Source organism: Saccopteryx bilineata, chromosome 3, assembly GCF_036850765.1.
Source record: "Saccopteryx bilineata isolate mSacBil1 chromosome 3, mSacBil1_pri_phased_curated, whole genome shotgun sequence".
Taxonomy (NCBI): Eukaryota; Metazoa; Chordata; class Mammalia; order Chiroptera; family Emballonuridae; genus Saccopteryx; species Saccopteryx bilineata.
This window is the reverse complement of record NC_089492.1, coordinates 269,443,879-269,515,516: the sequence shown is the minus strand read 5'-3', so window position 1 is coordinate 269,515,516 and position 71,638 is coordinate 269,443,879. Positions and strand designations below refer to the sequence as shown.

The 71,638-nt window shown below is 41.3% G+C and overlaps 1 protein-coding gene across 1 annotated transcript; it reads right to left on the bottom strand.

The window, feature by feature from the left end:
• Positions 1-33,270: 33,270 nt before the first annotated feature.
• Positions 33,271-69,001, bottom strand: PTP4A2 (protein tyrosine phosphatase 4A2). The gene is made up of 6 exons (XM_066269807.1): positions 68,590-69,001; positions 48,775-49,462; positions 44,382-44,474; positions 38,675-38,805; positions 36,829-36,903; positions 33,271-35,674 (listed from the first exon to the last, which is right to left on the bottom strand). The coding sequence occupies exons 2-6, from the start codon at positions 48,868-48,870 to the stop codon at positions 35,566-35,568; spliced, it is 504 nt and encodes a 167-aa protein (XP_066125904.1). The 5' UTR covers positions 48,871-49,462; positions 68,590-69,001; the 3' UTR covers positions 33,271-35,565.
• Between the last annotated feature and the right edge of the window lie 2,637 nt (positions 69,002-71,638).

The following is a 71,638-nucleotide window of genomic DNA, read 5'->3' as shown; positions in this document are numbered from 1 at the left end:
GTGGGGAAATAGGCATGACCACTCTGACCAGAACCTTTACCCTTGCTTCCTCAATGGTTCCAATCCTACAGAGACCTGACCCTTGGCATCTGCTTCCTCACCCTTCATTCATTCCTCAACCCACTGGAGTCGGACATCTGCCACCATCACACCATTGAACTGCTCTTGCCTCATCTCAAAACTCAGATAGACATTTCTTGGTCTTTGCTTTATTCAGTTTTTCTGATACCGTTTACCACCTCCTCCTTCTTGAAACACCCTCCTCCTTTAGCTTACGTGGCCCTCCCTGTACCTGGTTTTCCACTTATTTTTTACATCACTCCTCCCAGTCTTTTCCCCCCGTCCATCTCTTCAGCATTGGCACTTCCCCCATTTCTCTAACAGGTCCTCCTCCCTTCACAGCCTCGATTAGCAAATCAAGGACTAGCCCACCCACATTTGCCTTCAGCCCAGCAGACCCAACTGCTTTCACTAGCTTTCAGGGTTCCACAGGGCACCTTAAACTCAAATGAACAAAAGGAAAAACATCATCTTCACCCCCAGTCTTCCTCATCTCAGAAAATGCCACCACCATCTAACCAACTGTTCAAACCAGAAATTTGACATCATTCATAACTGCTTTATCTCCTTCTTCATCCATATCCTAACCATCATCCAAACCAAGCTTCTTAAATTTCTCTCCCATCTACCTTCTTGTCATCATTCCCACTGCCACTAAATCAAATTCAACTCCTTCACCCCCTTCACCCCCTACCACCTAGTAGAAAAACAGGCGAAAGGGTGAGAACAGGAAATTTGCAAAAGGAATTCAAATGACCAACACACATAAGAAAATGATCAACCTTGTTAATAATTATACATCTGATTAAAAATTAATGAGAGGAAAGTGAGATACTGTTTTTGCTTTAAAAAGCAGCAAAAATACAGAAAATGACAATACAGAGTACCAATGAAATTCGGCAGTAATGGGATATTCTTACATTGATTGAGATCTTTTTAGAAAGCAGCTTTCAGTATCTGTCAAAATTCTGAACGAGAAGAAACTATAACTCAGAAATCCCTCTTCTAGGAATGTATCCTGACCTGTGGTGGCGCAGTGGATAACAGCGTGGACCTGGAATGCTGAGGTCGCCAGTTTGAAACCCTGGGCTTGCCTGGTCAAGGCACATATGGGAGTTGATGCTTCCTGCTCCTTCTCTCTCTCTCTCTCTCTCTCTCTCTCTCTCTCTCTCTCTCTCTTCTTTCTGAAATGAATAAATAAAATCTTTTAAAAAATGGAACTGCAAAACATCAAAAAAAATTTTTTTACAAAAATGAATGTATACTAAGAAAATTATCAGGTGCAACACGTGGGCCATGACATTCATTGCAGAGCTGTCTGTAAACGTTAATACCCACTGAGCCCTTACTCTGGATATTTTCTCATTTAATCTTCACAGCAATCAGCTCTATGATGCTGGGAGTATTGACCCCAGTTTTCAGATGTGGAAACTGAGAATTAAACCAGTACTTTCCCCAGGATGCTTCTAAGTGTCAGGGCTGAAACCACAAAGCCTGAAAGCCCACACTGCTACCTCCTCAACATAAAGTCATCGACTTATGAAGAGAGCAGTTGCAGGAGAAATGTCTTCTGGGTACCTCCTGCTTGCGTGGGTCAGTGGGCAGGGGTGGTGCAGCATGTGCCAGAAGGCCATACGTGGAACCACAAGGGCAGCTCCCAAGTCTATTTAGGGGCCTGGAAGTGGTGATTTGGTTGTGGAGGAGATGTGTTGAGGTCTTGTTTTGATGTTGTACTTGAGCAGAAAATATGTCGTTTTACTTAACTGGCTTAGGGGATCTGATGGATGTAACAGAGAAGTGTTTCGGTTAGGAATTTCTGGGTTGGTAAGCTCAGTTGGTTAGAGCATCATCTCGAAACAACAAGTTGCAGGTTCGATCCCCAGTCAGGGCATACACGAGAAGCAACCAATAAACACACAACAGAGTGGAACAACAAATGAATGCTTCCCTTCTCCTTCCCCTCTCCCTTATTCCCTCTGTCTCTCTAAAAATCAATCAATAAATAAAAAAATAAAGCCTTGGCCGATATCTCAGCTGGTCAGAGTGTCATCCTGAAGCACAGAGGTTGCTGGTTAGATTCCCGGTCAGGGCACACACAGGAGCAGATCAATGTTCCTGTCTTTCTGTCTCTCTCTCCCTGCCTCTCTCACAAAAGAAAAAAAAAAATAAAAAAAGGAATTACTTCCAGCAGTTGATAAGCCAGCTACAAGTGGCTTCCATGAGTAAGGGACTTTGTTTTGTCTCCAGTGCCCTGATGGTGGCTTCTTCCATCTCCTGCTCTGCCATTCTGCTGCTTGGGCATCAAAGCCACTTAAGGAAGGGGAAAATGGATATGGGAAATGCAACAAGCAGAGTCTTCCAGAGGGAGGACAGAGTTCACCAAGACACACCTTGGCACCCCCACTATGAAGCTTTCATTTAAAAGAAAATTAAAAAGTCCAAGAGCTTTGAATATCTTTGGTGAGAGAAGCTGAAGGTTTGGGGGAAAGTCTGTCTGCAAAAGTGCACCATATTTCCGTTTCTATTGCATCAGTAGCCCTTCATTTCTCCCTGGGCTCCCCCAGAGTATATGACATAGAAGGCTTGGCGAGGACACTGACCTTCTCAGCATGGGCAGTGACAGTGGGCAGGGTTCTCCAAGAGCCTTCCCAGTGGAGCTTCAGTTGGCAGGGAGCTTATTGTCACCTGGGGACAGCAGTTTACTAATTAGTTTGGGGAGCCTTGTACCAATAAACTGGCTCTAAAAATTTTCTTTAATTTAAAAAACCACCCTGATTTGTAGCATTTGCTGATTTCCATGGTGTAAATAGTCCCACTGTGGCCAATTTCAAGTCACCACAGTATAACAACCAGCTCACAGAATTCTTAAATATTTAACAACCAGCTCTTGGGAGCCTGCACATGCCAACTCGAGTGTGCCACTCTGGGGAGCCCTCTTTTGGGGACTCCCAGAAATAACTGGGGGAGAGGGCCTCTAAGGAGAGACATAGGATTTGTCATCACGTGAATGGACTGTTAAGTCATTATAAATTGAGTATAAAAAGGTAATCAGACAATTAAACACAACTTCATAGCAGCAAGCTGATGAAGTTAGATGCTTGGGCTACATTTGCATTAAAATTTTTAATATACATTCTCATTATAAAACAAACAACTATGCAGATCCCTTCATTCAAGAGGTATTTATTAAGAACCACCTCCGTGCCAGGGACTGTTTTAGATAGTAGGTCTGAATAGAGTGAATAAAATACAGTCCTTGTCCTCATGAGGTTTATACTAGAGTTCTGAAATAATGAAATATGAAATAATGTCATTTAGTTATAACTATTATGAAGAAAATTAAAGCAGAGAAGGAGATAGAGGCTAAGAGGACTTTCTTTTAGAAGAAGGGTTCAGGGAAACCTTTGCTGATGAATTAACATTTGAGCAGAGATGGGAATGAAGAGAGGGAGGGAGCCAGGCTCTGTCTAAGGGGAGCACTCCAGGCAGAAGCAAGAACATATGGAAAGGCCCTGAGACAGAAACAAATTGGGCATGAGTGAGGAACAGCAGGATTCCAGTGTGGCTAGAGCTCAGTGAACAAGGGAGAGCGTGGTGTGAAATGAAGTTACCGAGGTAGAAACCACATCATGTACACAATGCACAGAGCTTGCATTTTACTCTAAATGTGACAGAAAACACAGGAGGGTTCTGAGCAGGGAAATAATGTCTCCTTTGCATTATAGAAGAATATTGTGTCAACATGATGTGGGTGGTAAGAGAAGAAGCAGAGAGACCACTTAGGAGGCCACTGCTACAAGTTTGGGTGAGAGATGATGGCATTTTGAGCTCAAGTAGTAGAAGTGGAGGAAATAAGGAGTAGCTAGATGGAAACAGAGTCTACAAGATTTAACAAAAAACTAGATATGAGATGCAGGAAAAATATTAATCTCAGATAATCTCAGTATTTTTGTGTTTCCCACTAAATTCTTGGGATTCTTACAGAAAAGCGGATGTGGGGTGAGAAGAACTAAGAATGCATTAAAATGATATGTTTTTAGGCCCTGGCCGGTTGGCTCAGTGGTAGAGCGTCGGCCTGGCGTGTGGGAGTCCCGGGTTCGATTCCTGGCCAGGGCACGCAGGGGAGGCGCCCATCTGCTTCTCCACCCCTCCCCCTCTCCTTCCTTTCTGTCTCTCTCTTCCCCTCCCGCAGCCGAGGCTCCACTGGAGCGAAGTTCGCCCAGGCGCTGAGGATGGCTCTGTGGACTCTGCCTCAGGCGCTAAAATGGCTCTGATTGTGGCAGAGCGACACCCCAGATGGGCAGAGCATCGCCCCCTGGTGGGCATGCCGGGTGGATCCCGGTCAGGCGCATGCAGGAGTCTGTCTGACTGCCTCCCCGTTTCCAACTTAAGAAAAATACCAAAAAAAAAAAAATGATATGTCTTTATATTTCTTCATTCTTGAAGGATATTTGTGCTGGGTGTAGAATTGTGAATTGACCTTTTTAAAAAGCATATTAGACTTCTAAAGGAAAAATAACCATAAAAGTGACATTTCAAACAAAAACTGAAACAGTTTGCTACTAGCAGACCAATTACCCTGAAAACATTCTAAATCTTTTATTAGAGGCAGACTAAAAATTATCCCAAGTAGAAGGTCTAAATGAATATTGACTGTAAATAACAATAATAATATCTTGAGGTTTAAAAAATAAATATTTCAGTCAAAAAGCAAAGATTGCCAAACTGGATAATAAAAATCCAACTATAAGCAATCCATCAAAAGCGTAAATATATCAAAAAAGATCAAAAGTGGAAAGGTAGGAAAGCATGTTATGCAAATACTAAACAAAAGAACGTTGATGTAGCCAGATTAGTTACAGAATAAAATAGACTCTAAAGCCAAAAACAATTTCATAATGGGAATGTCATTTCATAACAATAAAAATTTAATTTACCAGAAAGACATAACAAGTCTAAATTGGTATGTACCTAATAACATGCTTTTAAAAAGGTATAAAGAAAAAAAGGGGGGTAACAACAAGGAGAAACAGGCTAATCCACAATCATAGCAGGAGATTTTAACATATCCTTTTCAGTAATTGCTAGAACAAGCAGGCAAAAACAGTAAAGCATAAAAGCTTTAAATGATTAACAAGCTTCACCTAGTAGACGTCTATAAAATACAGTATCCACTCACTGCAGAATCCGCCTTCTTTTTTAGCACACATAGAACATTTACAGAGATGAACCATTTCCTGGGCCATTAAGCAAGTCTGAACAAATTTCAAAGTATTAGAATCATATGGAATATGTTTTCAGGCCACAGTACATTTATACTATCAATTAATAAGAAAAAGTTACCCAGAAAATCCTTACATATTTGAAAATTAAGAATTATACTTCTAGCCTGACCAGGCAGTGGCACAGTGGATAGAGTATCAGCCTGGGACTCAGAGGACCCAGGTTCAAAACCCCAAGGTCAGCCCTGGCCGGTTGGCTCAGCGGTAGAGCATCGGCCTAGCGTGCGGAGGACCCAGGTTCGATTCCCGGCCAGGGCACACAGGAGAAGCGCCCATTTGCTTCTCCACCCCTCCACCGCGCCTTCCTCTCTGTCTCTCTCTTCCCCTCCCACAGCCGAGGCTCCATTGGAGCAAAGATGGCCCGGGTACTGGGGATGGCTCTTTGGCCTCTGCCCCAGGTGCTAGAGTGGCTCTGGTCGCAACATGGCGACGCCCAGGATGGGCAGAGCATCGCCCCCTGGTGGGTAGAGCGTGGCCCCTGGTGGGCGTGCTGGGTGGATCCTGGTCGGGCGCATGCGAGAGTCTGTCTGACTGTCTCTCCCTGTTTCCAGCTTTAGAAAAATGCAAAAGGAAAAAAAAAAACCCCAAGGTCACCAGCTTGAGCGTGGGATCACCAGCTTGAGCATGGGATCATAGACATGATCCCATGGTCTCTGGCTTGGACCCAAAGGTTGCTGGCTTGAAGCCCAAGGTCGCTGGCTTGAACAAGGGGTCACTGGCTCGGCTGGAGCCCTCTGGTCAAGACGCATATGAGAAAGCAATCAATAAACAATGAAGGTGCTGCAACTATGAGTTCATGCATCTCATCTGTCTCTCTTCTTGTCTGCCTGTCCCTATCTGTCAGTCAGTCTGTTTTTTTGTTGTTGTTGTTTTATAGAGAGAGGGATAGATAGGGACAGACAGACGGGAATGGAGAGAGATGAGAAACATCAATCATCAGTTTTTCATTGGACACCTTAGCAGCTAAGGTTTAGCTGTTCATTGATTGCTTTCTCGTATGTGCCTTGACCGCGGGCCTTCAGCAGACCGAGCAACCCCTTGCTCGAGCCAGCGACCTTGGGTCCAAGCTGGTGAGCTTTTGATCAAACCAGATGAGCCCACACTCAAGCTGGCGACCTTGGGGTCTCAAACCTGGGTCCTTCTGCATTCCAGTCCAATGCTCTATCCATTGCGCCACCGCCTGGTCAGGCTCTTCTAAAGGTTAGAAAGAAAAAATAAGATAATGTTAAAATAGACAGCCACAACAGTATACAACAGTATATAAGTTGGAAGCTAGTAAATGGGGTTAAGTGTTTTAAGATTGTTACATGGTTCAGGGGAAATTTTTAATTAATTAAAAATAAAATGATTAATTTTAGACTTTGATAAGTCAGGTAGCGAGCTGAAATTACTAGGGCAACAACTATAAGAACAGAAACAAAAAATACCTTTTGCAAACTGATGAAGGTGGAAAAAAGGAACAAGATAAAATAACAAGCCTCTCATAATTGATAGAAGAAGCAAACAAAACTATAAATAAGGCTATACAGAATTTGAATATGTGTGGACTTCCACATAGATGGTAAAAATGTATCTGCGGACTGGGAGGGATGGTGGCTTGTGTGGGAAGACTTAGTTCACTAGTGAAATCTTGACCGCAAGAGTAATGGTACCAGAATATAACAAATACTGTTGTTGGTTGTCCATTGTGCCCCCTCTTCCCCTCAGAACACATCAATTCAGTCTGTTCCATTCAACTTCCAGCTTCCAGTTTCTGCATCTCGTTACCTGAGGCTGTTGCTAGGGTTCCAAAACACCTCTCTGCCCTGAGACTGACTGACAGGATAGGTGTGTACATACCCCAACTCCCTCGCCCCTACAGCGAGATCACATTGACACAGTCGCAGTTTCCCCACGGAGTCAGCTCCAGAGTGGGAGCCTGCATGACAACACCCCCTTCATCAGCAGCCTTCCCTGCCCTGTATCATATCCCTGCTCTCCTGCTGGAGGTCCTGCACCGCCTGAAGAACTGAGCACTTATATCCATGCCTCAGGGTTGACTTCGGGAGGAAGCAGGTCCTGTGTTAAGAGAGGCAGCTGTTCAAGTGACTCCTCTTAGTGGCTGCTACTCCCAGGTGTGCACTCTCAAGGAAGCCATGTACCTAAACTCATGGGAGCATCTTCTCTGTTTGACAGGGAGGCACAACACTCGGATTGGGCTGGCCAGCCTCTAGTCCTCACCTGTGTGCTTCCCTTGGGGCTGAGATAGCACTTTTGTGATGATTAAATTATATAACACTTGTAAAATGCATAGCATCATATCTGGTACATAGGAAATAGTTAATAGATGCTATGACTATTATTTGCCACAAGCTTGCTTATAATAACAAAAAACATGAAAACAGACCCTGGCCAGTAGCTCAGTGGATAATGCATCAGCCCCGCCTATAGATGTCCTGGGTTCACCACATATACAGTGGATTCTGTGCAGCGGATCTATATAGTTACCCCTCGGTATCTGAGGGGGATTGGTTCCCTATGGTATCCTCAGGCTTCCCCACGGATACCAAAATCCATGGATGCTCAAGTCCTTTATATAAAATGGCAGAGAATTTGCCTATAACCTATGCACATCCTCTCATATACTTTAAATCATCTCTAGATTACTTATAATACCTAATACAACATAAAGTTATGTAAAGAAATGCTGGTTATACTGTATTGTTCATAAAGTAATGACAAGAAAAGATTTCTGCGCATGTTCAGTATAGAGGCAACTGCCATAGCCCTGACTACATTACACGCCAACCACAACACAAATGTTTCTTTTAATTTTCAACCATTGGTTGGTTGAGTCCATGGAAGCTGTAGACACAGAGGGCTGACTGTACTTGTTAATGTAAAAAACTGTTTCTCTGTTTATCATTTAGTAGAAAGAAAGCAGATTCTATATCAATATACATATTATAATCTGATTTTATGCAAGCTTATAACCTGTTCAAATGCAAGTTTGTATAGTGTATATAGATGCAGGCATAATTACATGCATAAATACTCAGAAAAATATTTGGAATGAGATACATCAAACCATTAACAGTGATTATCACTGCGGCACGAGTACATGGGTAGATTCTTTAATGCTTATCTGCTCTTTAAGTTTTAAAATAATGATCATATGTGATGCATGTAATAAAATAATAGTGAAGAAAAATATTAAAATTTGTGGTCCCGATCAAGAAAGAGTTGCAACTAAGGTTAAACAACAACAAAAAAAAGGAGTGAAAAGGAAGCTTTATCCAGCTTTGTTTATTGTGACAAAATATACATGACATAAAATATACCATTTTAACTATTATTTTTTATTTTATTAAAGATTTTTATTTGTTGATTTTAGAGAGAAGAGAGAAAGGTGTGGGGGAGGGGCAGGAAGCACCGCTCTTAATTGCTTGACCAGGCAAGCCCGGGGTTTCAAACTGACGACCTCAGTGTTCCAGGTCAATGCTTTATACACTGCACCACCACAGGTCAGGCTATTTTAACCATTTTTTAAGTGTATAGTTCAGTGTCATTGAGTATATTCACAATGATGTGCAAGTACCACCATCATCTATCTCCAAACTGAAACACTATACCTATCAAATAATAACTCCCCGTTCCTCCCTTCCCCCCAGCCCCTGCAACCACCATTTTACTTGATATCTCTATGAATTTGATTACTCTAGCCACCTCATACAAGTAGAGTCATACATTATTATTTATTTTGTGTCTGACTTATTTCACTTGGCAGAGAGCCTCAAGGTTTATCCATGTTCCAGCATGTGTCAGAATTGCTTTCCATTTAAGACAGAATAGTAAACATTCCATTATATGTATCCACTACATTTTGTTTATCCATTCATCTGTTGATGGGTATTTGGGTTGCTTCCACCTTTGGCTATTGTGAATGGTGTTATGTGCACACTGGTGCTTTATCCATCTTCATCATCACACATCATTCTGGGTCTGGCCTCTTTCCAATTACTAATTAAGTTGAGATTCAACTAACATTTTTAAAGCAGCTACTGAACTTCAGGAACTAGGCTAAGTGCTTTTAATCCATTATTTTACGTAAATCCTCAAAAACAACCCTGTAAATGAAGTAAGCACAATTATCACCATTTTACAGATGAGAATACTCAAGCTCAAACAGATCAAGTAACATGTCCAAGGCCACGGTATCAGAGAGGCAGGATAGGCTAGGTTATTCAGTAATTACAAATGGCTCCAAAATGTCAAAGACAATTTTTTTTCCTCTGGAAAAAAATATTTATTTCTCACTCATGTTACATGTCATCATAGATCAGCTTGTCTCTACTCCATATTCTCTCCACTCCAGGCTGATGGAACAGCCCCTCTCAGGGACGTCACTGTACTCACAGTACAGAAAAAAGAAAAAGATAGTAGACTACAGGTAGCTCTTAACACATCTGCTTAGAGGTGACATGGTCATTTACACTCACATTTCATTGACCGAATCAAGTCCTATGGACACTCTTGTTCAGCAGGGCAGAGATAGATAACCTGTCCCGGGACAGGCAGTGAATAATTTGAAGAGAAACGTTATCCTCTGCAGTCCCACGCCTAGGGATGCTCCTGAAGCTGGGAGAGAGGACCGCAAAACTATCGGAGAAGTCCACCGGTGTTCAGTCTGGGTCCACTGTGCAAAAGTAGAAACCAAAGTCTGTGAGAGCCCCAGAAGTGTTCTATCTCCAGGACACTGACCCACATTAACCAAATTCAGAGAAGACGAGAGAGAAACAGGAGGTCAAGATGTTTGTTTACACAGTGAGCATTAGAAAGGCCAGAGGGATCAGACAAGTGGGTCCTTTGGGAACACGGTTCTCTCCTGCACAGAGGCCTCCCAGAAGTGGTTTTTTGTTTTGTTTTGTTTTGTTTTTTCAAGAGAGAGACAGAGAGACAGGAACATTGAGCTGTTTCTGTATGTGCCCTAACTGGGGTCACTGGCAACCTTGGCATATCGGGATAGCTTTCTAACCAACTGAGCTATCCCACCAGGGCTCTATTTTTTCTTCATTGATTGGTTTTTAGAGAGACAGAGAGAGGAAGGAAGAGAGAGAGGGAGGGGGAAGGGAAGCATTCATTTGTTGTTCCACTCAGACATTCATTTATTGGTTGCTTCATATGTGTGCCCTGACTGAGGATTGAATTTGCAACCTTGTTGTTTAAAGACGACACTCTAACTGACTGAGTTAATCAACCAAGGCCCCAAGGAGTCTTGCCATAACATGGAGGCCACTTGGTGACTCTGCAGACCCAGAAGCAGTAGGTGAGTCTTAAGGCCATGGGTGATATAGAACACAGACAGGCCTATGCCTGCTCTAATTCCCTGAAGTGCCATCTAGAAAATACAAGCCAGTGTGTGCCTGGCACTATGCTGATAAAAATCTCCTCCAGAGCCTCCTTGGAGCCTTATGAGTAGAGACTATTCAGCCCACTTTACAGCAGAAAAATGGTAGCAAGACAGACAACAGGGATACACACACACACACACACACACATACACATACATATGTACATTTAATTATAAACTGTACGTATACATATGTATATATGTATAATATGTATATTACATATGTATATATTATATATGCAATATACCTATTAATATATGTATATATTATATACATATAATGATATATGTAATATTAATATATGTGTGTATTGCTTCTTAGCCTTTTGTCTAAGATCAAGTGTATATATGTATATATATAAATTGTATGTGCATAAGGGTTTTGCCTGCCTCTGTTTTATATGTATATTATATATGTAATATGTATATTTTATATATATATTATAAGTGTGTATATATATATAAACTATAGGCAGCAAAGATAGAGAAAGGTCAAGAAGTATTTTTCTGGTGTGTAATTATGGATATTTAGATTGTTAAAAATATTTTTAATTAATTTTTAGAGAGAGAGAGAGACATCAATTTGTTCCACCCATTTATGCATCCATTGGTTGATTCTTGTATGTGCCCTGACCAGGGATAGAACCCACACCTTGGCATATTGGTCCAATGTTCTAATTGAGCTACTGGGCCAGGGTTATTTAGATATTTTTAAAAATAAATTTCTGGCCCTGGCCGGTTGGCTCAGTGGTAGAGCGTCGGCCTGGCGTGTGGAAGTCTCGGGTTCGATTCCCAGCCAGGGCACACAGGAGAAGCGCCCATCTGCTTCTCCACCCCTCCCCCTCTCCTTCCTCTCTGTCTCTCTCTTCCCCTCCCGCAGCCAAGGCTCCATTGGAGCAAAGATGGCCCGGGCGCTAGGGATGGCTCTATGGCCTCTGCCTCAGGCGCTAGAATGGCTCTGGTCACAACAGAGCGACGCCCCGGATGGGCAGAGCATCACCCCCTGGTGGGTGTGCCGGGTGGATCCCGGTCGGGCACATGCGACAGTCTGTCTGACTGTCTCCCCGTTTCTAGCTTCAGAAAAATACAAAAAAAAAAAAAAAAGAATTTCTGATATGCATTGAGCACATATTAGTCTTTAATTAGGAACTGTTTACTAAAAATTAAAATAATTGGCCCTGGTCAGGTGGTTCAGTGGATAAAGTACACAAAGCAATCAATGAGTACACAACTAAATGGAACAACTAAGTGAATCCACAAGTTGATGCTTCTCTCTCTCTCTCTCCCTTACACCCACTCTCTCCTCCTTCGTCTCCCTCTCAAAATCAATAGGAAAAAAATTTTAAATTACAATCATCTAAAAAAAAATTAGCGGGCTGAGGAGTTGCAACACTTCTGAGAATTAACCTTTCCTGTATTTTCTATCCAAGCCCCACTGCAGGAGTTTGTGTCTGCCCAGACTGCATGATGGTGCCTCTACAGTGGAGAGTAAGACACAGAGGGGTCCCCGCAGAGCACACAGGTGGCTAAGAAAGACAGTGAGTGAGCAGTTTCCATAAAATTTTATGGAAGCCAAGAACCTGAGTGTAGGTAAGAGTTTATCCTAAAATTGCCCAGTCGCTAAGTGGTTAGTACTTCTAACAGTGGTTAAAAGCAAAGGCTTTAGACCTGAATTTAAAAGTCTGGTTCCGCCCGGCAGGGTAGCTTAGTTGGTTAGAGCATAGTCCCCATACGTGGTTATGGTTTCGATCCCTAGTCAGGGCACACACAAGAATCAACCAATAAATGAATAAATTAAGTGGAACAACAAATTGAAGTTTTCCTCCCTCTCTCTCTACCTCTCTCTCTTTCTCTAAAAACATCAATAAATAAAAAATATTTTAAATCCTGGTTCCATCCCCTTAGCTGTGTGATTCACCTCCCATAGGCAAATCACTAAACCTCTCAGCCTCAGTTTGCTTTCTGTAGACTGTGTTGTTATAAGAGTCACTGAGGTAACCAAGTAAAATCCTGAGCTCAGGTGTCCCGCATACAGTGAGTCACTGAGATTAAAGAAGGCCTTTGACCCAGGACTCCCACATCCAAGAGTGCTGCTCTGCCCCACCCACCACATTGCTTCTAAACCCAGACAAGTCCTGCTTCCTCAGTCACAATAGCGCTCCCGGCAGCGTGGTAAGGACCAATGTCTCTTGAAAGATAATGACCTAACAAGAAACGCTCATCTCTAGAAAGAGAACTGGGAAGGAGGGTTAGGGAGACGGCATATCCTTCTGAAGTGTTTGAAAAAAAACCTCTTCCTTATTCATGAATTCTTTTTCAGGTTTAAAAATACGGGAATGCAATTATTTTTATAATTGGAATGAATGCATATTCAGGCTCTCCTTCAGTGGAAAGCTCTTTTCCCTCCACAGGGCACAGTCTTCCTCGCAGATGAGAATGAGACAGCCTTTATTAGAATCCCGTGCTTCCACCAACCCCACCCACCAGCCCCAGTGAATCAGAATTTCTGGGGCAGTGGAAGAGGGGGAGCCTGCTACGCCTCCCTTTTAATTAGCTCCCCTGGTAATTCTTAAAGACACCAAGCTTTAAGAACCACTCTTTATGAATCCTGTTAGCATATGAAGTGCTTAGAAATATTACCTTCCCTTTCAGTCTGCCTTCACCCAGATTATATTGCAGTCTGTTGGCTAAAAGAATCCACCTGTAACATTGTCATTATTTACTGTGCAAACTAAAATTATTCACCCTGTCATCCCATTATCCTATGAATACCAGTGGTCAAATGCTGCCTCAAAAGGTTGAATAAGTATAATGGAATACTGTGTAAATATTAAAAAGAAAAAAAAAAGAACGAGCAGACTCTTCCCACTGTACTGTGGACAAAGTGAACAAAATCAAAATGTACAACAATGTGTTTTACCTGCTAGCACTTGTGTAGAAAGTGTCACACATGCTTGCGTGTACACAATAGGCAATATATACTTATATATGCAAATCACCTCCGGAAGAACAGACAGGGAACTGGTTGCCTCTGGGGAGAGGGACACAGTGACTGGGACATGGGTAAGAGAAAGACTTTTCACAGTACTGTATATCCACCTTAGCTCTTGCATTTTGAGCCATCGGAATACATGCCTGTTTTAGAATTAAATTAAACTCAAATGGAAAAGCATGCACCCCAGCCTCATTTCAAACTCATCCCTGTGGCTCCCTGTTCTTCAAACTGTCTTTTCATCTAAGGCTCTCCTTCCACACAGTCAATAACTGACCTTGTCCATCCACAGATATATTTTGATCAGACTGTTAAGCCAGACAACTCTGCTGGCATTTAACATTCCAGTCCAGAGGCAGCAAGCGCACATTTGCAAAACATTCCATGATTCTAGACTCTGGCAAGAAGCAAGAGGTCAATGTAAGCCAACATTGCTTCTCAAATGCGACGTGCTCAGGAAGGTAAGGTGTGCCCTCAGCCTTCCCCAAGCAGCATATTTGCACAGGAACAGAGAAGGACAGCTCGCAGAGGGTCAAGGAGGAGGGACTGAGTCCCAGTCCTGCTGAGGGACCTTGAGCACTCTTAAATTGATTAGCTTAAGTAAAAAAGAGAAAGCTATCATTAAGAATAAAGTAAGCATAACATGATCCAGCCATTCCATGCTTAGGTGTTTATTTACCCAAGAGAAAAAAGATATTATGTGCACACAAAGACTTGGACATGAATATTCATAGCAGCTTTATTTGTAATAATCCCGAACTGAAAACAACCTGAATGCCCATTGATAGATTAATAAATAAACAAATTGTGACAGATCCATCCAATGGAATATTACTGAGCAACAAAAATGAGTGAATTATCGATACCTGCCAACAACACGGATGAATCTGAAAATATTTATAATTAAGCTGAGTGAAAAAAGCCGGGCAAAAAAAGACTGCATACTGTATGATTCATTTATATAAATTTCTAGAAAATCTAGGCTAATCCATAGCGACAGAAAGCAGATTAGTGGTTGTTCGGGGGTGGGACAAAGAGGGCTGGGAGGGAGGGACTACAAAGAAGCAGATGGGAACGTGCGGGGGTGATGGAGATGTTCGCCGTCTCGCCTGTAGTGATGGCTTCCCGGGTATATACAAGTGTCAAAATATCAAATTACACACTTTAAATATGTGTGGCTTATTGTGTATATGTCTCAACAGAGTAGTTTTTTACAAAAGAATCATGGGGCATCTCAAGGAATAGGCTATGCTCTGGGGTTGAAGGAAATATTCTATATCTTGATTGTGGTGGTTGTTACACATCTCTAAATGTTAATTTTTTTAAGATTTTAATTTTTGATTTTACAGAGGGGGGCGAGGAGTAGAGCATGAAGTTACCAACTCATAGTTGCTTCACTTTAGCTGTTCATTGGTTGCTTGGCGTATGCGCTTTGATCGGGCAAGCCCAGAGTTTCGAACTGGCTACCTCAGCATTCCAGGTCAAAGCTTTAACCCCTGTGCCATACCGGGCCAAGCAACTGTAAATGCTTATTAGAGCGCATAAAATTGCATAGTTAAAATCAATGATTTTTGCTGCATGCGATATACCTCAGTGAAATTCATCTTTAACAAACAGGACACCTACCTGGGCACATATAAACACACACAAGGAGAAGAGGTTAGCAGCTGGACCCCAGGAACACCTGGTGACCACCTGCCACTGCTGCAAAGATGCTCTCCCCATCTTTGTCTGTCTCAGGTTCTCCATATGCCTACAAAATTCTACTCTCTCCTTCTCTAACTTTCCCACTGATTGACTTCCTTCCAGTTGTCTGGCCCAAAAGGCAGAACATTCAGTTGCCAGTACTTTCTGAGCTCTAAGGCCCAGGCATTAAAAAAGGGAGGAGGAGGGGTGAGGAGGAGATTCCTGAGTCAAGTTGCAAAATTTATGAGGATTCTGATTGGTCCATTTGGAGTTGCTTGTTAGGCCTTCATTCACTGAATAAAATATTGAGCAGCACTTGCAGGCATTGTGCTAGGTAGGCCCTGAGGTCCTGTGAAGAAGGAGACTAATGATGTCTCTCCATCTCAGTGTTCCTTCCAGTGTCATAAGGAGACAGACAAGGAAATCAACACGCCCACTTCACATCATGGTAAGTGCATTAGAGAACAAATAAGAGTGAGGCAATAAAGAACAATGGGTCATGGGATTATTTTAGACCAGGTGGCCAGGGATGGTCTTGAAGGAGGTGACATTTGAGTAGACACAAAGGATAAGGAGTTAGCTCTCCAAAGAGCTGGCTGAAAATAAGTTAGGTCCAGGCAGAAGGAACACTGGGGAAAGCCCGCGAGGCAGCTGTGTGAGCCAGCGTGGCTGGAGCGCAGTGGGGATGGAAGGTGAGGCCAGCTCATACAGGGCCGTAGAGGGCAGGGAGAGGAATCTGCGTTTTATTCCAGTGTCTTGGAAAGCCTCTGGAGCAGTTGAAACAGAGGATTGGTTTGATGTGATTTTTAAAAAAGCTCCTTTGGCTGCTATGAGACGATAGATTGTAGCGGGGCAAGAATGGGGGCATGAGCCAATAGAAGGCATTGAAGGTATCGTCAACAGGATTGGCTGTTGAAAGAAAGGGGGGCAGGAGGGGAGGAAGGATGGTGTGTAGGAAAGGAAAGGAATAAGGTGGATAAATGGAGCAGGGCTGGAGTCCTGCTCACTAATAATGATCACATGGCTGAAGGTGGGGAAAGGGTGAACAGTCAAAATCATACGTGTCCATTTTCAGTTCCCTCTCTGAGCCTCAGTAGATGGCTGGGATAGCTTCAGTGGTTCTCACTGGGGGTGGAAATGCCCACTGCAGAACACTGACATTTAGAGAACGGGACCAGGGATTCCAAACATTCGGAAATATGTAGGATGTCCCACTCAATAAAGAATGGCCCATGTTTCACTTTTACATGCCCACAACTCATTTATAAAGATGAAAAAAAAAAAACTGTAAAATTTTCTAACTTGGAATTTAACATAGAAGCATGATTTCTAAAAATACTTCCCAGAAATGCAACTCAAGTGAAAATCAAGGGATTTGATCTGTTTAGAAGTTGGCCCAAGAATTGATTTTGGAAGAACATAATCACCAAGAGCAACGCTCATAGTTTTTGAAGTGCAACATACTTGTATTAGTCTATATTTATAGCTGTGGCACCCAGTGTGATGCTATGTGTGGGTATAAACATCTATTTCAGTCTCTTACGGATAATCATAGGTAGGTATTTACACATTTAAAATGCATTAAAATTTTCTTTCCTTTTATTCCTTTATTTACAGTTGAGATTGTAATCCTAAACTAATTTAATCCTCAAAACAATCCTATGAGGAAGACACTGTCATTGGCCCCATTTTATAGATGAAGAAACTGAGGCACAGAATAGTACCTCAATTCACTCGCAGGAATTTGAACCCAGGAATTTACTCCAAAATTCATATTGGCAAAAGTACTACATCATGCAGACTTTAGGTAGGTTATCCATGAATTTTATTTCAGAATAGTAAGGTTGTTAATCAATATCGGTCTGATAAAGGTGAGGTCCAATGTTCTAGATAGTTCTCTCAGCTCTAAAGTTCATCTAGTCTGGCCATGTTCCTAAACAGGTCTTCTTATTCAATTTAACCTTATGCATGGAAACACGAGGACCTTCCTGAAGAGGAACAGTGTTATGACAAATTAGTGAAATGTTTGGGTTTTTTTTTTTTTAACCACAATACCCAAGTATAGTGAAGTCACAGTACAGACTCTCAAACATTGTGGGTGGGAGGGAAGTGAGTGACCCCTTCTCAACAAAAATTCAATAATGGACTACATCCTTTGACTCTGACTTCACTTCAGAAAATCTTTCCTACGGAAATATTTCTTTTTTGTGATAAAATACACATTCCATACAATTTAGCATTTTAAAGTGTGTAATTCAGTAGCATTTAGTACATTCACAATATTGTGCAACTGGCACCACTATCTAGTTCCGGAACATTTCATCACCCCAAAAGGAAACATCGTTTCCATTAGTCACTCCCCAGCCCTCTTCTGCCCCAGCCGCTGGCAGCCACTAATCTGCTTTCTGTCTCTATGAATTTATTCTGAGTATTTCATATAAATGGAATCCTACAATATGTGACCTGTGTCTGGCTTCTTTCACTCAGAATAATGTTTTAAAGGTTCATCCATATTGTAGCGTGTGTTAGTAGTTCATTCCTTTTCCTGTTTTAATTTTTTTGTTGAGGTAAAATTCACATAACATAAAATTGAATGTTTTAAAGTATACAAATCAGAGTCATTTATCACATTCACAGTATTGTGCAATTTCTACTCTATCTAGTTCCAAAACATTTTCATCATCCCAAAATACAACCTGTACCCATTAAGCAGTGAGTGCACATTTTTCCCTCCCCCTAGTCCCTGGCAACCATCAATTTGCTTTTCATCTCTAAGAATTTATGTATTCTGGATATTTCATATAAATGAAATCATACATTATAAGACCATTTTTGTCTGGCTTCTTTTACTTAACATGATTTTTCAAGGTTCACCACATGGCAGTATGTATCTTTCTATGGTTGAGTTATATTTTATTGTACGAATAGACCACAGTTTGTTTTTCCATTCTTCCATTGATGGCCATTTGGGTCATTTCCACCTTTTGGTTGTTGTAAATAGAAAAACACCTATTTTTTATTTATTGATTTTTGTATGTGACAGAGATAGAGAGAGACGGAGAGAGGGACAGATAGGTACGGACAGACAGGAAGGGAGAGAGATGAGAAACACCAATTCTTCATTGTGGCTCCTTAGTTGTTCATTGATTGCTTTCTCATATATGCCTTGACCGTGGGGCTATAGCAGACTGAGTGACCTCTTGCTCAAGCCAGTGACCTTGGGCTCAAGCTGGTGAGCTTTGCTCAAACCAGATGAGCCCGCGCTCAAGCTGGCGACCTCAGGGTCTCGAACTTGGGTCCTCCGCATCCCAGTCCATCGCTCTATTCACTGCACCACGGCCTGGTTTGATTTGATTTTTTTTTTTTTTTTTTTTTTTTAGTATATACCTAAAGATAAGGCTAGGTTATATGAAATTCTATGTATGAGATATAGAGAAACTGCCAAACTGTTTTTCCATAGTGGCTATGCCATGTACCATTTTACATTGCCAATAGCAATATTTCAATTCATTGGCTGATTCTTTTTTTTTCTTTTTTAGGTTTTTTTTTTAATTTTTTATTGATTGATTTCAGAGAGACAGAGAGAGGGAGAAAAGAGAGAGAGAAAGAAAGAAGCATTCATTTGTTGTTCCACTTAGTTATGCATTCATTCATTGCTCACTTCTTGTATGTGCCCTGACCTGGGATCAAACCCACAACCTTGGAGTTTCCAGACAACGCTCTCATAGACTGAGCTAACCAGTCAGGGCCTTGTTTTTTCTTTTTTCTTTTTTTTCCCCCTAGGCCATCCTAGTGAGTATGAAGTAGTATCTCATTGTGATTTTGATTTGCATTCTCCTAATGACAGATGACAATGAGCATCTTTTCATGAGCTTATTTGGCTATTTGGCTATCCTTTTTGGGGAAATAGCTATTCAATCTTTTGTCTACTTTTTAAATTGGGTTGTTTATCTTTTTGTTGTTAAGTTAGGCCTAAGAAAATCATTTAAAATTTTTTTAAGTATTTAAACATAAAAATATCCATCACATTTATAATAGTGAAAAGATTTTTAAAACATGACACTAATGTCTAACAATAGGGGATACAAAGATAGTCCCGGTCATCACAGGGCGCTCTGTCTTGTCAGCAGGGCCCGACAAAAACAATTAATTCAGTAACTCCCACATTCAGGGCGCACATAGGGCACAAGGAACTCAGAAGAAGGTGGAGGGGTGTCAGGGGAGTCCTTCCCACATCCCACGCAGGTGAAGAAGAAATGTGAGGATGTGGGTGAGGCGGGAAGAATGGCCTTGTCGGGAGTTGCGAAAGGAAATGGTGCACATGGGAACCTACAGTCAGGTGGGAACTGAGGTGTAGAGTTCAGTGAAGAGAGGCAGAAGATGCTGGAGCCCGAAGGGTTTTTCATGCTATACCTTTCATGAAAGCTCAGGGAGCTTCAGAAGCAGGTGACATGATCAACTTCATGTTTAGGAAAGATCACCCTTTTTTTGAGGGTAGGCAATGATGGGGCCAGACAAGGGTCCAGTCAGGAGATGTGACAAGACAGAATGAACTAAGACAGTGGCTATAGGGAGAGAGGAGGTAAGAAGGTCTGGGATCAGACTTCATCCCTATATCATAGTTCCTGTTTGCTATAGGTTGGATTGTTTCCTCACCCCCACCCTAAAAAAGCAGATATGTTGAAGTCCTAACCCCCATTACCTCAGAATGTGGCCTCACTTGGAAATAGGACCATTGCAGACCTAATTAGTTAAGATAAGGTCATACTGGAGAAGGGTAGGCCCCTAATCCAATATGACTGGTGTCCTTATAAGAAGACAGATAGGTGAAGATAGAGACACACAGGGAGAATGCCATAAAGTGATGAAGGCAGAAATTGGAGTGATGCAGCGGCAAGCCAAGGAATGCCATAAACTGCCAGCTGACCATCCAAAGATAGGAAGAGTCAAGGAAAGAGTCTCCCAAAAGGTTCAGGCATCAGACCCTGCTGACACCTTGATTTTGGCCTTGTAGCCTCCAGAACTGGGAGACGATCCATTTTTGTTGTTGTTGTTTGAGCCACCAGTCAGTGGTACCTTGTTATGGCAGCCCTACACTCCACTTATTTAGGATGCTGTCCTGGCATTATAATGACAGTATTTCTTCAGTGTTTACTTGGTGTCAAGCTGTGTTTTAAGTACTTCACTCAGAGCAACCCACTTCCTATTTCATCTTCTCAGTTCCCTGTGAGGAAGATTCCATTATTATTACTACTTTATATATATTTAAGAAAACTAAAACTCCGTGGTCAAGCAAATTTCCCAAGGCTGCACAACTACGTGAATGAATGACAGAGCCAGGATTGAGGCTTGGCAGGCTGCCACCAAGACCTAGTGCCCTTACCCCATATACTATGCAGCCATTCTAATAAACAGTTTTGCTGAAAGGTTTCGTGGATAGATGAATGAGTAAATCTGGATTTGGTACCAGGGTGAAAAGTGGGGGCGATGAAGAAAAGAGAGGAATCAAGGATTACTCCCAGTTATCTCGCTTAGAAGACTTTGCAAATAAAGTATCTCCATTGATTGAGGCAGGAAAAAGAGGGGCAAAGTCAGATTTGGGGGTGGAGGTTGAAGACTGGGGAAACAACATATTCTTGAAACGCCGAGTTTAAACTACTGTGAGACAAGCAAGTGAGGTGTCCAAATAGACTGTTGGATGAATGGATCTGGAGCTCCAGAGGGAGGTGTGGGTTGGAATGATAGCTTTGGGAGCCGGTATACTTAATGTCAGGGATTTGGATGAGATCGCCAAAGCAAAATGTGTAGAAAGAGAAAAGCAAAACCATCCAAAACAGAACCCTGGGAAAAACTGGAATTCTGGGGGCTGATGAAGGAAAAAGAAGATTTTACTTATTAGCACAGGGTCTGTCATGGAAAGAAGAAAAGGCAGGTTGAAGAGTGGCTAGAAAATCAATCAAAAGGTAAGCATGTGTGCTGAGGGTGAGAAAGTGCAAGAGGGACTGACAGGCTGTGGTCAGAGTCGGTGCAGAGTCGCCTACACATATGGCGCACTGGGGCAGCTCGTCCCAAGTCATTGTTAAATTTCAGGAGTTTTGCAAGCTGGTTGTTAAATGCAGTCATTATTTGAAATTTATAATTAAATAAATTATATTTAAAGACAAAGCTCATAAATTCTTAAAATTCATCACTTCCTACATTTTACTATTATCTATGTTATTTTTTAATGCTTTATTTTTCTTTTTATTATTATTCTTTTAATTTTGTTTTGGGGTGACATTGGTTAATAAAATTATATAGGTTTTGCCTGACCAGGCAGTGGCGCAGTGGATAGAGCGTCGGACTGGGATGTGGAGGACTCAGGTTCAAGACCCCGAGGTCGCCAGCTTGAGCGCGGGCTCATCTGGCTTGAGCAAAGCTCACCAGCTTGGACCCAAGGTCGCTGACTCGAGCAAGGGGTTACTTGGTCTGCTGTAGCCCCCTGGACAAGGCACATATGAGAAAGCAATCAATGAACAACTAAGGTGTCACAACAAAAAACGGATGATTGATGCTTCTCATCTCTCTCCGTTCCTGTCTGTCCCTATCTATCCCTCTCTGACTCTCTCTCTGTCTCTGTAAAATAAAATAAAATTATATAGGTTTCAAGTGTACAAGTCTATAATACATCATCTGTATATTGTATTGTGTGTTCACCACCCCAAGTCAAGTCTCCTTCCATCACCATCCCTCCCCAAACCCACTTCTTCCTCCCCCACCCCCATCTATGCTATTAGTTATTGTCTTTGTATGGTGGAAACACTGCAATGGTGAGGCACTGCTCACCACTTTCCAACTCTATGTTCAGTGATGTCAACTGATAGCTTGAAATTAGCCACGCAGGAGTATATATTCCATGGAAATTGGCAAATGCTAGAAGCCAGAGTTTGATTTACTGTTTTATTGATTGTCCACACTTGAAATCAAGTAATGGAGAAAAATTTGGTAATGCATATTAAACTTAAAAGCGCAGCCTGACCTTTATCCACTGTGGTGGCGCAGTGGATAAAGCGTCGACCTGGAAATGCTGAGGTCGCCAGTTCGAAACCCTGGGCTTGCCTGGTCAAGGCACATATGGGAGTTGATGCTTCCAGCTCCTCCCCCCTTCTCTCTCTCTGTCTCTCACTGTCTCTCTCTCTCCTCTCTAAAAAAAAAAAAAAAAAAAAAAAAGTGCATTGTGTCTGTAGCAACTACATTATAAATAGCACCAAAACAATGGAGGAAATAGTCTTCCAGCATTCAAAAACTATTATCCAGTTCTGCAAAGAAGTTGCTCTTTGGTAAATAACTGAAGTTCGAACCCAAGTCTTCATTGTTTTATTTTCGAGTCTGGAACATAAAGGAAAATATTAACCAATATTTATGTTAGGTTTGTCCTAACAATTGCAACCGTACATTGGCTGAGGTGTAAGAGTTTGGCAAAAATCAACAAAAGCATTCTGTGAGAATCAATTGCCTATATGGAATTTGCAATAAAGAATAATGCATATATAAAAAGAGATTTATTGTGCTTGCTTAAGCAGCACATAAATTAAAAAAAAAAAGAATAATGCATATTTTATGATCAGTAAAATTTATGGTAAACTAATATGTGGGTATGTATGTATTGTATATGGGTATAAACACACAAACGTACACACACAACTGTTTTCCCCCAGAAACTGTTCAACTTCACATGAGAATAGGTCATTGGGTTAAGGCTGTAAAGGCCTTTAGCGCTCAGGAGCTGGAAGAGGCACTGAATTTGCCCAGGAAGAGAGAATGACCAGGGGTTGGCACTCAAGGCTCAAGGAACGGCCTGCACTGAGTGATGGGGAGGGTGGCAGAGGACAGCAGCATGAAGGGCAGTGGTTGTAACTGCCTGTTGATAACTGTCTCAAGCTGGTATCACCCAAGGACAGAAAGAGCAATGGTCAGGTCATGGCCATGGAGAGCTGACCCCTCATCTCCCACTGGCCTTTGTGGCACATGGGTCATGAGATAATGAGTAGCCCCCATTTATTTGAGGCCACAGAGAAAGCAGTGTTCTCAGGGAACAAGTCGGTTTCATGAATGATAGCTTCCACTTAACGCAAAGGGAGTGCAGAGCAGTGATATGACCAGGGTTTCTAAGTTAGATATTTCAGGTTAGAATTCTGGCTCTGCCACTTATGAGACGTGTGATCCTGGGCAAGCTACCTACCCCTTTCTAAGCTTTCCTGTCCTTATCTGTAAAATGAAGACAATGTCTCCTACCACTCAAAAGATAACATACTTAAAACACAAGCATGTGCCTGGCACGTGATAAACTTTCAATAAATTGTGGCTATGTAAGTGAAAAAGCGAGATACATAATTATATAATTATACCTGAGGATGAGGAGGGGAAGGGAAAGGAATACATAATAATGTTAATAACGGCCATTCCTGGATGGTAGGCCAATGAGGGTCTTTCCTTCACTTTTTCTGTATTTCCCAAACTTCTACAATAAACCTATTTTTAATTTCATTCTTGGAAATTAAAAACACCTATTTTTTAAAGCAAGGAGTATTCATAGGAAGGATAATCTTCACTTAAAAAACAAAAAGGGCCCTGGCCGGTTGGCTCAGTGGTAGAGCGTCGGCCTGGCGTGAGGAAGTCCAGGCCAGGGCACACAGGAGAAGCGCCCATCTGTTTCTCCACCCCTCCCCCTCTCCTTCCTCTCTGTCTCTCTCTTCCCCTCCCGCAGCCGAGGCTCCATTGGAGCAAAAAATGTCCCGGGTGCTGGGGATGGCTCCTTGGCCTCTGCCCCAGGCGCTAGAGTGGCTCTGGTCGCGACAGAGCGACGCCCCGGAGGGGCAGAGCATCGCCCCCTGGTGGGCGTGCCGGGTGGATCCCGGTCGGGCACATGCGGGAGTCTGTCTGACTGCCTCCCCGTTTCCAGCTTCAGAAAAATACAAAAAAAAAAAAAAAAAAAAGGACTACCTGACCTGTGGTGGCGCAGGGAATAGAGCATCAACCTGGAATGCTGAGGTCGTCAGTTTGAAACCCTGGGTTTGCTAGGTCAAGGCACATACAACAAGCAACCAATAAACAGCTAAACTGAAGCACCTATGAGTTGATACTTCTCACTCCCCCCTTGGTATAATCAATAAATAAAATCTTTAAAATAAATAAATAAGGCCAGTGTTTTCCCAAGGCATTAGAAAATAGAAACTTCTGGAGTACACACAGGCCTCTCGCATGGGCAACTTATTGCAAAAGGCAGAAAAAACCACTTGCAGAGTTTAGCATTTCCAAGCCTTCCTTTTTTCCTATTAAAACAATTGATACGTTGAAAGGCCATCTTCTCCTCTCTATTTTGTCTCATCCTGTGATTTTTAGATTTTAAAAGGACTGGTAGTAATGAATAAAGGTGCTGTAAAGTAATCTAAACACCTAAAATTCAAATCTTTTATTTATATAACTCATTAAAATTTTACCTGTTATCAATCTTAGGGTTCCAGGTGTTAATGGCAGCTCTAAATGAAAGTCAAATATAATCATTTGCATAAAAGCATTAGAAGATGATTAATTGGTATTTTCATGCAGCAGTGATCTATTCACACTCCGAGAGCTGAAAAAAATTTTTTTTCGCTAAAAACATTTACTTATGCTAATCCTTAGAAAATAGCAGAACAGCCCTGGCAGGTTGGCTCAGTGGTAGAGCGTCGGCCTGGCGTGCAGAACTACCGGTTCGATTCCCGGCCAGGGCACACAGGAGAGGCGCCCATCTGCTTCTCCACCCCTCCCCTCTCCTTCCTCTCTGTCTCTCTCTTCCCCTCCCGCAGCCAAGGCTCCATTGGAGCAAAGATGGCCCGGGCGCTGGGGATGGCTCCTTGGCCTCTGCCCCAGGCGCTAGAGTGGCTCTGGTCGCGACAGAGCGACGCCCCGGAGGGGCAGAGCATCGCCCCCTGGTGGGCAGAGCATTGCCCCTGGTGGGCGTGCCGGGTGGATCCCGGTCGGGCGCATGCGGGAGTCTGTCTGACTGTCTCTCCCCATTTCCAGCTTCAGAAAAATACAAAAAAAAAAAAAAAAAAAAAAAAAGGAAATAGCAGAACACCCTGTATTTTTATGTGCTCAGTTATATTGATAACATTTTCATTTTGGGGTCCCATTTCACATTTTCCTGATTTTAAAAAGCATTGCAATTGGGCACCCTAGAAAATAAGGCTGATTTCCACACCATTCCTTGAATATTTATGTGTTCTGTTCCAACAGGACCAGCGAGATTACATCTACTCGTGTTCACAAATTCCCAGTTGTGTGTTTTTAGCATGATATGGAAAATATAGTTCAATTTCAAGGGGCCTACACTTGAGTGCCCTAAAAAAATAAGTCGTGGGGCTTAGGTGGAAGTGTTTTCAGAAAAGAGATTTATCTGCACTGAGTCAAAGCTGCAACACGGCCGGCACAGATCCAGTTATGATTGCTAAAGCATGTCCAGGCAGGTTATCGAATGCCTCTGCAGGAATTTAGGCCACATGTTAATGCACTAAAGATAAAATCAGTTTGAAAATTTCTTAAATCAAATACCAATCCTGGAGTAATACTCTATGCGCAGGGGAACCAGCCAACAGTAATACAGAGCCAATTATAAACTATTAACGACTCAGCTCAAATGTCCTGGTTTGTTACTGGTAGGGCCCATTACACTGTTCGCACAAGTTAACTGTTATACACATGTACACATACGCTCCCTCCACACACGCTTAACCTAAAAATACAGCTCAAATAGCAGGGACTCCTACTGTGCATAAAAACGCACAGCAACACCCTAAACATAACATCTTCCCATTCTACTATAGCCATAGACAAGCAGATAAGTACCCACTTTTGAATCAGATGGACTCAGATTCAAACACTAACTGGGCCACCTGCTTGTTATTTCACTTCTCAGTTTCCTCCTCTGTAAAATGGGGTCAGCAATGAGAAGAAGCCTATGAGGATAAATAAGATAATAATGCAATAATAAAATTCTTAGCACAGCCATAGGTAGATGTGGGCTAGTGCCAGCCCCTTATTCCTCTATCTTCCTGACTGCCCTGACCCCCAAACAGCAAAGGAGACAGATGCATCACATTATCACACTTTCCAGAGAACTCTTGCAGGGTGGCTGGCAAGGTTGTAAGCAGTGAGGTATTCTAATTGCTTTCGTTTGCATTGTGTGATCTGTGGAGGACCAGGGCTGGGGGTGGTTTTACAAATCTTTCCTCCCACCGGCCAGATATCCCAGTTGAGGTAAATGAATCCCTTGACATGTGAATGCAGATAGACTGGGGCTCTCTCTGGTGCCTAAAAGGAAAGATAATCTTCTAATCTTCTATTCTATTCCTCTGTTGCTCCCTTCATTGAGGCCCCAACACCTCTGTGCTGGCATACTGCAAGCCTTCATCAACCCGCCATCCACAAATGGCCTCTCAGCTTCTACTCTCTCCAATTCATTCTTATTCATCCCACTGATATTTATTGCATGCCTAGCACAAATCAGGCACTGAATCTGCATAACAGGTATGGCATCTAATTTAAGGAGCTTCTTGAACAACCTTCTGAACACAGATCTGACCATGTAGCTCCTGTGTTTACTAAATTTCACAGGTTCCCCATTGCCCAGCACAGAGATTCCCAACTCAAGACCCTGTCTCAGAATGGTCTTGGTGTTGCCTGGACAAAGACATTTTGAATAAACCATATAGTTAACTCTGATGTTTCCTCCTGATTGAGAAATAGTAAATAAACTTTCTTGTTATGATACATAATATCCTCTGCAATATGACTCCCACCTTACCAGCAACGCCAAATCAATTTGGCCTCTGCCTAAACTTCACCTTCATTTCTTACTACACTCAAGCCATATACCCGTATTGCTATTCCCTCAACATACCAAACTCATCTTTTCAAGTTTACACATACTGATTGGAAAGTACTTCCACTATTTGCACATAGTAGGCTCCTTCCCCTTCCTCACTTTCCCTGACCTTTCCACTTAACTCCATACATAACCCCAACCACTAGCCCCTTATAGGAGGTACTTTCTTCCTATCTCCCTAGCACTAATCACTCTTTGAAAGTGTATTGCCTAGTGCTGTACCTGTTTATTCTTTTCCACTAGAATGTAAGCCCTACAAAGACAGAGTTAGTCTTGTTTGCCAGTACATCCTCAGTGCCTAGCTGGTCCGCCAGATATTTCGTGTCAGTCCGTGAAAGAGTTAACCACCCTGATGTTGTATGAAGATTATAGACCCAAAGATCTTAGTTGAATTTGCTTTTTGCTCAGTGATTTCTGCTTTAGCAGTCCCCAAATAATTCTATTTTCACTAGTCCCCAAGTATAAAAAGGTTGAAGACCACTGGCAGGTGCTCAAATACTCACCAAATTAAATCATCATTCTTCCTATAAGTACTTCAGTCACAGCACTTAACATGCTATTTGTATAATCCCTTCAAATCAAGCTCTATTGATTATTAAGAAAATAACTCAAACTACTTTAAACAAGGGGCAAGGGAAAGAGCAGAAACTAATGAAAGAGAAACATACACCTGGACCTCATGGGAAAGTGGAATTCGGCTAGAGCCAGAATATTTCTCCCCTACTCCCAGGCCACAGCCTCTCCGTTTTGCTTCCCTAGGCTGCTGCTCCATCCTCCCCTGTCCTGTTTACTTATGTCATATGTGACTCAACACATGCACTGGTCCTACTGGCTCCTCACATCCAAGGAGTCTCTCTGAGTTGAAACTGAGATTCTGGCTACTGGTTAGCTTTGGGCTATCTCTGACCCAATAACTTGTGGCCTTGAGTAGACAGGGAGGCACTTGGAAGGAATATCTGGCACACTGCCTACTTTGATGACCGAACCTGCCTAGCACAAACCAATCATGCCACTTCTCCCAAACGTACTTGCTGTTTCATACTTCCATTCCCTTGTCTTATTTATTCTGCCTGAAGTTTACTTCCCCCATATCAACCTTATTTGTAAGTGTACAATTCAATGGCATTTAGCACATTCACAGTCGTGTGACCATCATACTAATTCCAGAACATTTTTATCACCCCAAAACAAACTCCATTTCCATTAGCAATCACCCCTATTCCCACCCCCACCCTAGGCAACCACTAATGTTTTCCATTCTCTCAGGTATACACCCTGAATTGGAGATTGGAAATATGGAAATTACTGGGTCATCTGACAACTCTTATGTTTAAACTTCTTGAGAAAGTTTTCAAAAGCAGCTCTACCACTCCATTGCCATCAGCAATGTATAAGGATCCCCATCTCCCTACACCTTGCTGGGACTTGTTATTGTCCACCTTTTATTTTGGCCATCGTCGTGGATGTGCAATGCTATCTCGTCCGTCAGCCTTTTCTACCTCACACTTCAAAGCCCAAAGCCCAAAATATGAACACCGTGAAACTTCCTAACATGCTCCAGGAAAGTTTTAATTATTCGCTTCTCGATAGTACCATCACTTATGCCTCTATCAGACGAGATCGGGCGCGTTCAGGGTGGTATGCCCGTAGACACTTATGCCTCTATCAATGCCCATTTATTCACTACTTACTAAGCATCCACTATACGTCAAGCACCATTCTAGGTGAAGATATAGTGGGGGGAAAAAAAACAACAAAAAATGCTGTGCCCTTTTGGAACTGACTCTGGTAGGTAAAGACATACAATCAAGTCTGTGACAGAGAGCCTGACCAGGCGGTGGCGCAGTGGATAGAGCGTCAGACTGGGATGCAGAGGACCCGGGTTCGAGGCCCCAAGGTCGCCAGCTTGAGTGCAGGCTCTTCTGGTTTGAGGAAAAGCCCACCAGCTTGAACCCAAGGTTGCTGGCTCCAGCAAGGGGTTACTCGGTCTGCTGAAGGCCCGCGGTCAAGGCACATATGAGAAAGCAATCAATAAACAACTAAGGTGTTGCAATGTGCAATGAAAAACTAATGATTGATGCCTCTCATCTCTCTCCGTTCCTGTCTGTCCCTGTCTATCCCTCTCTCTGATTCACTCTCTCTGTAAAAAATAAAAAAGTTTTTAAAATGTTTAAAAAAAAAGTCTGTGACAAAGAAAGGTAAGTACCATATGACTTCACTTATATGTGGAATCTAATGAACAAAATAACAAAGACTCACAGACACAGCAGAGTGAAAGCTGTCAGAGGGGTGGAGAGTTGCAGGGCTGGGTGAAAAAGGTAAAGTGCTCAAGCAAAGAAAAAGAACTCATAGACACAGACAAGTGTTCACCAGAGGGAAGGGGGTGTGGGAGGTAGAAGGTAAAGGGGGGATGAATGGTGATAGGAGACCTGACTTATGGTGGTAAACACAATACAATATACAGATGATGGATTACAGAATTGTACACCTAAAACCTATATAATTTTATTAATAACCAATGCCTCCCCCCCCCCAATAAATTCAATAAAATCTTTAGTCTGAAATGATGGTGCTATGGAGAAAACTAAAGCATAGCCAGTGGCACGGTGGTGGCAATTTGAAATAGGGTGTTCATGGAAGGCATTGAAGTTCTTTGAAGTGTGAGACATTCATGAGAGATGTCAAGTAGGCATTGGATAATGGGGCTGGAGTCCAGAGATTAGAGTCCGAGTAGATAGAGCAGAAGTGGACGAGCTAACAAGGAAACAGAAACTCAAACTGAGGTGTGGCTGCTAACTCAAGTGTGGTATCCTAGAAGGCATAAGTCTGTATTAGTTTTCTATTGCTGCTGTAATAAATTAACACAAATTTGTTGTTAAGTGGCTTAAAACAACAGATTATCCCCCAGTTCTGTAGAAGTCCCACATGGAACTAAAAATCAAGATGTTGGCAGGCTGAATTCCTTTTTGGAGGCTCTAGGGGAGAATGTTTCTGTTGTATCGGAACAGCGAGAAACAAACGTCTTGCCAAATTAGGCAAACACAATTAGCCAAATTAGGGAGTCTTTAATTAACCGGCTGCACGACTGCGTGGATACCCAAGTCGTTCAAATCAATGCAGCCCCGACTGCAGTTTGGACTTAGGTTTTATAGGTGGAACTACATACTGATTGAGGAATGGGGAGGAGAGAAAGCATAGCAGTAAAAACAAGCTTTCTTACAATGTTTATCTATAGGGTTAATTCAGGGAGAAACATTCTGAGAACACCTGCAACTTCACAAAGCTAGCCCAAGGCCACAGTCTGGGAAACCAGTCTCAAGGCCAGGAACAGGGAGTCTTTTCTGAAAAAGTAAGTTCTGCTCAAAGTCTTTTCGTTTTAGAGAAAGTAAGTTTTGAATAAAAGAATGAAAATTTTTTCATGTTAAGAGCCTTTCTTTTCTACACTTCAGTTTCCTTGACTTTTCCAGGTCGAGGCCCCTCCCTCCACCCTCCAGTCAGCAGCATTGCATCTCTCCAGTTGTTCTGCTCTCATCACATCTGACCTCAGCCAGGAAAGACTCTGATTATAAGGACCCACACGACCTGTGGTGGCGCAGTGGGTAAAGCGTCGACCTGGAAATGCCGAGGTCGCCGGTTCAAAACCCTGGGCTTGCCTGGTCAAGGCACATATGGGAGTTGATGCTTCCTGCTCCTCCCTCCTTCTCTCTCTGTCTCTCTCCTCTCTCTCTCTCTCTCTCTCTCTCCCTCCCTCTCCCTCCTTCCTAAAAATGAAAAAAAAAAAATTAAAAAAAAGTGCGAAACCGCCACTTCTTTAAAAAAAAAAAAAAAAAAAGGACCCACACAATTAGATCAGGCCCACCCAGATAACCCAGGATAATCTCCCCATTTCAAGATCAACATAGTGATAGCCACAAAAATCCCTTTTGTCCTTAAGACCTTTACAGGTTCCGGGGATTAAAAATGTGAACATCTTTGGGGCAGGGGGCATTATTCTGCCTACATAGTAAATGAACAAATCATTTCAAAAAGGAGTTATGTCACTTGGGGACACATCAAAAAAAAGGATTGAGCCTGACCAGGTGGTGGCACAGTGGATAGAGCATCGGACTGGGACGCAGAAGGGCCCAGGTTCGAGACCCCGAGGTCTCCAGCTTGAGCGCGGGCTCATCTGGCTTGAAAAAAGAGCTCACCAGCTTGGACCCAAGGTCGCTGGCTCCAGCGGGGGGTTGCTCGGTCTGCTGAAGGCCCACGGTCAAGGCACATGTGAGAAAGCAATCAATGAACAACTAAGAAGTCGCAACGCGCAACGAGAAACTGATGATTGATGCTTCTCATCTCTCTCCGTTCCTGTCTGTCTGTTCCTGTCTATCTCTGCCTCTGTTAAAAAAAAATAAAATAAATAAATAAATAAATAAATAAATAAATAAATAAATAAATAAAAAGGATTGAGAACTGACCATTGGATAAAGTACTATAGAGGTTCTGGTGAGCTTTACATGGGTAGTTTCAGTGGTGTCAAAATCCTCACTGGAGTGGGTTCCAAAGAGAAGAGTGAACTGGTAGGTAACTCTGAGTTTTGCTATACAGAGAAAGAGAACAGTATCTGAAGGGATGCGTGTGGGTCAAACCAAGATTTTTTAATATGGAATAACAGCATGTTTATAGGCTGATCTGAATGATCTAGTAGAAGGAAACAAACAGGACAGAAGAAAGAAGGGCTAACCCTGGGCCCACTGAGTACAGGTAATGGATGAGATCTAGTACAAGTAGAAGAGCTTGCCCCAAGTAGGGCAACACAATCTCTCTATACTATTAACAGGAGGAAAGGTAGCATACAAGCACAGATGCAGATAGGTAAGTAGATGTGATGGTTAGAGCCTGTGGAAAATTTTTTTTTTAAGGCCATAGCCTGACCTGTGGTGGTGCAGTGAATAAAGCATCAACCTAGAATGCTGAGGTCACCATTTTGAAACCCCAGGCTTGCCTGGTCAAGACACATATGAGAAGCAACTACAAATTGATGCTTCCTGCTTTCTCTCTACCCCTATCCTTTCTCTAAAATCAAAGATTTTTTTTTTTTTTAAAGTCATAAGCTGAGAGGATGGGAAAAGTGCTAAAAATGTAACAGCTTTCAAGGAGAGTACAAGGAACAGAGAAATGTAGTAGGACTGTCCGATAGTACAAAAAGGTCTACTTTAAGCATAGAGGTCATGACTTAGAGACAGACAGCAAGTTTGGTTGCACAAATGCTTAAGTACAGAGAAAATGGCATACTGAACTTAGCTAAAAATGGAAATGAGCCAGGAAAGTCCCCATAATGAAGAGATGGGGCAAGGCAATTTAACTGCAGCCAAGAGGGAATTTAAGCTGGATAATGGACATGAAGTGGAAAGTTTAAGACAGATGAGAGGGTCAATGAGTTATGTCACAGTATTGTAATCACTCCTTTGCTTATGTCTCCATAGCTAACTCTTCTAGACTGAGATCCTCCAAAGTGGGATCTGCATCTTATCTTTTCATTCTGGTAACTTGAGCACATAAAGTTTGTTATCTGAATGGATGGGTGAAATGCTTACCCATGGTTTCAGGGAAATTCTCCACCTCTAATCCTATGACACAGAGTTCCTCCAACCTCAGTTCTGTAAGAGTTCAAGTAAAACAGTTGGAATGCTTCATCAAAACCTATTATATAAACCAATCCTTTGGAATAAGACAAGATGCTGAGTTTCTACAGTGTTGTGCTCAAGAACTGAACCAGAAAATGTAGCACATGTATCCCAGTGAGTTTGCCTTTACTGAACACCAGGGTGACATGTAATCTCTGAACTACCCAATCTCTAATTATTTCACCTCCTTGCAGTATTAGCAGGACCCAAATCAGACCTTGAGAATACCAAGTTTTCTAAGGAAATTAATGAAACTCAACCTGGGGGTGAAAAACAAACACACAAACAAAGAGCATGTAAAATATGTTTATTGTTCTTTAAAAGGGTTCAGGGTTTGGTTTGAAATCAGGCTGCACACCTTTCATCAGTCTGACATCTCTCTCACCATGTCAAACTGGCTTCAGCTAGCAATACTTCATTAAAGCCAAAAGATAAAAAACTTAATTTTGAGGAAGAAAATTCAGTTCTGAGAACAATTAACATTAGTCTGCAATTTAAAACAAAATGAGGGCAAATGTTTCATGTTGCTTTATACATCCTTCTCATACGGAACCAGGAATGTAATGTTCCTATCCCAGGCAGGCACTGATACTGGTGGACACCACACACATGCACACACGCACACACACCTGTCTCTGTCTCTCCCTCTTCCCAAACAACAACAATCAAAGCATGTCAAAAGAAAAAGGGTTGTTATGGTATTGATCAAAACCCTTGGAGTCAGTCTATCTGCGCTTAGAGAATATCGTTTTGATCTTGAGCCTATGTTAAGGAATCTATTGTCATGTTCTGAAATAAAGAATTTTGGATAGTACCATCATTTTCCATTTTCCTAGAAACAATTTCAAAAAACATTATTTTGCTTTCTGGGATAGGGGAGGAGAGAATCTATAGATTTTCATTTCCTTAAAGAGCAAAACAACTCTGGCATAGGAGATAGGCAGTTCACATAGCCAGCCAACATCTGAGGTATCTATCATCAGTGACAAGGTTCCCAGTCCATTCCTACTGGCCTAGCTGATCCTAACTAAATGGAAAGTTTATGGCTCTGCATAGCAAATTCCAGCAGGACAAGATGTCCCTAAATGTTTATTCAAATCCTTAGAAGCAGAGCACTAGGAAGTGTGTAACTTTTAAATGAAGAGTGCAAGAGCCCCTGATGGTCTCCTTCAACCTGCTTTGTTGATACAGCCTGGTCACAACTGCCTTCCACAACAGAGCAGAAAAGTTTTTTTAGATCAGCACATTGAACCCAACAAAGAATCAGCAAATATGACACTACGCCAATTTCACTAGCAACACAGTCCTTTTGCTACTGGTTGGACTGCTCTATGTCTCTCTCCTACCCTGTTAGGCTTGTGTACACATACTCACTAGGCATTGTTGGTTTTACCACATAAAGAACCTAGTAAGAAAATAACAAGGCAATCAGTGGTTAAACTGAACTGTACATATAGGGGGCAGTTTGGAAAATACCCATAACTGGCATTTCTCAAATCCAAAATATTGTCTTTGCTGCTACTCCTCTGACTGTTCCTGAAAATTCAGAGTACAAGTAAGTCCTAAAATAAAATTTTAAACTACCAGCATTCTCTGACATCTTTAGACAGAAAATCAGAGTAATGCTACATACAGCACACAATTCCACAAAGGGTAGAAAGTGTGCTAACTCTGCCTGGACACATCTTTAGTGATGGACTGGAGTACTCCCCTTCAAAAAACAAGTTTCTGGGATACGCACTTAGCTTCATTGGTTGGAAAAGAATTTGATTCTCAGCTAAATTCTTTGAGAAATGAGGCTCCTCTTAAAAATATCATTTCCATACTAACTTATCAAAACAAAAACCAAAACAAAAGGCTCTTGGCTACTTTGCCTAATGTTGTATAGAGTTTGCAAGAAAAAAAACAACATGAACACCCCACCATCAGTAAAGACTAAAAACCACCTGGATCATATAATATATATGCCACTGCTTTTTTTTGTTGTTTTTGTTTTTTTTTCTAAAAGTGCCCAGGTGGGCTTAAGGCTGCCAGACTGCACGCACATCTATAGCAACAAGGGTATCTCCTATTCCATCTACAACTTGTATCGGGGGGAAAAAGGATAGAAAAGAGAGGAAAATTGTAGCCCCCACCCCCTACCCCAAATAAAGAAAATAAATCCACAACAGAGACATCTATGTGCCAAGCATAATGGAAGACTGTGCTCCCCAAACAGATGGTTCTGCACAGGCTAATGTTCTGCTGGTTTTCCTTAGAGACCTATTTTGAAAAAGTTAAAAAGACAGGAGATTTTGAAATAATTCAATCCTGGCAGAAATTCAAAATCCAACACTAAGAGTAAAATCATTCTCTACTGAATTAATCCCTTTTTTCTTTCTCTTTTTCTTTTCTTAAACATTTTATTCATGTTATAGAGGGATTACTTTTTTGTTTGCTTTTTTCCAATCATTAGGAGAGCAGTTGAGGAGTACTGAATCCATCACTACTTTGATGACACAGTCAAGATTCCAGATTCACATTTCCAGGTACCAAGAGTTCCCTCTAAATGCCACAATCAAGTCAGCCTTCGTTTATATTTCTCTCTACTGAACACAGCAATGCCCATTGGTATCTCTGAAGCGTAATCGCATCTTAGGTCGGTATTTCTCCAGGTAAAGCAGCTGTTTGGAATTGAATGCTCCCCTTCTTTTTCTGAAAATACAAAAATGGCAAACTTTATCATGTAAAAAACAAGCTGCCTAATTCAATGAAAGTCCAGGCCTTCCTAACACCACAAAGCCAAAAACCAACATATTTCCCATACATCACTCTTAAGTTGAAACATAAACTTTCTCTGTTTATGGAATAGACAAATCTTCTTTGCTGACTCTTATTAGTCTATTGATCATTTAATAAAAATAGAACGGTTTATCCAAAGACATCTGATTATACTCTTCCCAATTAGATTAACATATTCTTCAAATTAGATTTGGTAGCAAGTATTTAGAATGCATGAGCAAGTATTTATATGAAGCAGCATGCACAGATGGCATTCCTTGAAATATGTTACCTTCCTACCATTCATTTCATGTTGTCAGTCTCCTCCCCTCCCCCCTTTTTTTTAAAGAAAAGAGGGAAAGGCTAAGAAAATAATTGCCAAAGAATTCTGGGCAGTAAAATAGCATGGCTCATTACTCCAGACTGATGCCAAGATTCTGTCTGAGCACTACTATCCTGATTTTGTGCCTGAACAGGTCTCTTATGAGTTCTAGGTGATTAACAGCTTCTCTATAGATTCTTACTTGCCTCTTGGATCTAGACAGTTGCCTTTTGACGGTATTTTGGACATCCATTAAAAGAGACACAAGACTGCATGACCAGTGATGACACAGTGGATAAAGTCTCGACCTGGAACACTGAGGTTGCCAGTTCAAAACCCCAGGCTTGCCCAGTAAAGGCACATATAGCAAGCAACAATAAGTTGTTGCTTCTTGTTCCTCCCCACCCCTTTCTCTGTCTCTCCACTCTAAAATCAATAAATAAAATCTTAAAAAAAAAAACAGTGACAAGATCACTGCAACTCTTGTACCTAGCTATTCATTTTAAAGATTCCTAGATATTCAAGTCATATACCAGACATATTCTACAGTGTCCACATGTGCTACATAAATTTAAAAATCTTTAAAACCGAAAGCCAGCAGTCTAATGAGTCTCTGTATCACCTGCTCGTTTTGGTATCTTCAAATAACATTTTAAGCTAAAAACAGCAAATTATTCCAGATTACAATGGATACTTTGCATAATCCCTTCCTCTTGTATGATCTTAGATGTTTTATGTGTTTATGAACATAAAACTTCATACTCACTGTCTTATAAACTGAACTGCATCTTCATACTTCATTCCACATTCAATCAAAGCAAGTGCTACCAGCACAGGTGCCCTGCAGAAAGAAACTAATTTGTTAATATCCACACATCTTTGGAATTGAAGAATTTTTTAAAACCCAGATTACATGTTACCAAAACTGTCTCAGATTTTTGTTACAAATTGATTTTTTTTTTAAGATTTTATTTATTTATTTTAGAGAAGGGGGGAGAGAGGGAGGGGAGGAGCAGGAAGCTTCAACTCCCATATGTGCCTTGACTGGACAAGCCCAGGGTTTCGAACTGGCGACCTCAGCATTTCCAGGTCGACGCTTTATCCACTGCGCCACCACAGGTCAGGCACAAATTGATTTTAATATCATTTCCTTATCAAATACTAATATGATGCTAGACTTTAACAAAATCCTTTCCCTGAGCTAGTAGAGAGTGTCAGAGAATTGGTAATTAGGAACTGTCTCTATTTTTTTAATATAACAAAAGAAATGATGTTCTTTTAAAAGCCCCTTACAGGGCACTTACTTTGGACTACCTACAGTTGTTACTAGTTATAGAATTAACCCAAGTCAAGTTAAGAGGCCCTGGCCGGTTGGCTCAGCAGTAGAGCGTCAGCCTGGTGTGCGGAAGTCCTGGGTTCGATTCCCGGCCAGGGCATACAGGAGAGGCGCACATCTGCTTCTCCACCCCTTCCCCTCTCCTTCCTCTCTGTCTCTCTCTTCCCCTCCCGCAGCCGAGGCTCCCCTGGAGCAAAAGATGGCCCTGGCGCTGGGGATGGCTCCTTGGCCTCTGCCCCAGGCGCTAGAGTGGCTCTGGTCGCGACAGAACGACGCCCTGGATGGGTAGAACATCGCCCCCTGGTGGGCGTGCCGGGTGGATCCCGGTCGGGCGCATGTGGGAGTCTGTCTGACTGCCTCCCCGTTTCCAGCTTCAGAAAAATACAAAAAAAAAAAAGTTAAGAACACTACCTTCGCCCTCAAGATAAGGACTGAAACTGAGAAACTACTAAACTATAAAAACTGAAAACAGCAAACAAAAGGACCAAGCAGAAATAAGAGCCTGAGTCACCACTGCCTGCACTAATGTTCTAAGTTAAAGTACATATCATAAATTGACACTTAACCTGCTGTTCATGAGAGTATTACACCACCATTCTGTGTGACGCTTGAGGAAAATGGGGTTTTTTTGTTTGTTTTTTAAGATTTTATTTATTCATTATAGAGAGGAGAGAGAGAGAGAAGGTGGGGAGGAGCTGGAAGCATCAACTCCCACATGTGCCTCGACCAGCAAGCCCAGGGCTTTGAACCAGCAACCTCAGTGTTTCCAGGTTGATGCTTCATCCACTGCGCTACCACAGGTCAGGCTTGAGGAAAATAGTTTTTAAAAAATCAAAGTTAATTTTTGTTTCCCATACATCTCCTTTCAGGAGTTTAAGGTTCAGCATCTGCTCTCCACCTATTAATTTCTTATCAATCCAAATTTAACCACGTATAGATTTTTTTAAAATTCTGTTGCTCATTTCCAAGACCTGAACCATTGGTTAGTTGAAATGGGAAGAAAAAGAAAACATACTGAATTAAGACTGTATTTTTAGCTCAAAGATAACTACATTAAGTCAGTTTCAAAACAACTTCTGAACCATCACCCACTCAATCTAATATGGTGTCAGAATCAGACAACCAATGAAGAACAAAAGGCGGCTCTGAAAAATCATATACCAGCTTTTGCTTTCATTTTCTTTCAGGCAATTTAATATTTAATGTAATAAATGCAAATTCCCACCAAAGTAAAATATCTGATAATGAATTCACAAATGAAAGGGTAAGAACTTACCTTCCCAATCCTGCAACACAATGCACTGCAACACAGCAACCTGGCTCTTCACGAAATTTGGTTTTTAATAGGTTCAGCCAATCATCCACTATCTGATTAGGGGGTGGCGCACCATCATCAAATGGCCAATCCTGGAAAGCAAAAAAAAATTTATATTAAATTCGTATTTTCTCCAGGATTAACATCCTAATGCCAAATAGCTGCATAGTACATAGGGCAGGCCTAAGTGAACTAACTATACCATATATACCTATTCTTAATAACATATTTCAGTTCACGGCTGAAAAATTATACAAGATCAAAATTCAAGTGTGACAAATAACTTAGCCTTCCTCAATGAAGTATAAATCAGTGTCTAATTTTATCTTATGAAAATCTCTTATCAAAGAGATAAAAAATTAGTGTTCCTCAAATATTTTATCTAAACAGATCAGTAAACAGACATAGAGAAAACAGTGTTTAAAACCAAGACAAAGTAGCCTGACCAGGCAGTGGCACAGTGGATAGAGCATCAGACCAGGATGCAGAGGACCCAGGTTTGAAACCCCAAGGTTGCTGGCTTGAGCACAGGCTCATCTGGCTTGATCGTGAGGTCACTGGCTTAAGCAGGGAATCATAGACATGGCCCCATGGTCTCTGGCTTGAAGCCCAAGGTTGTTGGTTTGAGCCCAAGGTCACTGGCTTGAGCAAGAAGTCACTTGCTCTGCTGAAGCCTCCGGGTCAAGGAACATATGAGAAAGCAATCAATGAACAAAAAAGGTGCCACAATGAAGAATTGATGCTTCTCATCTCTCTCCCTTCCTGTCCGTCTGTCCCTCTCTCTGTCTAAATAAATAAAACCCAAGACAAAGTAAGAGAAGATACTACACTTGTCAATATGATTTTCAAGTCCACTCTGGCAAAGATGTATACCAACTGGTATACTTATACAATATCTACAAATATCTGTAAGGGTTATCCCCCAAATAATTCTAAGATATGATGTCTTTTCTTTAGAGAAAGGTTCTTTGATAAGAAATCTCCTGGTCCTGGCCAGCTGGCTCAGTGATAGAGTGTTGGCCTGGCATGCAGATGTCCCTGGTTTGATTCCTGGTCAGGGCGCATAGGAGAAATGCCCATCTGCTTCTCCACCCCTCCCTCTCTCAATCCCCCTGTCCCCCTGCAGCCATGGCTGGATGGAGCAAGTCAGCCCTGGCACTGAGGATGGCTCTGTGGCCTCCACCTCAGGTGCTAAGAAGAGCTCGGTTGCTGAGCAATGGAACAACGCCCCAGATGGGCAGAGCATCACCCCCCACCGGGCTTGTCAGGTGGATCCCAGTCAGGGTGCATGCGGGAGTCTGACTCTGCCTCCCCTCCTCTCACTGAATTTTAAAAAAAAGAAATCTCCACTAGTTAGCATATCATAACAGAAAGACACTATCATCTTTACACTTATATGTATTTTTTAAAAGCCAAGTACCAAACATTCGTAAAGCTCTGCTTAAATTGTACGTATCTCATTTAACAAGCACAGTAACATATAATAGGATCCCTAAGCAAACAGAGACCTTGCTACCTTGCAAGAGATCCTAAGAAATCAAGACAAAGCAGTTTTGAAGAAAAGGGAAAGGGGATTCACACTATACATACTCTCTTTTCCATCTAGTTTCAATGACAGAAATGTAAAAACACTGGGATTTTTTTTTTTAATATAAGACTCTTCTAATGAGACTGGATGAGGGCACTTTAAGATACTAGAGGAAGAAAAAGAAAAGTGACAGAGAACTAAATTGATTCTGCACTCATTATTGGCACCACTAGAACACTTCATGGAGCCCATTAGCCATGACAGTACATTATGTTTGATTTGTCAACTACACCCCATAATTAAAGGGCTGTCAGTGTTATCATTATAAATGGCACTACAGTTTAACTGTAAATAGCAGTAAGACCAGTAAGTACTTTAGTTAAGCGCTTACTTCCTCTTATACTCCCTAAAATGCACCTAGTTAACAACATGAAATATGGATCACTTACTCATATAAGCAGTTTCTATTAAAAAAATCATTAAAGTAATAATTTAGAAGTATCTGAATATCCAATTGACATAGCTAAAACCACCTCTGATCTGTAAAGTGCATTGGTCAAAGGACTGAAAATTCTTATTTTGAGGATACTCTCTGTCATACAATATCCCAGATCCTCTTCACCTAGCAAAAGTAAATTAACAATCCATCAGAAAAAGAAAGAGATTCTAAGTTTAATTTTAAATGTCCTTGTTTTTTGAAGCTTAAAGTAACCCTTTAATTTTACCTAATCATAGCTATGTAAAGCAAAAACCTAGATTTAAAGGTCTGGAATAAATCCTGAATCTACCAGCAACTTCTACAAACTAGTTCAAGTTCTTTAGTTTATTCTATTTCATAAAGGTGTTTATCGACATTAATGATTCACATAGACTACAGTCAATCCACAGTTCATTTCCTCATCCTGCCATCTGTCAAAACAAACTGATTTCTCACCTACCCACTGAAGAATATACAGTAGCCCTCCCTTATCCACAGGGTATACGTTCAAGATGCCCAGTGGATGCTTGAAACCACAAATAGTACAAAACCTTATGTATACTATGTTTTGCCTATATATATAAACTTATGTTAAAGTTTATAAATTAGGCACAGTAAGAGATGAGCAACAATAATGATAAAATAGAACAATTATAATAATGTATTATGTAAACGTTGTGTATCTCTAATAACTTACATTTTTCAGTCCAAATCTATTCTCTCTCTAATAACTTACATTTTTCAGTCCAAATCTATTCCTGAACCTGTGTAATCATCTTGTTTGGTGTCACTTGTTTCAGGGGATCCCTTGATGAAATGTTCATACAGGCTTGATGCTTTGTGGTGCAACACTCTGCCGTCATCTGGAACATGTTTTCTGTTCATGTCTTCCACCCACAAATTCAATGCACTTACCATGTACTGTAGCTATAACTTTTACAGTCTGAGGTGCAACAGCAAAACTAGCACAAATTTCTTTTTCTGTCTTCAGAATTTCACTGATAGAAGACTCATTCCCACCGTGATTTTAGCAACCTCAGTATGCTTTGTTTTCTTTCCTTATTGAGAACTTTCACCATTTCACTTAAAGGAAGCACCTTACCAGCAGCGGTTCTCAACCTGTGGGTCGCGACCCACAGGTTGAGAACTGCTGCCTTACAGCATCTCTCTGGCATATCCAAAATGCCATTATCACTACTCTTGTGCTTTGGGGCCATTATTGAGTGAAATAAGGTTTACTTGAACACAATCACTGAGATACCATGGTAGTCTGATAGCAGGCAGCATATACAGCATAAATACACTGGACAAAAAAAAGATTCACATCCCGGGTGGGACAAAGTGAGATTTAATCACACTGCTCAGAATGGCGCACAATTTAAAATTTATGAATTATGTCTGGAATTTCCCACTTAATAATTTAAGACCACAGTTGACCCCACAAAGTAACAAACTGTGGAAAGCAAAATTGCAGATAAGGGGAGACCACTTACTCACAGGAAAAAGAATTTCTAATTCAGCCTAACTTCAGAAATTAAAACTTTGGCCTGACCAGGTGGTGGTGCAGTGGATAGAGCGTTGGACTGGGATGCAGAAGGACCCAGGTTCGAGACCCCGAGGTCGCCAGCTTGAGCGCGGGCTCATCTGGCTTGAGCAAAGAGCTCACCAGCTTGGACCCAAGGCCCCTGGCTCCAGCAGGGGGTTACTCGGTCTGCTGAAGGCCCGCGGTCAAGGCACATGTGAGAAAGCAATCAATGAACAACTAAGAAGTCGCAGAGTGCAACGAGAAACTGATGATTGATGCTTCTCATCTCTCTCCTTTCCTGTCTGTCTATCCCTGTCTATCTCTGCCTATGTTAAAAAAAAAATTAAAACTTTGTTTTGTTTTGTTTTAAACACAGGACTACATCAGAAGTTAAAATTTATTTTATTTATTTATTTTTTTAATGGATTTTAGCGAGACAGGAAGGGAGGGGGGTAGAGAAATATAGAGAGACACATACACATACACACGGGAACATCGATCCATTCCTGTATGTGCCCTGACCAGGGATCAAACTGAAAACCTCTGTGCTTTGGGACAAAGTGGTCTAAGTCAGGGGTAGTCAACCTTTTTATACCTACCGCCCACTTTTGTATCTCTGTTAGTAGTAAAATTTTCTAACCGCCCACCGGTTCCACAGTAATGGTGATTTATAAAGTAGGGAAGTAACTTTACTTTATAAAATTTATAAAGCAGAGTTACAGCAAGTTAAAGCATATAATAATTACTTACCAAGTACTTTATGTAGAATTTTCGCTAAGTTTGGCAGAATAAATCTTTATAAAACAACTTACTATAGTTAAATCTATCTTTTTATTTATACTTTGGTTGCTGAGCTACCGCCTACCATGAAAGCTGGAATGCCCACTAGTGGGCGGTAGGGACGAGGTTGACTACCACTGCTCTAACCAACCAAGCTATCCAGCCATGGCTTGTCTTGTTTTTTTTTTCTAAACACAGGGCTACATTTTATACATGCTTATACTTATCCCCAGTGATTTCCAGCCAGGAGAACTTAAAGTTATTGAGAAATGAAAATGCAAGCAAACTACCACCATGCCATACTATTCAAATATATTTGAACACATAATATGCTTTAAAAACTTAATGCTTGGCTAGTTTTTCTGTTTTCACCAATATGGAGGTTAGGAAACTTTATGGATCAGAGAGGTGATGACTGCCTTACCCACAGGACATTTATTTTCTTCATATGAACAGCCTTCCCAACTACAGTACTGACCAATGCAATAAAGACTACAGAATGTCTCTCAATAAAAAGCAGGAATAGAACCTTGTAGCAATATCTTTATTATTTTCTTCCTCATAAACTACTTAAAAAAATCTCCAGTTCTCACCATACTTCACTGCCTCCCCACAATGAAATCAAATAGTTCTAAAACACCTAAGTCATTCCAGTCCATGCTCCTGCAATTTAGACTATTTAGGGAAAAGGTATAAAATTTTAGCTAATCTGAGGCTCCTGTTTTCTATAATAAAATTGCATATATTACAATTGCTAGAAAGGGTTTTAATTTAAAATAATTCCAATCACTTTTTGTTCAAACGAACCATAAAAGAAATATAATTGCACAAAAGCTTCTTGGAAACCTAAAAAAGTATCAGAAACAATGTTGATAATTCTGGAGCAAGAAGCCTTCTCCTTCTCCCTTATCCTTTTCTCCCACGGTTTTGTGCCCTACAAGTTAACCACAAAATATCAGTAACTAATTTGTACTTGCAAAGTGAAAGAGAATATTTCCATGTGACTTAAGAATGTCGGATGGAAATTACTTCCAGTTAGATTCAAACCAATAGCCTAGAAACAAAAGCCAAATATTGCATTAATTTCCTAGAAAACATCAAAACACAAATTTCCTTTTTCTCAAAGTAAGTATTCACTAAATTTTACTTTTTATTGAAAATACCCTGCAAGTAAGGACTTTAAGGGCATAAATGAACAAAACTGCCCATCCAAAAGAATTTAAAGGTTACTATAAACACTGTATTCTCCTAGTATAAGCTCAAAAAGCAAAACTACTGAGTAACAAGTTTTATAAATATCTATGTCTGAAAGGGTACAACTTGTTTGTAGTGAAAATTTAAAACACTACACACTCACTAGAACGTGGATTCCTTCTTTTTCAACTGGAGCTTTATCATATGTAGCATCACAAACTCGAACCAAAGTTGTCACTCCATACTTCTTAAGTTCCTTTAAAGAAAAACAAATATAAGGGAATTTGCTTTCAGAATTTGCAACTAAAGCTTTAAAAACTATTATAAATTGAAACAATGGAACATCATTCTTCAAAAAGTATTCTCATTGTGGCAATATATACAATAGACACTCTTGCACTCTCAGTAGAATCATCAAGACTCGCCTTTATAATGAGCAATAGCATAACACAAAAACTTCAAAAGAACAGGTACACTTTGACCTAGAAATTCCACTTCTGGGAATTTTTACTAATGAAATAATTAAAGATATGCACAAATATTTAGATGCAAGCATATTCAGTACTGTCTGGAATAAAAACCCAGAAACAACATTAATGGTCCAAAACAGGGGAACGGTCAAAAAAAGTATGGGTCATCCACACAGAATACTATGACAACTATAAAAATAATATTAAGGAACTCAAAGACATGGACAAGAGTGTGGTGGTTATGGGGTTAGGGGGAGAAGAGGAAGGGGGTTGGGGGAGGGGAGGGACACAAAGAAAACCAGTTAGAGAAGGTGACAGAAGACAATTTGACTTTGGGGGATGGGAATGCAGCATAATCAAATGTCAAAATAACCTGGAGATGTTCTCTCTGAACATATGTACCCTGATTTATCAATGTCACCCCATTAAAATTAAAAAAAAATTCATAAAGCTAGTGGAAAAAAATAATATTAAGGAGGTTGGGGGGAAGACTTTTTAAAAAATATACAGTCTGATCCTGTCTATATGTAGATTTATAACTATATACATATGTGCAGAGAAAAAAACATCCAGAAGTTACGTATTAACAGTTAAGTGTTTGTGGTTTTTTTGGACGGGGGGGGCAAGCAGGCAGGTAGAGAGAGAGATGAGAAGCATCCATTCTTTGTTGCAGCACCTTAGTCGTTCATTGATTACTTTCTCTTATGTGCCTTGATGGGGGGGGGGGGCTACAGCAGAGCAAGTGACCTTTTGCTCTAGCCAGCAACCTTGGGCTTTAAGCCAGCGACCTTTGTGCTCAAGCCAGCGACCATGGGGTCATGTCTATGACCCCGTGCTCAAGCTGGATGAGCCCGCACTCAAGTTGGCGAGCTTGGGTTTCAAACCAGGGTCTTCAGCATCCCAGGTTGATGCTCTATCCACTACACCACCACCTGGTCAGGCAACAGTTAAGTATTTTTGTTTTTGTTTTTTCACAGAGACAGAGAGAGAGTCAGAGAGAGGGATAGATAGGGACAGAAAGACGGGAACGAAGAGAGATGAGAAGCATCAATAATTAGTTTTTCGTTCCGACACCTTAGTTGTTCATTGATTGCTTTCTCATATGTGACTTGACCGTGAGCCTTCAACAGACTGAGTAACCCCTTGCTCAAGCCAGCGACCTTGGGTCCAAGCTGGTGAACCTTGCTCAAACCAGATGAGCCCAAGCTCAAGCCGGTGACGTCGGGGTCTCGAACCTGGGTCTTCTGCATCCCAGTGTGATGCTCTATCCACTGTGCCACTGCCTGGTCAGGCAACAGTTAAGTATTTTTAAAGTGTCTTTTGCTTATATAATCTTCTGATTTTTATGTAGTAAATATTTACTGCTTTTTTTTTAAAGAAATGGAAGTTATTTTGAAACTAAGATTAAAAAGTGCTATTATATTACAAAGCCAACTAAAATACAAGTTATAGCCAGAAGCTTTGCTCCTTTAGAAACTTTCCTACTGTAACCCCTAATCCAGTGACTACGTATCTTCCAGGTACCACCATCTTTTTATAGTCACAGGAGGACAATGACTTTTGCCACGTTTGGAATTTATGGTCAAGGAATCCACAGGCTGAAAATAGTATCACATAATTCAGCCAGGCATAAAGATGACTAAACAACTGAAGGGCACACAAATCTAGAATCAACTGGTACACTGTGCACACCAAGTTAAGAAGCACGAGGACTTATTAAATAAGTATAAATAAGCAAGAACAGTGATATCTTATAAAAAATGTCCATCATTTAGTTATCTAAAGAATAAAGTATTTTAATTGCTAAAAGACTTATTTTCATAGAAAGACGTGTGTGTGTGTGTAACAGAGACAGAGAGACAGAGACAGGCAGGAAAGGAGAGAGATGAGAAGCATCAATTCTTCATTGCAGCTCCTTAGTCTCCTTAATTGTTCATTGATTGCTTTCTCATATGTGCCTGGACTGGGGGGGGGGCTACAGCAGAGTGAGTGACCCCTTGCTCAAGCCAGCAACCTTGTGATCAAGCCAGCAACCCTGGGCCTTAAGCCAGTGACCCCACACTCAAGCTGAATGAGACCAAGGTCAAGCCCATGACCTCGGGGTTTCGAACCTGGGTCCTCTGCATCCCAGTTCAATGCTCTATCCACTGCGCCACCACCTGGTCAGGTCAGAAAGACCTTCTTATAAAACATGTTCAGGAAAGTTGTCAAGTATCACACTAAGTTAGGAATTTTAAGAAATTTCAAAATACAAATAAAATCCCCTAGAAATGAACTTCATAGTTGCCATTCATTGAAAGGTTATGGTAGAATTTGTGACCGTAAGCAAGCCAAACCTCTTTTGAACTCAGTTTTGCCATCTAAGGAATGAGAAGGATGGATTTAGAATTTCTAAGAAGTATAGCCAGACCTCTAAGTCTACTACACAAAATACATCGATAGAAATTATACTGACTAAACCACCAAGGAATGACTAAAAAACTTACATTGAAACGTTTGTTGGACAGAGCTTCCCCTCTACTACTACCAATAAAAATAAATGAAGGATGTGACAAAAATGCTATCTATAATACATTTCCTTCCCCCTAAGTTTCTGCACCCTTGTAAATGATGGTTATTATTACAAATAGTTTTGGGGTAGCATTTCATCAAAAGTGATTAGAATATATGAGGCAAATATTTAAAGCAGACATAGGTTTTTTCAGATTCTTCCTGACCAAGCAGTGGCACAGTGAATAGAGCATCAACCTGGGATTCAGAGGACCCTGGTTCGATACCCCTAGGTCGCTGGCTTGAGCACGGGCTCATCCAGCTTGAGCGCAGGCTCACCAGCTTGAGCACAGGGTTACTGGCTTAAGCGTGGGATCATAGACATGACCCCCAAGGTTGCCTGCTTGAAGCCCAAGGTCACTGGCTTGAGCAAGGGGTCACTGGCTCAGCTAGAGCCCTCCACCACCCCATCAAGGCACATATGAGAAATCAATGAACTAAAGATGCCACAACATAGAATTGATGCTCTCATCTCTCTCCCTTCCTGTCTGTCCCTCCATCCACCCCCTCTCTCTCAAAAAAAGAAAAAAAAAGTATTGATTTTACAGTGAAGTAGAGAAAGAAGTATCAACTTATAGTTGCCTCACGTTAGTTGTTAATTGCTTGCTTGTCATATGTGCCTTGACTGGCCAAGCCCAGGGCTCCGAACCAGCAACCTTAGCATTCCAGGTTGACATGCTATCCACTGCACCACCTCAAGCCAAGCAATGTGGGTCTTAGCAGCAGAGACACTTCTACCATGTACTGTATGCCTTCAGGAAAATTACTAAAGCACTCTGAATTTCAGTTTCTTCATCTGTAAGAGGGAGATAATAACAGTGCCTATATCTCACAAGGTTACTATGAGGTGTAAATGATACACTGCATAAAACTATTTAGTGTAATGCTAGGTACAAAGTGTTCAATAAAGATTAATTATTTTTATTATTGAAAGTATGATAAAAAAAACTGTTTATAATGTAGAAAGGATAGAAGAAAAAAACACAGTACTAGATAATCTCCAAGGTCTCCCTAAATTCCATAAATGTTCCTTTAAAAATGTTACAATTGCCTGACCAGGCAGTGGCACAGTGGCTAGAGTGTCGGACTGGGATGCAGAGAACCCAGGTTTGAAACCCCGAGGTCACCGGCTTGAGCACGGGCTCATCTGGTTTGAGCAAGGCTCATCAGCTTGGACCTAAGGTCGCTGGCTTGAGCAAGGGGTCACTCAGTCTGCTGTAGCCCCCTGGTCAAGGCATATGAGAAAGCAATCAATGAAAAACTAAGGTGTCTCAATGAAGAATTGATGCTTCTTATCTCTCTCCCTTCCTGTCTGTCTGTCCCTATCTGTCCCTCTCTGTCTCTCTCACACACACACACAAAAATGTTATAATTAATCCAACCCATTTTCAAAAAACGACTGGTAGGATGACCATCCAATATTCCAATCACAGAAATAAATGGCTTTGTGGTAAGAAATTTCTATATAATGGTGTTAATTTTTATGAGATTTTACCTAAACATCAATCCCAAAAGTATACCGTGCTATAATCTTACCTCTGTGAACTTGTTGAGGGTAGCATTGGTAGGGTTGTGAGTTATCAGAAAACGCATGTTCTCATAGGAGATCTCCACAGGGGCTGGACGGTTCATTATGGCAAATAAAAAGTGTGAGCGTGCGTGTGTGTGACAGGGGAAATGGGAGGGGTCAATAAATCTTGAAATGTTTCACAGCAGAAAACATTAAAAAGACCACTAAAATGCCTATTATCGATCAGTGTTTTCTCTATTCAACTTGTTTATTCTTTAAGAAGCTTCTCTCTTCAGGATAAGCAGAAATATTTAGAATCCACTTGAATCCAAATTCAATTTAGGCCTCAATGTCTGCAGATGGATACCTTCAGACTCCAAAAAAAAAATCCAGCTATATACGAAACTTAAGCAGCCTTTACTACATTTAGGCACTAGTGAGACAAGTTAAAAGTGTAGGTCACTTTCCACTTTTGTTTACTTGATGTTTTATTTTACTGGAGTCATTAAAAGAAATATGCTTGCAATAAAAAAAAAAAAAGCCAACTATTTCTGAGGCCAGTCTCGGTGTCCGGAGTCTTCAAGGCAATGTTAATTATGGCACATAGAACCCCCAAGCTCACTTGTCAGCAAAAACGCTGTGCTGAGCCTGGCAGAAGTCTGCCCTCACGCTCAGAATCGCCATAAATGTGCAACGTATATTCCAACGAAAAACCTAGAAGAGAAAAGCATAAGTAGAATGAACCAGAGGTTGATAGCATCATAAACACAATGTTCAAAGTCAAGAACACATTCTTTATGAACTGAAAGACATCTGAAATGTCACCAATTCTAAATTATTGCCATCTATAAAGAATAGGACAGAAGTGTATACCAAGAGTTTTAAAAGCCAGAGATTCAAAAGTCAAGGATGTCTTTCTTTTTTTCAAAACAGGATTCAAGAAGTAAAGTTTCTGTGCTAACAAGATTATTTTTAACTCAAGTCATTTTTAAATGATTAAAAAATCCTCAAAGAAGTCTTCCCTCTGCCCTAGCCGATAGCTCAGTTGATTAGAGTGTCATCCTGGTACAATATGCAACGGTTGCTAGATCAATCCCCGGTCAGGATATATACAGAAACAGACTGATGTTTCTGTTTCTGTCTCTCTCTCTCTGAGTCCCTTTCTTTCTCTCTAAAATCAATAAATTTAAAGAAAAAGAACTGTGTTGCTTAAAAAAGAAACAGAGCCTGACCTGTGGTGGCGCAGTGGATGGAGCGTCTACCTGGAGATGCTGAGATCGCCAGTTCGAAACCCTGGGCTTGCCTGGTCAGGGCACATATGGGAGTTGATGCTTCCAGCTCCTCCCCCTTCTCTCTCTCTGTCTCTCTCTCCTCTCTCTCCCTCTCTGTTTCTCCTCTCTAATAATGAATAAATTAATTAATTAATTTAAAAAAAAACCTTTAAAAAAAAAAGAAACAGAAATCTCTCCATGGATTCTTCATAAAGTTCACAGTAATCTTCTTTTTCTGCTTTGATGGTTATGTTTTTCACATATACTCTTTGCTTAAAATAAGATATATTTGTAAATGGATGGAGGATATTTACCAAAATTCCACTTTGAGGATTTAATTCTTTCTATCCAAAGTATATGCATTGGTCCCCAATTAGGATACACTAGTCCATTTAGCACTTCTTTCAAAAAATTATCCTCTTTTCCTGACCAGGCAGTGGTGCAGTGGACAGAGTGTCGGACTGGGATGCGGAAGACCCAGGTTCGAGACCCCGAGGTCGCCAGCTTGAGCGCGGGCTCATCTGGTTTGAGTGAAAGCTCACCAGCTTAAGCCCAAGGTTGCTGGCTCGAGCAAGGGGTTACTCGGCCTGCTGAAGGCCCGCGGTCAAGGCACATATGAGAAAGCAATCAATGAACAACTAAGGTGTTGCAATGCGCAATGAAAAACTAATGATTGATGCTTCTCATCTCTCCGTTCCTGTGTGTCTATCCCTCTCTCTGACGCTCTGTCTCTGTAAAAAAAAAAAAAAAAAATTATCTTCTTTTCCTCACAACTCTGAGTAGTTGTTACTACCTATGAGGAATGAGGAAAGAGAATCAGAAAAATGAAGTGACCTGTCTAAGGTGAATGAATTAGTTGAGACCAAATTCTACCCTAAGTCCTCTGTTAGTTCCATGTTTTCTTCCAATGTTTCAAAATGCCAGCTGACTCAACCAATGTGTAAACCCATCCTCTCATTTTCTAGTCCAGTTTACCTTTTTACTATTTTGCATATGACTGTCTCAGAAGTACAAGAGCATTTAAAGGTCAATGATTCACACTGCATTCTCTTGCCCAAAAATCAATCCCTACCAAACACAAGGCAAGAAAGAGAAGTGGCAGAATTTTTTTTTAAGATTTTATTTATTCATTAGAGAGAGAGAGAGAGAAGGGGGGAGGAGCAGGAAGCATCAACTCCCATATGTGCCTTGACCAGGCAAGTCCAGGGTTTTGAACTGGCAACCTCAACGTTTCCAGGTCGACACTTTATCCACTGCGCCACCACAGGTCAGGCGAGAAGTGGCAGAATTTTAACATTATTTTAGGTCTTCTGCTTCGAAACACCATAATCTTTATAGCTAGCCCACTCACAATGTCAACATAATCATAATTTCCTCTGGAAATAGAAACAAAGTCAAGTTCTTTCACTTGCCTCTTTCATAAGCCCCCAATAAACGCTTGTTTAGAAATCTCTCAAAAAGGTAATTGTGATCAGACAGTAAAGATAATGACTATACGTAGAACCATTTTTCAGGGAGAAACTGAAATGCAGATTAATAAGAACCTGGGCTTACAAACTTTCAAATCTATTCATCTATCTTCAAGTCTCCTTTTTATGATATTCTTATGTCATTTTATTTTGTAAGTTACAAACTTGTGATATTATCACCATAGACACAAACACAAAACTAAAACATTTCTAAAATATGAAAGACAGATAAGAAATTCTAAATGGAATTCTAAGACCTTCAATACCTCAGCAGAATGAGTTATCTACTACAGTAAAAACATAAGACTTGCCTGACCAGGCGGTGGCACAGTGGATGGAGCATTGGACTGGGATGCGGAAGGACCCAGGTTCGAGACTCCGAGGTCGCCAGCTTGAGTGCGGGCTCATCTGGCTTGAGCAAAAAGCTCACCAGCTTGGACCCAAGGTCGCTGGCTCCAGCAAGGAGTTACTCGGTCTGCTGAAGGCCCCCCGGTCAAGGCACATATGAGAAAGCAATCAATGAACAACTAAGGTGTCGCAAAAAAAGACTGATGATTGATGCTTCTCATCTCTCTCCATTCCTGTCTGTCTGTCCCTAACTATCTCTATCTCTGATTCTCTCTCTGTTCCTGTAAAAACAAAACAAAACATAAGACTTCTACACTCAAACTAAGAAAAACAAAAATACATACCACCACTCTTCCTAATTCATAATTCTAACTACAACTCCAAAACATATCCACCTTAGATTACACATTTCATAGAGTACTCCCTGTAGTCAAAGAATTTTAAAGCTAGAAGAAACTTTGAAATCAACTACTCTTGACCTTAAAAAAAAAGAAAAGAAAAGAAAAAAGATGATGTTTGGAATCCAGAGGTTAAAATGACTTAATTAAAATCACATTACTAATCAGTAGATCAAGGACAAGAGCCTAGGTCTCCTAACTCCCTATTTACTTTTCTTTCAATTTTGACTAATGGAAGTACCTACATATTTAAGTCATCATCTTTTTCATGGAAGGGTGACTTTTCAAATATTTGCTTGGATGTTCATCAGCAACTCTGTGACCTTATAATAAGGCGAGACAAGATTAATAAGGTAACTACTCAAAGAATAATGATTTGCATCAGTGCAGAGAAAAACACAAGGAAATTCTAACCTATTTGAATCTCTTTATGATGTTATCGCAGCTAATTTGTGTGTCAGCTGAGCAAAGGCACTGAAAGACCTGCATTGTAGTGATGGCCAGGCTTAAAAAGTTACAGCTCCAGCATTAAGTTTTCTACTTAGTCTCCAATGTTTGTCTGCACAGCAAACAGAGCAAGCTTTATCCCATCTTATTCTTCCACACTCATTCTTTTTTTAGATTTCATTTATTCACTTTTAGAGAGAGAGTGGGAAGAGAAAGAGAGAGAAAGAGAGAAAGAAAAGAGAGAGAGAGAGAAAAGAGATAGAACAGGGGGAGGACCAGGCGAGCCTGGGGTTTTGAACCCGCGACCTCAGCATTCCAGGTCGACGCTTTTTCCACTGCGCCACCACGGGTCAGGCTCCATGCTCATTTTTGAAGGACCACTTCCAGGCATAAGGATAACTTGTTATTAGATTTTCAATTCTTAACACCACACTGAGATCCCCAGCAAAAGAACACCAAGAAACAGTATGTTCTATCAATGTTAACAGATACATGATAAAAGCAAGCTTCTGCTCCTTCCCACTCCCCAAAGAGGTTTAACTACACGTCAACAGTTAAATGTTCTTGCACCTGTCAATTCAGATAACTAATTTAATTCCTGCAACACGCAGAAGAATGCAAAGCAGTCTGTAAAAAATCATAAACAATGTACCACAGCTGGAAAGTACTCGAGTTAAGAACCCTATATTTTAGCATCAACTCAGCACCTGCACACCTTACAGAAAAACCTTCTTATAAATTATTCTGACTTTAATCCTGCGCTATTAAGTAAAAACTAATTCCTGCTTTAAATTTTTTAAAAAACCTTAATTTAAAAAAAATTTAAGATTTTATTGATTTTAGAGGAGAGAAAGAGAGAGAGAGAGAGAGAGAGAGAGAGAGAGAGAGAAAGGTGGGGTAGGAGCAGGAAGCATCAGCTCATAGTAGTTGCTTCTCAAATGTGCTTTGACTGAGCAAGCCGGGGGCTTCAAACCTGCAACCTCAATGTTCCAAGTCAAGGCTTTATCCACTGTGCCACCACAGGTTTGGCAAAAAACCCTTGACTTTTTGAAAATTTATTGATTTTAGAAAGGGGGAAGAGAGAAAGAGAAACATCATTTTGTTGCTCCACTTATTTATGCATGCATTGGTTGATGTGTTTATGTGCCCTAAGGATCAAACCTGAAACCTTGGTGTATCAGGACAATGTTCTAAAGAACTGAGCTATTATCCAGCAAGGATGATTCTTGCTTTAATTTACGGGTGATGGAAGAGACTGGTTTACTTGACATATAATAGTGGCCAAATTCAAATATGCATCCAAATATTCTACTTTTAATTTTATCTTTTATGGAACCTAACTTTTAAAATGTTGAATTTGAGACATGTCTATTTTTAACAAAAGAATATAACTTCACTGAGGATTAGAAAAAATAGTTTGTGACAAAAAATCCTTTTAAATTAAGGAGGGGAAGGAGGAAGGGAAGGGAAAAAAAGGAAAATGGAAAGGAGGCTGGAAGAACAAGTAAACAGAGGCCTACGAAGCTAAGAGAGTGCACTGCCGGTAAGATTAAGTCAATTAACACAGCAGAAGACTTAAAACTTTGAAGAGTCCGTTAATTAGAGTTTAAACGTCTACTGTCAATACTCTACTGCTAATCTCGACCTAGATGAGAATCAAAAATCAAAATGCATGAAATAATACAATATCCATCATTTAATCATGGCTTTTTTTTCTCCCTGAAGTGAGAAGCGGGGAGGCAGAGACACAAAACTCCTGCATGCACCTGACCAGGATCCACCGGCATGCCCACTAGGGGGCGATGCTCTAACCCATTGCTCAGTTGCAACCAGAGCCATTCTAGCGCCTGAGGTAGAGGCCACAGAGCCATCTTCAGCGCCTGGGCCAACTCTGCTCCAATGGAGCCTTGGCTGCAGGAGAGGAAGAGAGATAGAGAAAAAGGAGAGGGGGAAGGGTAGAGAAAGAGATGGGCGCCTCTCCTGTGTGCCCTGGCCAGGAATCAAACCTGGGACTTCCACACGCCAGGCCAACACTCTACCACTGAGCCAACCAGCCAGGGCATCATGGCACATTCTTATAAGGGAAAACTATGCAGAAGTTAAAAAGGACAAAACAGATTTATATGAACTCTTATGGAAAAATGGTTAAAAGACACTAATAAGTGAAAAGAACAAGGTATGTAACAGTATATATAGAAATATTTGTATCAGATATGCTTTCATACACATGAACTATCTGGAAAATTATAAAGATAAGAGTTGTAATAGTGGTTGCCTGGGAGCTAAAAGTCAGGAATATGATTTACTTTCATTATAATACATACCTTTTGAACCATTTTCATTTTTTTCCATGTACATATGTTACCTTAATTTTTTTAATTCTAGGGTGATAAAGAACCTATGATTTACAATTTAATTATATTCTTTTTTTTTTTTTTTTTTTTTTTTTTAAAGAGACAGAGAGTGAGTCAGAGAGAGGGATAGACAGGGACAGACAGACAGGAACGGAGAGAAATGAGAAGCATCAATCATTGGTTTTTCATTGCGCGTTGCAACACCTTAGTTGTTCATTGATTGCTTTCTCATATGTGCCTTGACCACGGGCCTTCAGCAGACTGAGTAACACCTTGCTGGAGCCAGCGACCTTGGGTTCAAGCTGGTGGGCTTTTCCTCAAACCAGATGAGCCCGCACTCCAGCTGGAGACCTCGGGGTCTCGAACCCGGGTCCTCTGCATCCCAGTCCAACGCTCTATCCACTGCGCCACCGCCTGGTCAGGCTAATTATATTCTTAAAAATGCTATAACCGTGGGATTACAAAAAGCCTCAAGAGGACTACTACCTGTTCCAGGCAGGCCTACACCTATATAATTCCAGGAAGAGTGTTCTTCTTTATCAAAGGTACTAAATTAGGCCCTGGCCGGTTGGCTCAGCGGTAGAGCGTCGGCCTAGCGTGCGGAGGACCCGGGTTCGATTCCCGGCCAGGGCACACAGGAGAAGCGTCCATTTGCTTCTCCACCCCTCCGCCGCGCTTTCCTCTCTGTCTCTCTCTTCCCCTCCCGCAGCCAAGGCTCCATTGGAGCAAAGATGGCCCGGGCACTGGGGATGACTCTGGCCTCTGCCTCAGGCGCTGGAGTGGCTCTGGTCGCAACATGGCGACTCCCAGGATGGGCAGAGCACCCCCTCCTGGTGGGCAGAGCGTCGCCCCTGGTGGGTGTGCCAGGTGGATCCCGGTCGGGCGCATGCGGGAGTCTGTCTGACTGTCTCTCCCTGTTTCCAGCTTCAGAAAAAAAAAAAAAAAAAAAAAAAAAAGGTACTAAATTATTGAGTAATATTTCAATCCTGCTTTGGCAACTGTAATTCTAAGTTCAATTATAAATATGGAGAATTCAAGGGCATGAAGAAATCAGCCCTATTTATTATAACCCAAACTTACTGGGTATCCTTTTTTTTTTTTTTAAATTTTTTTTAAATTTATTCATTTTTAGAGAAGACAGAGAGAGGGAGAGAGACAGAGAGAGAGAGAAGGGGGGAGGAGCTGGAAGCATCAACTCCCATATGTGCCTTGACCAGGCAAGCCCAGGGTTTCGAACCGGCGACCTCAGCATTTCCAGGTCAACACTTTATCCACTGCGCCACCACAGGTCAGGCTACTGGCTATCCTTTTAAAAATCCTATCAATCACATGACCAGGCGGTGGCTCAGTGGATGGAGCGTCGGACTGGGATGCAGAAAGACCCAGGTTCGAGACCCCGGGGTTGCCAGCTTGAGCGTAGGCTCATCTGGCTTAAGCAAAAAGCTCACTAGCATGGACCCAAGGTCACTGGCTCAAGCAAGGGGTTACTCAGTCTGCTGAGGGCCCGCGGTCATGGTACATATAAAAAAGTAATCAATGAACAACTAAGGTATCGCAACGAAAAACTAATGATTGATGCTTCTCATCTCTCTCTGTTCCTGTCTGTCTGTCCCTATCTATCCCTCTATCTGAATCTCTCTCTGTTCCTGTAAAAAAATTTAAAAAATTTAAAAAATAAAAATCCTGTCAATCTATGCACATCAAGCTTTCCACTGAGAAGCCACCCTCTATCTCCAAATTAAAGCAAATAATACAGTAAACCCTCTAATTTGATGGGTTATGGCAGTATTCACCAAATTAAAATAGCATATAATATAAATGCAAAACAAAGTGTTCTAGATTTAAGAAAACAGAATCTAAAATCAAAGGTCTGACAAACAAGCATACATGTACTGTGTTACTTAACCAGAAATTCTACAGGAAGTCATGCAAATTTGAGTTAGCTTGGTTTCTACAAACAGGCAACATGAAAGCATAATAATGTATATAAGACTAAAACCTTGCAACAGTTTTTTCCTAAAACAAAATTTCACTTCAAAGACACCTGCACCTTCCCTTAAAGTATGAACAACAGTTTAAAAATTAACAAAAACTCATTTTCTGAGCTTAGGCAGTCTTTTCCTTGCAATTTGGCTAGTTAAGAATTTATTCAAATATTTATTGGACACATACTGTGTGTCACATACTCTTGTAGTTGTAGTTAGAGCAATAAACAAAACAAAGAAAAACTGTCAGATGAATCTTATATTTTAGTAGGCAGAAAAATACAAATAAAGTATGCATTGCTGTGGAGAAAAATGCAAAGCAGGGGAATCTACAGTACCTCCAATTCTAAATAAGGCTATCAGGAAAGGCCTCGCCAAAAAGTGACATTTTATCCAAGACCTGGTGGTGTGAGCCAAATAGATATTTGAGGGAGCATTCTAGGCAGAGGGATTAACTGTTGCAAAGGTTACAAGGTGGAGCCATGCTTGCAGTGTTCTAAGAATGACAAGGGGGGCCAGTGCTACCTATCAGAGCAGAGAAAGCAAGGCAGTAAATACAGTCAGATAAATAAAAGAAAGCCTATAGACCAATATTTGGCTTTTATTCGGAGAAAAATGAGAAGATCTCAAGAAAGAGTGGCAATTCGTGCTCAAAAAGGCTAACTCTAGCTGCTACATGAAGACAGATTATATGACTAGTAAGGGTGAAGGCAGGGAGATCAGACAGAAGCCTGTTGCTATAATCCAAGAGACAATGATGGCTTGGACCAGGGTAGTAAAAATACAGAACATAAGAAGGGATCAGTTTAAAGATATACTGAGCTAGAACTCAAAAGAATTTGTCCACAGACTGGACATAGGGGTCTAAGAAAAAAAAAATCAAGGCTCTAAGTAACTTTAAGAACTTATAAAAGCCTCACTTAACATTCAGAAATTATTCAACCATAAAATTTTCACAACCGTCAAGTAAGTAGGGAAAGTCTACAGCATTTTGACCATTTGAGAAAAAAAAGGATCTTAAGACATATAAATTAATAAGAACTCAACTTTGCTAATTAAACACTCATCTTCCGGTTAACTGGGTTCTAACTGAAATTTTCCTCATCTTTCATAAACTCCCAACTCATCAGAGCCCTGTAGAAATAGTAACTCTATTTTCTGTGCTGCTTATCTTTCTTCATCCCGCTATTATTTGCCTTTATCAAACTAAAATTGAATACATCTGGATCCTTGAACTTAGACAATTCAAATTAATGTTAGTTCTCCTACCCTACTGACTACAGTCATGAGGAGCTGATAAAGAAGTATCCATTAAATTCTACCAAAACTGGGTCCAAACTATCTGTAAACAAGCTGAAAATTGCAAAATGCTTCTTTAATGCTTATAAAAAAAGTTTCATAGTTACTCCCTTGGTTATTCCCACTCTTCTACTTCCTCATTTAAGGAGGGAACTTGAGAATCAAGTTCCAGTACAGAAATCAATAATCAGTTCTATAAAAAGAAATTATGACCTTGACAGTGGGAAAATATCTTAACATTTCAGAACCAGCAGGAGATACATGGCCTGCCACACAGAAAGGAAAGGAAAGTAATTAACCAACAACCACACCTGCTTCTGAGAACAGTGACCGTTATTTGCTAAGGACCTGTGGGCTCTGTTCCCACTCAAATGAAAAAGGAGTGGTTTTCAAGTTTGTATGTACCATGGTGATTAGAAGTAGTCGTCCTTTTCTAGTAATTCCCACCTCTACAAATAACTAGAAGACGAAAATTGCATTAAATATTTTCATGCTACACTAGAAAACACTTTTTTTTATATATATACATTTTTTTATTTATTCATTTTAGAGAGAGAAGAGAGAGAAGGGGGGAGGAGCAGGAAGCATCAACTCCCATATGTGCCTTGACCAGGCAAGCCCGGGGTTTCAAACTGACGACCTCAGCATTCCAGGTCAACGCTTTACCCACTGTACCACCACAGGTCAGGCGAAAACATGTACTTTTAAATTTTATACTCCATTGCTCTTTTAAAGATTAGCAGTTCTCCAGCTAAGTCTCATCAAGTTTATTTTTCTTTTCATTAATAAATTTAAATGGCCTGACCAGGCGGTGGCGCAGTGGATAGAGCATCAGACTGGGATGCTGAGGACTCAGGTTCGAGACCCAAAGGTCGCCAGCTTGAGCACGGGCTCATCTGGTTTGAGCAAAAAGCTCACCAGCTTGGACCCAAGGTTGCTGGCTCAAGTAACAGGTTACTCGGTCTGCTGAAGGCCCGCAGTCAAGGCACATATGAGAAAGCAATCATTGAACAACTAAGGTGTCGCAATGCGCAACGAAAAACTAATGATTGATGCTTCTCATCTCTCCATTCCTGTCTATCCTGTCCCTGTCTATCCCTCTCTCTGACTCTTAAAAAAAATAAATAAAAATAAATTTAAATGAAGGTAACAGCCCCACAGCCAATTTTCACTTTTTCTAAAAAATTATTTGAATACCAGCAATAACATTAAAAATCCCAATAGCACAATGCTACCAATGGGCATTAATTTTATTGTTTTCAAGTGTGAATCTTTTAAAAATTAATTTAATGAGGTCTACTAAATTGCTTATGTTATTCACACTTTCATTTCCAGGCAAAGATATCATGGCTATGTTCTCCATAGACTTTAATTTATGTGCATTTTAAGACTCCCAAGCCTCACCCTAGCTAGGTAGGTAGCTCAGTTGGTTAGAGCATTGTCCTGATGTGCCAGAGTTGTGGGTTCAATCCCTAGTCGGGGCACATACAAGAATCAACCAATGACGGTATAAGTAAGTGGAAGAACAAATCAATTGTCTCCCCTCCTCTCTTCTCCCTCCAAAAAAAAAAAAAAAAAAAAAAAATCAATAAAAAAGACTCCCAAGACTATTAAGTTTAAGCACATTCTTCCTAAGTAACTGTGGTAAACCTCTATACAGTAAGAACTATCTCAAACTCAGCTGCTTTCTCATAAAATTAAATCCTAATGTTTATTTTCTTTTTTCTTTCCATCCTTTCTTCAAGCTCAAAAGGCTAAGTAATTGTCCTGAAGAACAATTTAAGTCTTAATAATCTTAATTTATTTTCCAACATCTCTATCCACATAACCCAAGAACCACTGAATCAATTATTTGAGATTCTAAACTTCCAACTGTAATAAAGCAAATTCAGTAGGAATAAACTCCAAAAGGACACCTGGATTCACCCTGTCAACACCACTTTGAAATGTTCTCTCACCTATATCAAGACAGTTTGAATGACTATAACAACTGCAAGTTCCCTGAGGTTGCTAAATAGGTACTTGGGAAAAGGTTATTTGAATCACCTTTCAAAATAAGCTACAGCACAGGCACAGCATGCAAAGCAAAAACTTCCAGGCTATTGTTAGCATTACTTAAAATGTATGTTTCAGAGCTTAGCAATTTATGGGTCAGCTTAACTCTTTCATTTCCCTATTTTGTCAAATGTATTGGTCCTGTTCAAGTATCTACCAGGAAAAGTGGAGTGGGGATAGAAGGAAGCTTTCTGTCAGGATACAGAATAAAAACATTTCAAATAACATCTTGTCAGCACAAATTCTTTTGTTTGAGCCCCAGAAATTTTTTCTGCTGTTAGGACATTTTGGTCAGTTTCCCCTAAAGCCGGGTAAATTATACTTTACTTCCTCTCCTAAACTTTATACAAATCACATTATACATCACAGCCATCTCTCTGTGTACTGGGTATAGAACAAGATAAACAGACAAGAACCCAAATCATTCCATTTGGAGCTGCTGGTGGCCTTTTAAAATATAATTTCTACCCACTATTTGCTCAATAATGGCTTGATATTTATTTTCATAAAACATAACATTCACAATCTTTTTAAAACCATACAGTTATTTCACATTACATATGACTTTAAAGTAAAACTGGTGAAATACTCTATAATAATGCCATATCAATAGGTTATTATTTGTTGCTCACGAGTTTAGTTCAATTTCAACATAGAATCCCCTTCCCTTTCTTTCCACTTAAATAATGCAGAAAAAGGCCCTGGCCGGTTGGCTCAGTGGTAGAGCGTCGGCCTGGCGTGCAGGGGTCCCGGGTTCGATTCCTGGCCAGGGCACACAGGAGAAGCGCCCATCTGCTTCTCCACCCCTCCCCCTCTCCTTCCTCTCTGTTTCTCTCTTCCCCTCCCTCAGCGAGGCTCCATTGGAGCAAAGATGGCCCGGGCGCTGGGGATGGCTCCATGGCCTCCACCTCAGGTGCTAGAATGGCTCCGGTTGCAACGGAGCAACGCCCCAGCCGGGCAGAGCATCACCCCCTAGTGGGCTTGTCAGGTGGATCCCGGTCAGGTGCATACGGGAGTCCGTCTCTCTGCCTCCCCACTTCTCACTTCAGAAAAATACAAAAAAAAAAAAGAAAAAATTTTGAATATAAATTTTAACTCTTTTTGTCCTCTTCCTCCAAATACTTACTGAGATGAGGATGGGCAACTTACCACCTCTGAATGATACTAAGACACAGAATACCCAATCTTACAAATACTTGTGGAGTTCTGCATGCATACCATACAAACATCCACAATCAAGATCCTAAAATAATAAAGTGGGTGAAAAATATTTGATGACGGACATTAAAATTCCATAAGAACACTAACAATTTTGAAGATACAAAGCATGACTAGAATGGAGTAGGATTAAGACTTCTGAGGAAAGGTAAAACTTTGATGACAAGACTAGCAGAAACAGTGGAGGGCCATAGTAGCATGAGTTGGAAAGGACTTGAGTCTTTGGTTAGATATCTCTGTCAAGGCCATGACCATGCTGATAATTTCAGACCAATTTAAATGCAATAAAAGCTCTTTGAAATTTAAAAGTAGAGTAGCAGTCAGGAAGCAATTTGCTCACTGAGAGAAAACAAATACAGTTGACCCTTAAACAATGAGGTGGGGGTGAGGAGGGCACCTAACCCCCCCCCAAACACACACACTCACACAACTGATAATCCCTGTATAACTTTTGGTGCCCCAAAAACTTAAGCTGTCTCTTAGTATCTGAGGCAAACTGGTACCAGCTCTTCCCCCCCTACCCTCAGCAGATACCAAAATTCTCAGATGCTCAAGTCACCTATATAATATGGCATAGATCCGTGCATACAGTTGGCCCTCTGCATCTGTGGACTCTCAACCATAGGTCAAAAATAATAGAGGCATTTCTTTTTTTTTATTTTTTATATTTATTTATTTTTAGAGAGGAGAGAGAGACAGAGAGGGAGAGAGAGGAGAGAGAGAAGGGGGGAGGAGCAGGAAGCATCAACTCCCATATGTGCCTTGACCAGGCAAGCCCAGGGTTTCGAACTGGCGACCTCAGCATTTCCAGGTCGACGCTTTATCCACTGCGCCACCACAGGTCAATAGAGGCATTTCTTTATTAAAGTCCATGTATGAATGGACCCATGTAGTTCAAACCTGTGCTGTTCAAGGGTCAACAGCATTGCCATATTGGTGGGCATTTCTGATTAATGAGCAACTCCATAAATACCAACAAGCTGCACAAAAACAGTCTCTCAACTTACTAAAGTAAATCCTACCTAATAAATAATTTTCCCTAGCAAACAGATGAGTTTAACTAAATTCTACTTGTTCATGACCTCCAAAATGAAGACCTCATCTCACTAGAAACACAATTCAGAGTACAGTCTATGAGTTAAATTTGAAGTGCTTTTTATCCAGAAAGATCCAAATTATTCTAATTTAAACCAATCACCAAAAGGAAACTTGTTTGTAACCACACATGTGGAAAGAAGAATAATGTCACTAGAATCTATTGTTTCTCCATCATACACTTCCCAATTTGCTGACAAATCCTGCTAATGACTCATATCCTTCTGTACTAACCAGTCACTCTGTTCCCTCCTGATATGGAAAGTAGAAAACACATCAATTTGCTTTGCTACTAAAAACAGTGAATATCAATATACATATATAAATACAATTTACAAATACTGTGGTGGTACAACCTAGTGAATATTTCCTGTAAAAGAGTGCAAAAAAAAAGTTATGCTTAAATCGCAACTAAAACTAACGAATGAAAAAAAAATTAAACAAAATAAAACTAAAGGACTAGAAGAAAGCAGACCTGATTGTGAATTTGAATTCTTGTCAAATGATACATTAATATAGAGCCAACATTTTTGACCACTGCAGAAATAAAAATATAAAGTAATTTATCTGATCTGCTAAAGCAAATATATCATGCATGCATTTTGTGCCAAAAGAATTAACATTTTCTGAGAAAAATGAAATTTCAACCCAAAAATACTATGAAAGGAATTATTAAATACACCAATTCTCTAAAGGTAAAGACTGCTCTAATGGTCAAAATATTTTTTCAAAACAGGCTCAACTAGCAAGAAAAGGGTCACAGAAAAGCTTAATCTTAAAATTCTGTCCAGTTTAAAATGGCAATGTTATGCAATGTAAATTTATATTCAAATGATGAAATTTAGTTTCTAGGCCACTTAAAATAGAGTGGATGCTGTGTTATAGAACCTAAAGGACAGAAATCCATTCAGGCAAACAAAAACCATGTGTATTAAAGTCACATAAAAACTGTTGGTATAATCTGTGGTATAATCTGTCAACTCCTCATAGTCATTTTTCTGGGAAAGACTTTGTGCCCCATAAGTCTATACTGATTAAACAGACAATGCAGGGAAAACCACCTAAAACAGGCAGGAGAAAAGTCATTTTCTCACTTGGGTCCTGGTAAATCCACAGGGTACTGTGAGAAAATATAGACAAAGCTTCTTTCACAGGGGTGCTAGAGTAATGGCAGTTTCTGGTATAGCCTAGACCTCTACAACTCTAAGGAGCAACAGATTTACATACAATGGCCACTTGAACTCCACACCAAGCAATCCAGCAAGGCTTCAAGTCCCAATAGTAGGCAGGAAGTCAAAGGAGCTAGAGAATGTAGTTCAGTCAATAAAACAGAGAATAACTGGAGAAAGCTAATAGACACCTCTATATATAGAGTATACTAGCTGTGAAGTTGAAAATGGATAAAAGGCTCTTCTAATATCCCAGATTAACAGACTCAAATCACCATTTTCCAAAGTAATTATAACTGGTGGCATCCACTGTTCATTGAACAAACCCAAGATACAAAATCATCTAAACTGTATAAGGACTCTTATTTTTTAAACTTAGAGGATCATCAGTTTCTATATAATCCAACTACTGTCTTGAGAAAAATCTCAAAGCAGCAACATCCCCAAAAGAGCAAAAAAAAGTATGCAAGTCCTAAAGGACCCTTAAAAGAATAAAATTCAAACAAACAAAAAAAGGCCAACTTCCTTAACATCTACTTAACTCCTACCTAGTTCTCTGAATATTGACTAGAGTTAACAGAAAAAAGTTTAGCCAGAGATATAAGTACTGTAAGCCCTAAGGGATTGTTTGTTTTAGCCACTACCATTTATTTACTGATACTGTTTAAGTTGGATTCCAATACCTGGGATTCAACAGATAGCCTATAAATCAATTTGCCTGACCCTGGCCAGGTAGCTCAGTTGGTTAGAGCATTCATTGTCCTGATAACCAAGGTTGTAGGTTCGGTTCTTAGTCAGGGTACATAACAAGAATCAAACAATAAATGAGTAAGTAAGTGGAACCAACAAATAGATGCTTCTCTCTCTCCCCTCCTCTCAAAAAATCAATTCCAAAAAAATTTTTAAGCCCTGACCGGATAGCTCCATCAGTTAGAGCATTACACAAGGGTTGCAGGTTCAGTCCCTGGTCAGGGCACATACAGGAACAGGTTCAGATTTCTGTCTCTCTCTCACTCTTAAAAAAAAAAAAAATCAATAAATAAAAAATTTTAAACTTTTTAAACTGTAAAAGATGGTAACTGACAAAAATGTTTCCTTATCTATAAAACCAAAAGAATGCCACTTTCAGGATTATTATAAACTGTAAATGAAATTATTTGTGTTCAGCACAAAGGAAATGATCTTAAGAAAGGAATACTGAAACCTAACATAATGTTGAACTTCACAAGTATTCTAAGAACCTCAAAAACTCAACCACTTCCCTTCTCAATAAACATAACTAAGTTTACCCATGTCAAACTATGGACCCTGATTTCCAGTTGCTCAAAAATTTTAAAGACCTCCAACTTCTATGAGTAGTACAGCTAATGTTATAGCACTTAAAGAAATCAATCTAATTCAGGTTTCAATCTCCAAGAGCAACAGCTAAAAATTTATGTACTGCTCCTCTGCATTGTATTTGTAAATGCTTTTTCTAAAGGCTTCACTGGTTACCAATCTTACATTCTAACCAAAAGAAAGTATAATCAAACCCTGTAAAATAAAACTCTACCAAATTTCAATTTTGTGCCTCAAAATCTTAATGTTCTATAACTACTACACACAGAAATGCTACCTTTGAAAGACAAAATGAGTAAAAAGTTAAACCTTAATACACATAAATCTTTGTTACCTTTTACATACAAATGTCTTTTCAAGTAAAATATAAATATGGGCTCCAGACTTTTTAAGAAAGTTATGTACAAAAGAATTCAAACATTTACTCTTCCCTAGTGCCACCAAAGTTCAATGATGTTGTAAATGGTTTCTGCCTATAAATTTGGTTCATTCAAATTAAATATTACTTGACTGACTCATGGAGGGAGTGGTTTGACTTCTGCTGTTCTGAGTCAGAACATACCAGGTTCAGCAATTCTAAACAATTTCTCATTTGTATAGGTGTTCTAAAATGCTAGCCTTTTCCAGCTACAAAATATAACAATTTAAACTGTTGCCTTAGTAGAAAAGTCTTAATGGTAATACTTTGTATTTCAAGGTATAATTAACAAAGTGCTTTTGTATTATTTTCTCATAATTTACCATCTTCTGAGGAATGTATCCCACAGAGCTGAACAAAAAGACTTTCACAAAGAAGTGACTAGTAGAGCTCAGTTGGTTAGAGCATCATCCCAATACACTAATGCTGTGGGTTTGATCGCCAGTCAGACCACATACAAGAAGCAACCAATGGATGTATACATAAGTGGAACAACAAATAAATATTCTCCTCTCTCTAAAATCAATAAATGTTTTTAAAAAGTGACAACTTTTGACTCTTAGCCTCAATATACTCTTCCTCTTTCCCACCAAATAAAAAACATAAAAGGAGGCTGAGCTTCTTCAATCAGACTTTCCTCTCATACATATATCCCAGGTACCTCATAAAAACTGTCTCAATGCACACTCCCTGAGGCCCCAAGAGAGTTCAAGGCAAAACCTCCACCCACATAAAACCCGTGCTTAGGTCCCAAAGAGCCTCCAGTCAGCATCTCCTAAATGACCCCCTTGCCTCCAGCCATTCAGTCTTTTGCTTTAACTTCAAGGTCTCTCACCTGATAAGCCCCTGTGTGGTGAAACACGGAAAGTGAGACAACCTAATGTGAAGGTTGTAGTAACTATGCAGTGGAAAATCAAGAACTTTGGAGTCAGACAGACCTGGATTTTTAATCCAACTCTAATTCTTATTATCTTGTGACCTGGGACAAGTTACTGAACCTCTTTTAGTCTCTCTATCTCTGAGTCTCTTCATTACTTTAAGTCAAAGAGGGCTCATCACTGTATCCCTAGTGCCTGGCAAACAGAAACCACTCAATATGTGCCACATAAATACAAACGAGAACACATCACCTTTTAGTAGCTGTAAGAATTAAATGAGAGTATAAAAAGCAACTAGTGCATAGTAGGCGTTTAATATTAATTAATCCAGTTCGCCACTTAATAGTAACATTACTATTTTCAAAAATAACTAAGGTGATACTAAGTGATTGAGGGAAAGAATGAAAACAAAGAGAATGAATGTTCAAAGAAAAATGTAATTCCTGACACATCATCGCTTTTGTCTGTGATTCTATTATCTCTACTATCAAAAGGATCACCCTACTCTTTGCTTATCATATTGAAAACCTCCCAACTTCTAAGAAAAGTCCCCTCCTTAAGGTGTAAAATACCTATCAAAACCCCTACTTCTACAACACAAAAATCAGGGGAAAGGCCATGACAGTGGTCAGCCCATTTACTATCCAATGTGGAACAATTTTTAAAATGTTAAGATCAGAATACTGGCAAACAACTTTTCACCATCTTCACCAACACAATGGTACACTGGCAAGTGAATCTGAAGCCTTAATCAAGCGTCACTTCTGTAGACTTAATTTCTTTTTGCACATTGAACAAAGCATAACTTCACTCACTTCCTGTCTGAAATTACTCTGTAAGGTAGAGCATGGCAGCAAATAACTACCATATTCTAATCCAGCCGTGACTCCAAACAGACAAGCAGCATTTGCTGAATACCTCAAGTGATACTATAACTACATTAGACATTATGTGTCTCTTGACAAATTTCAGAAAAATGGTAAACTAGCCTATGGTTCTTCTACATCATCAACATTATATCATATCATCATCATAATCATTATTTTATAAGAGCTTTCTTCAGATGATTAAGAAAGAAACACAACCTAGAAAATGACTTCAAAATACCTTTCACCTCACCTGAAAAGCCAGCAGTACTTTACAGAAGAGCCTATGCTTCTGAACACTTTCTAAAAGCAAGACCCAAGGATTCTGGCTATAGACAAGTTTCAGTTAGCTCTCAAATTCCCAGGCTGAAATGGAAGGACAGTCACATCCTTAACAAATTTAGAAATTTATGTCCATGGCATGAAGGGGGGGGGGGGGGAGGAGAGTTATTAAAAAAAAAAAAAAAGATAATAATAAAGGCTGACTCTTTAAAATCCCAGAACCAGAAGATGACAGTTGCCTCAGCGACATATTCCTATATCATTTCTTCATACTTGAACCCAAGAAGGCAGGGACAAGACGCCCCAACCCGGGACACCAGAATTCACTATCGCCATACACCACGATCAAGGAGAGCCTCTAGGATGCCTGCTCACACTCAACAGACGCAGGCACACCCTTCCACACCCCCTCCCCTGCCATTCCCCTTTTCCCCAACCTCTCTCATACCGCAATCATATTCCCCCCACTCACTCACTCATGCCCACAGCTGCCCCCCACACTTACTCTCCTACACTCACTCATTCTCCCACCATCCACACAGACACATTCCCACTCTCCCCCACCCCGCACACGCCCTCCTGTACACTCACGCACACTCCTACACACACTCCCCCAACTACTCCATCTACACACTTTCTCCCCCACACACACACCCTTCTCTCACCCCCACATGCACTCAGCCCTTTCCCCAACTCACACTCTTCACCCTCTTCACGCACGCACATTTCCCCCCACCCACACTCAACATTCTTACACACACACAACCGCCCCCTCACCCACCCTCCTTCTCCACGCTTCCCGGCCGCGCTCCCCCCTCCGCGGGCCCCGGCCCGGCCCTCCTTCCGGGGACGTGTCTCGGGCCTGTACTAATGGCTGCAGCGCCTCCCGCCCTTCCCTTTCCCGCGGCCCCGGGAGCCGGCGCGGGGGCCGCCCCGGAGCAGCGCACTCACGCTGGCGAGCTGGGGACTGGGCATTGACGTCCGGCGGCGGCGGGAGCGAGGAGGCGCCTCTCTCCTCAGTCACCTCGGCGGCGGCGGCGGCGGCGGTAGCGGTGGCGGCGGCGGCGACGACTCCCCCCCAGCCTCGGCGCGCGACACCCGGCCCGGCCCGGCGGCGGCGGCGCGTGTCCACGAGTCCGTCTTGCTGCTGCTGCGGCCGCCGCTGCGTCTCCTGCTGCCGCCGCTGCCCCCGCTGCCGCCGCTGCCCTGTGGCGTCGCCTAGAGCCGTGCCCGGCCGCCGCTGCCGCTCCAGCCGCTACTGGACGGACGACGGTTACAGCCCGACCGATCGCGCCTCCGCCACCACCGCTGCGCGCGCAGCCGGAACCAGCTCCCGCCGCCGCCCCTCAGGGGGCGCTGCGGGGCGCGGGGCGCGCGCCCGTGGGCCCACCCACCGCACTCGCTGACTGGCTGGCCGGCCGGCTCGCGGGCGGTTGGGCCCGCCCACTGGCCCGCAGGGCGCTGACCCACTGCCCTCGACGCCTGGCCGGCTTCTCGGCCTTCGTTCCGCTTTGCACTCCCGACTGCGGAAGCCCGTCCATGTGACCCGGGAGAGGGTAGAACAAGGCCTAGCGAGTCGTTCGCCCACGCCGCGGCCCACCCATCCGCACCTGGGCTAGGACGAGGGTCAGAGGCTGCCGTTTGACCTGCAAAGTCGAAGGGCTTTTTCCCGCAAACCCGGCGGTGGGGCCTGGGGCCAGCTCTCGTTGGGACCGGGCGGCGACCGAGCCCTTTGCTTGGGGATTTCCAACTCAGAAGTGAGAACCAGGGCACCTCAGTTCTTGGATGCCCTTCTTTGAGGCCCCAAATAAATGGCGTGTGCGTCTGCAATTGCAAAGGATGTTTCTGTGCCTCCTCCCACAGCTCCGCCAGCACACACACCCAGACCTATGAACCCTCCTGACAGACCAAAATTCAAACTTCTGGGATGCAGCATCTTGGGCGAGTTATTTCCTCTCTCTGAGTATTCTCAAATATTAAAATGGAAATAGTTATCAGCTACCTCATGGGGTTCTTTTCACATATCAATAATAACAAAAAAAGTGCCTGATGAAGAGGAGACCCTGAATTTCAAGGTTTCCAACTTAATGTCCCCTTTAACGACAGGGATTGATTATCCTCGAGATTCAACCATTCTCTCTTGCATTTGAAAGGTGACCAGAAATTATTTAATTCTTTGTCAGACTGGAAAATGTGGTCACTGGCGAGTTGGGAGACTGGTCTGGGCTATTGCCAGATAGCAGCCACAAAGAGGCACTGGAGGCTGGCTTGGGACAAATACAGGAGGCTTACCCAGAAGCCTTGGGGGGAGTGGGGGGCTCTGTCTTCCCTATCCACCTTGGGTAGTCTCACCTGCCCAAAACTAGCACCTATATATATAGAAGGGACTACTACCCCTCGAGCTGCCTCTCCCCAGATCCCCTCACCATCTCACCACCGCACACCTATTCATCTGACCCTGTACGGAGGGACACTGGCCAGTAGTCCTCATGAGGCCTTCCACACCAGGAAGGGGCATTGTTCCCGGCCAGAAGGCTTCCATCAAAGCTTAGTAGTAAAAAGGAAGATCTTATGACTCAGCCACATCGGTTCAGCACAGAACCCAGGATATTCAGCACCAGCAGGTGGCCCAGGATGGGGTGTTACAGGGCAAGGCTGACTGGCAGGGCTGTGTGGGAGTTAAGAGGCCTTGAAGCAAGAGGGACTGAGGATGAGATTCACCACTGTTGATTGAGGAGCACAGACTCAGCTGCCACTTGCATTCTACTTGATTCCAGCAGGCAGCATTTTCCTCTTCCTCCAAGCACAGACTTGAAACAGACAATTGTCTCCTCTGCAAAACTTTTGCTGAGCCTCCTGGTTATTCATTCTTCTGCTAAAGTCTCAAAACACCTTATGCAACCCCCTATCATAGCATTTATCACATTGTTTTATAAATGCCTATTTTCATGAATCCCTCCTACTGAAACTGACCTACTTGAGGCAGTCTAGTAGACAGTTGAACAGAAGACTGAATCTTCCCTCCACCTAGCTCTCAGCCTGGCCGTAGAATGTCAGTAAATAATATGGTAACATCATAAGGGTAACAATAATGGCTACCATTTTATTCTAACATGGGCAAGGTGTTTTAAACTAATTATCAAGTTTATGCTTCAAAATAACCCTATAAAGAAAGTATTATTATTCTCATTTTAAAAGGGATTGGAGCCTTTTGAGCTCGCTGGTTTGAAACCCTGAACATGCCTGGTCAAGGCACATATGAGAAGCCACCAATGAACAAATAAAGTGAAGCAACTATGTGTTGATACTTATCGCTCCCTCTCTTCTCTGTAAAAATCAATAAATAAAAATCTATTAAAAAAAAGACTTTAGCCATGGCCGGTTGGCTTAGTGGTAGAGCATCGGCCTGGCATGCAGGAGTCCTGGATTCGATTCCCGACCAGGGCACACAGGAGAAGCACCCATCTGTTTCTCCACCCCTCCCCCTCTCCTTCCTCTCTGTCTCTCTCTTCCCTTCCCGCAGCCAAGGCTTTATTGGAGCAAAGTTGGCCTGGGCCCTGAGGATGGCTCCATGGCCTCTGCCTCAGGCACTAGAATGGCTCTGGTTGTGACAGAGCAACACCCCAGATGTGCAGAGCATCGCCCCCTGGTGGGCGTACTGGGTGGATCCCGGTCGGGCGCATGCAGGAGTCTGTCTGACTGCCTCCCTGTTTCCAACTTCAGAAAAATACAAAATAAATAAATAAATAAAAAAGACTTAAAAAAAAAAAAAGGAATTGGCAGCTAAGAGAGATGAAGTGACAGAGGCAGGATTCATTCAGCCCAGGTATTTGCCTCTAAAGCCCAATAAGCATGATGTTAGTCTCTGACTCCAGTCAATAACTTCAATAACTGGTGTCCCCATGGACTACCATGTTCATCATATTATTCAAAGTGGCCAAGACATGGAAACAATCAAAGTGTCCCTCGATAGAGAATTGGATAAAGAAGATGTGGTATG

Bases quoted from the DNA above. Each gene is read 5' to 3' on its own strand.
- PTP4A2 (XM_066269807.1), bottom strand. From the start codon at position 48,870: ATGAACCGTCCAGCCCCTGTGGAGATCTCCTATGAGAACATGCGTTTT. The intron at 44,475-48,774 runs GTAAGATTATAG...TTTTCTTTAAAG, and splicing joins CCCTCAACAAGTTCACAGAG to GAACTTAAGAAGTATGGAGT. The intron at 36,904-38,674 runs GTAAGTTCTTAC...TTCTTTCTGCAG, and splicing joins TGTGTTGCAGGATTGGGAAG to GGCACCTGTGCTGGTAGCAC.